The sequence below is a fragment of the Phoenix dactylifera genome, chromosome 17 (genome assembly GCF_051530095.1).
Source record: "Phoenix dactylifera cultivar Ajwa chromosome 17, Ajwa_hap1_PhDact_Kaust_v1.1, whole genome shotgun sequence".
Taxonomy (NCBI): domain Eukaryota; kingdom Viridiplantae; phylum Streptophyta; class Magnoliopsida; order Arecales; family Arecaceae; genus Phoenix; species Phoenix dactylifera.
The window spans coordinates 19,986,889-20,057,509 of NC_143206.1; the positions used below are offsets into that span (position 1 = coordinate 19,986,889).

Sequence of the window (70,621 nt, forward strand, 5' to 3'; positions counted from 1 at the left end):
CGCCCCGCAACACATATATTTGTCAGCTCGCAAGGGCTTCGCGAGAAAGAAGCATTTGCTAGCTACTTCTGAATCGGAGTCTTCATTTTCCTTATAATCTTCGCAACATAGGCCATCTTTTTTTTGCTAGGACACAACATAGACCATCTTTAACATCCAAAACTGATTTCTACCTCTGCAGGATTCAATGGGATGGGATGCCCAATCAAATTCTTGCTCAAAAAAAGGTGAAGGTCTGTCTCTGGTTGATATTTCACCTGAAACGAGAGAGAGAGAGTTCTAATTTTTCTTATTTATACTTTTTTTCACAGCCGTATAAAGATGTAAGGAAATATCTTTCAATCAAAACACTCGACGCAATCTACTACCATGTGTGTGTGGGAGAGTCCTGGCGCAACGAGGAGGATGATTTATTGTGGCTTGGGAAATAATCTCTTTCGAAACAGGAACTTGGTGGGATTTCCTTTTTTTTTAATTTTTGGTGTATATAATTGATGTTTTAATGCTCACAAAAATCATGATTATAATGTAAACATTGCCTAATTTGGAATCAAATAAGTTTTAAGCACGACCATGCAGAGCCTCTCCCTACGCAGGCATTTAGTGGGATTTGGGATTTGTTTAATTTTGGGGTGCTTCTAATCGATGCTTTAATCCTCGCAAAAATTATGATTATGAATTTATAATGTAAATATTGAGCAATTAATATGTAATTAAATAAGCACTGGCAATAACCATGACCAAAAGTTGTTATATACCATCAATTTTTTTTTATATTAAGGTCAGAGACCCGAGGCTGGACAGCAGGGACCATAACACATAGCAGGAATCCGCTATGTGAAGAAAGTAAGTGCTCATTATGACCAACAAACTCAAATGCAAATATGAAAAAAAAGGAATACTAGCTGATGCGTATGGAACAAACAAGGAATCCCGATCAATTTCTTTTAAGTTTATTTTTGCTGAGAAAATAAACTTTGTATAAGAACGCTTGAAAAAAAATAGTCTGAAACAGGGGGGAAAACCATCGGAGCAGGCGCAGCTGCCGCATCCAATTTGCCCGCAATCGCACCGGCGACGGGGCCGGGAGCAGCCCCAGAACTGAGTAGCTCCACCAATTGCCCGGTGTGGATTCACAGGCCGCGCCTCGCACGACTCTGGAAGGAATACACCTGTTTACATATCAATACCTCCGTTAGATCAAAGTCTCGCGTTGCCTTGTTTCAAACTCGTTAGCTCACAACGCAAGGGAGATTCGAGCAAAGCGTCTATTGACCGGTCTAAGGTTCCTTCAGGCATGGGCTTTGTCAGTACAACATGCAGGCTTTTTGTGCACGCTGTTGGATTGACTCGACTCATTGCCTGGTCAGATTACTGTTGCACTAGTCCATTCATTTGGTTAATTTTATATTTCTTGGGACTAGATCATTAAATTTGACCCATCCAAAATTTATATATGTCTCAGCCACACCCTGGCTACTGAAGTCCCTAGTTTTTTATAGGTCCAAAAATTCACCATCCGAGGCCAATATTTTCCAAGAATTACCTAGTGCATAAGGGAAGCTTAAAAAACTGTTTCACTAAATAGAGTTTTTTTTTAGCTACGGCCTTATTATATAAACTATAGATTAACAATATTTTACACTATATTATATAGATATGAAAGTAATATTATAATATATTATTATTATAAGATAATATTGATTTAATATTATACTATGTGATAATGTATGAAAATGTAAAAATAACAATTGTAATGCTTTGTATAAAAATATTGTATTATAATTATTAACTAATAATAGATGCATTTCATCGTATAATATTATATTATATTATATCATATTATATTTGTTATATTATATTAATAGCTATACTGATTTTTTATTTTTTGTAGTTTTATGGAAAAAATTATGACATGACATGACATGATATGATATGATATGATATTATATTATATTATATTATATTATATTATATTATATTATATTATATTATATTATATTATATTATATTATATTATATTATATTATATTATATTATATTATATTATATTATATTATATTATATTATATTATATTATATTATGTTATATTATATTATATTATATTATATTATGGAGAGAGACCAGATTTATTTTTTTTTAAAAGTTTCATTCCATTGCAGCATAACCAACCGAAGCAGAATATCCGACTAAAGCCAAATCCAGAGAAAGGTTGAGGGCCGAGGATAAGCGGACCCCACTGGAAGTGGAAGCAATGCCATCCTCACAATTCCAACTTGCCGCAGCGCCTCATCCATACTTCCCGGTTACACCCAAGCAATGGATGGCAGAAATCTGGACCGAAACGTGGGAAGCGAATCAAGAGGACAGCGTCACGAACCCTCTCCTCTAAATTCACAAGCAGAACCGGAGTGATGGCTGTAGCCACAATCTCTGCTGCGTCCCAGCTACTCCTCTCCGGAGGATCATCAACCCGCTCCTTCTCGCGTCTCTCACCCTTCCATCTGAACCTCCCCGGCCACCAGAGGACCATTTTTTCTGCCAAGCAAGGACCGCAGCGGCATGGCTGGGCGGGCATCGAGTGCGCCGCAGTGGACACCACGGCGACGGAGGTGGAGACCAAGAAGAAGAGCAGCTTCGAGCTCCAAACGCTAACCACCTGGCTACTGAAGCAAGAGCAGGTCGGCAACATCGACTCCGAGTTGACCATCGTCCTCTCCAGCATCTCCATGGCCTGCAAGCAGATCGCCTCCCTGGTACAGAGGGCCAACATCTCCAACCTTACCGGAGTCCAGGGCGCCGTCAACGTCCAGGGAGAAGACCAGAAGAAGCTGGACGTGGTCTCCAATGAGGTCGGGGTGTATTATTATTCATTCCCATGCTAATAATTAATGATCAGAGGCTATCTGTTTTCCATCATCAAGCTAATTCTGAAGCCACGATGATGACAAAGTAACAGGTGTTCTCGAATTGCCTGAGGTCCAGCGGACGGACGGGCATCATCGCATCAGAGGAGGAGGACGTGCCGGTCGCCGTCGAAGAGAGCTACTCCGGGAACTACATCGTCGTCTTCGACCCGCTGGATGGATCCTCCAACATCGACGCCGGCGTCTCCACGGGCTCCATCTTCGGAATCTACAGCCCCAACGACGAGTGCCTCGCCGACGCGGGGGACGGCTCCACCGTAGGATCATCTCGACCGTCCCGGTTGCACGCTGCACTTCTGTTAACGGTAGTAGAATTCAACTCTAGCTGATATTGGCACGTGCTGTGGCAGCTAGGTCAAGGGGAGCAGAAGTGCGTGGTGAGCGTGTGCCAGCCCGGGAGCAACCTCTTGGCCGCGGGCTACTGCATGTACTCGAGCTCGATCATATTCGTTTTGACGGTGGGGAAAGGGGCGTATGTGTTCACGCTGGACCCCATGTACGGGGAGTTCGTGCTGACCCAGGAGGAGGTGAAGATACCGCGGGCGGGCAAGATCTACGCCTTCAACGAGGGCAACTACCTGCTGTGGGACGACAAGCTGCGGCGGTACATGGACAGCCTCAAGGACCCCGGACCCACCGGCAAGCCCTACTCCGCGCGATACATCGGGAGCCTGGTGGGCGACTTCCACCGCACGATGCTTTACGGCGGGATCTACGGCTACCCGCGGGATAAGAAGAGCAAGAACGGCAAGCTGAGGCTTCTCTACGAGTGCGCTCCCATGAGCTTTCTCGTGGAACAGGCCGGTGGGAAGGGATCCGACGGCCACCAGAGGATTCTCGACATCGAACCCCAAGAGGTGACTCTCATATTCTAATCTCATGTGTTCCACTACTTTTTCCCTTTTTCCCTTTTCTTTTTTTTTTTTTACATTCCTTTTGCCGTCATGAACTTGGCAGATTCATCAGAGAGTTCCACTATTCATTGGAAGCGTGGAAGAAGTGGAGAAGCTGGAGAAGTTCTTGGCATGAGCATTCATGCACGAATTCTGAATTCCTTCCCAAGCGATCAATGTTCACCTCGGCCTAACCAGGTGACGAATGGTCTGTTCTCCAAGAGACTTTTGAAACTAGTTCTGCAGATGTTAACAAGTCTTGAGTACTGTCTTTGCAAAGCAAAAGCCACCGGTTACATCCGCCATGCTCGAATGTTGTTGCTGAAACACATGGGCACTCTTACTGTGTTCATTTTCGACGGCGCTGCCAAAATGCCATTGAATTATAATGTTTCAATTGTTTCGAGTCATGCAATCTCACTTCGTGTATGCTGTTTAACGTGAAGAGCCTCTTTACTCCATTTACAATCCACACAGAACAACACCCCACAACATGTTATAATAATTTGCAATGGAAACAATCTCATGGGATCATCATCCAAATAATCATGGAGGTGAAAGTTAATACTCTCGATTTGAATGATCAATTTTCAAAGACCCGGAAGTCTGAAAAAGAGAAGAGATCAGGGCACAGCCTGCACATCAATATCAATGCAAACAAACAAGTGGTGCAAGTGGTGAAAGGGATGTTAATTAGCGAAGCGAAGCCTCTCCAACATCTCCCAGCGAAGCTCGATCTCCCACGCCGGTACAACATCTCCGGTGGCGGGCCGGCCACCGGGCCCCTCTCCATTCCTCTCTCTCTCTATCTCCCCTCTCTTCTCTCTTTTCTACCTCTCCTCTTCTCGTTTTCTTCCTAACTTCCTCCCTCTTCTTGTTCTCGGCACCATTAATGGTCACATGCATCTTGTCATCGCCAACTGGATCTGCCCGTTGACCAGCCGCCGAATCCCCTTCTCTCTTCAACATCCTCTTTCTCTCCCTTCCCCTTCTCTCCCTCTCCCCCCATCCTGTGAAGGCGATCCCTCGCCCGGCTGATCTGGCCCCCATCTCCCGGCCACCTGACCCCCACCCTCTCCCTCCCTCCCCTCTGCTCTCTCTCCTCTTTTTCCTCTCTCTCCTCTCCTCTCTGCAGATCTCGGCGCATCTCGGCCATCTCTGGCCAGTGCCCAGCCTTCTCTTCTTCGACCCTCTCTCTTCATCTATGATAGCGCCGATCAAATCGCTCGATCCGCTCTTCCCGGATATGAATCCCTCCTCATTTACTTTTTTTTCCTTTGTCTATGCCTCTCTCTCTCCCTCTCACCTCTCCCTCCTCTCTCTCTCATTAATGCAGCCCCCAAATCCGACCCTTCCCTCCTCCCTGTTTCTCTCATGATGCAGCCTCCAGATCCCCATTGATGTCCTTCCCTCCTCTGTCTCCCCCTCTCTCTCTCTCTCATGGATGCAGCATATCATCTTGATCTACATCAGCTCCAGAAGGTGGAAAAGCTTCTTCTGGTTTAATTCACATTGCAGGTTCTTGCGGAAGGAGTTAGTTCTACTAATGGTATCAGAGCAAATGTTTAAAAGGCTGCTTTTGTGATAGATAGCAAAGAAATTTGAAACGAAGCTTCTTGTCTGTCCAAGAGAGCCCGACATAGATGCCGAACTTAGCTGTTGCTTCTGGGCAGCTAGAGTTGTCTCTTGATCTCCTGGTTTGTATTCCAGCTTGTTTCAAAGCATCTACTGCTCACAATCTCCCCGAGTTCTTCTCTTCTCTATAATGCCTTCCTGGTTTTCTTCTTGGCTCTGTAATCTTCCATTGTAGAACATCCTGCATTGGCAAAACAATAGTTGAGAACACTAACTGAACAAATTCGGTGGGGAAAGGTGTCGCGCCCCGAACCCGGGGCCCGGGGCGCGAGCAGACGCCGCGCACCTGCTGGACGGACCCCGCAGGCACGCAAGGCAGATAAATCAGATCAACCATCAATAACTAATTAAAGATAAATTCCAGTTTTCATATCAAATGTCCATATATATATACATAAGTCAAAAGAAAAGTCAAAATCTACTAGCTAAATACATCATGATCACTCCATCCCGTAATCCCTATAATCATATGTCATCACCTGCAAAAATGTAAATAATAGGAGTGAGCTAACAGCTCAGTAGGCAACATCATGCAATAAAGTCATCATATAATATGTCATGATGTATGTAAGAAAGCAGCTAAAACTCATGAATCCAAAGATCCACATGATAATCCGTAAACCCGATCCGAGACTCAAAATAACTCAACCGCATGACTACGGCCACATCACCCAGTGGTATGGTTACACCGAAGTGCCAATACAACTCTCCGAAGAGCCGCTCCACTGAGCCAACGCACCACTGTGCCGCACCCCCTGGTGCCAAACTCACGCTCCACCGAGCCGCTCCGAAGAGCAAAACGCACCCCTGTGCCGCCACTATTCTATCACCGGTGGTCGTGGTGTCGGAACTAGTTCCTCAGTACAAGTCGACAGGGCCAACGTATCATCCCATTGGCGGGGCCTAGACTATAGTCACGCGGATTTTAAAAATCAATAAATCAACTTTCCACATGGTAAATTTCCAAATCAAAGTCATGATCATACTCCCAATAATAAAGCACATAACAGTTTATGAAATTAAATATTTAATTCTAATTCTAACATATATTGCCAATAATAAAACATAACATCGACATATGCAAGATACATGTTAAAATTCTACTTTAAAGCAATAGGTCACCTACCTGGGCTCGCTTAAAAATCCCTGCCACAGATATTACAAACCCCTGATTAAACATAAATATTAATTATTTAATTAATTAAGAAACATAATTTAAACTAATTCCAACCCCTTAAACTCCTAAGTTCATAAATCCAAGAATGGGCCCCCAAGATCAAATATAGACCCTAATAACAAGTAAACCAAATCCCAAAAATCAGAATCCTTTAAACCCAAAACCAATTGTGGCCCAACACAGATTAGGCCCAATTGAACCAAACCAGATTACAGGTCCAGATCAGATCTCAGGCCCAAACCAACCCAGCCCACAGATCCAATTAGGTTCAACTCAGCCCAACACAGATCCCCAACCCAACCCAAACCAGATCTGATCAGACCAGATCAGATCAAATCTTGACGAACTAGATTATACTCACATCAGGCTAACCCAAATTTCTGACTCAGATTCAGACCATAACCAAAACCCATTCACTCAAACTTGGATCAAACCCCATTCACGGAATAGGTGGAACCGGTTCACAGTTTAAACCCGGTTCAAGATCTGGTTCACAAATGAGGCACAGACTTCAAAGCAAGGAAAACTCAGGAAGAATAAAGAAGAAGAAGAAGAAGAAGAGAAGAAGAGAGAAGGAAGAGAAGAAGAAGGAGAAGAAAAAGAAGAAGAAGGGGAAGAAGGAAGAAGGGGTTGCTGGTGGTTCCGGTCGGCCCTCGGCGGTCGACCGTGGCCCTCGGCGGCGGCGCTCGGCCAGTCGCCGTCGGCCACCCCACTGTCACGAGCGGCGGAAGAGAAGAAGGAGAGAAGAAGGAGAGGAAGAAAGGGAGGAAGAGAGAGACCGGGGCTGGGAAGCCCCCCCCCCCCCCCGTTCGCCCACCTCCGGCCGAACTCGTTTCGGCCGGATTGACCTCGGCCGGCCGAAACTCACCAAAAAAACTGAACTCATCAATACCCGGGATCCGGAAGGTCACCCTCTTCAGAAAACAGTCTATGGTAGCGTGGTATGCAGCCAACCAATCCATACCCAAGATTACATTAAAGTCATGCAGATTCATAACAATCAAATTAGCTCTCAAATCTCTACCCTCAACTAGTACTGGACAGGAAATGCAGATCTGACTAACTGTCATCGTACTCCCAGCTGGAGTACTAATGCATAATTTCCTCTCTAAGGAAGAGTAGTGTAAATCGCACTTATGCACATATGAAGATGAGATAAAAAAATGCGTAGCACCAGAATTAAATAACACATAAGTATAAGTGAAAGATACCAACAATATACCTGTCACTACAGTGTTGGATGCCTAAGCATCCTGCTGAGTCAGCGCATAAATTCGTCCCTGGGTATGAGGTCCTCCTCCCCTTTGCTGCCTGGGGACAGCTGACTGAGTAACCTGTACTAGAGTGAAGAAAGTCTGTCGTTGAGGAGCTACAGAACTCGGTGGCCTCTGCGCAGATCTAGTACGAGGACAACTGGAAATCCTGTGGCCCGGCTGACCACACCCGAAACAAACTCCAGAAACAGTCTGAGTCTGAGGGCACTCAGCTATCCGGTGGCCCTGCTGACCACACCTGAAACACGCCCCAACACCAGGCCGTGTCTGAAGACACTCAACAGCTCTATGTCCAGTCTGGCCACACCTGAAGCATACTCCTGATATCCCCCTGCGATCCGGTGCAGTCCTCCCATGTGGAACTCGCTGCCCAGCTCCTGGACGAAACTGCATAGGTCGGCGCAGATGCCGCTCACCGTCAGAATCAAAGTCCCTGGACCTCTTCGACTTCCCTTTCTGAGCATCCTGTGTCTCCTTCCAGATGATCTCCATATTTTTAGCTCTGTCAACTAGGTCATCATAATCAGTCGAGTGAACAGCAGCTAAACCCTAACGCAGGCGATGCCTCAGTCCTTCCTCAAATCTATTCATCCTAGATTTAGGGTCTTGGACAAGAGATGGTGCAAAACGGGACAGTCGATCGAACTCAGCCTCGTAGTCCTCCACAGTCATACTCCCCTGAGAGAGGCTCAGAAACTCTCTCTCCAGCTCCCTGATACGACTGGAAGGGAAATACTTGGAGTAGAAGGCCATGCGAAATTCCGGTCAGGTCACAGATCCTGCATCCTGCATCATGGTCCTCTCCACAGACTCCCACCAATGATGAGCCCGATCCTGAAGTATATAGGTGGCAAATCTGATCTTCTCCTCCTCAGTACAACCTATGGCCCTGAAGGCCTTCTCCATCTCATCTATCCAACATTCGGCCTCTTGGGGATTGGTAGTTCCTTTGAAGGCCGGAGGAGCCAACTTCCTGAACTCTGCTATACTCCTCCCCTGATCTGAAGAACTAGCAGAGGAAAATAGCTGTTGTGGCTCCCTTTGCTGCCGAACTAACCCAACAACCTCTCTGATCAGCTCCATCACCTGGGTCGGTCCTCCCATCCTGCTCTCCTGGCCATGATCTGGTCCATCCAGTTCTGTCTGATCAGTCTCGTCCTCCTGGACTCTCTCAGTCGGATGAGAAGTGGCTGGATCACTCCCGATAGTCTCGATCAGGCGGCGAGGTGCCATACGTGCACGGCGGGGCGGCATGCTGATACATACACAAATAACACAACATTAGGGTTAGATCCATCCACCCTAAAATTTTCTACCCCACTATCATTTCTTCACATGTGTCCCTATATTCCTAAGTTTTTTTTTTCAATTATTATTTACACAAATAACACATCATTAGTGTTAGATCCACCCATCCATAAGATTTTCTACCCCACTCTCATTTCTTCACATGTGTCCCTATACTCCTAAGTTTTTTTTAATTATTATTATTAATTATTATATTTATTATAATTCTGTTTTAATGTCCCTAGTGATCTTTAACCTATGCTCTGATACCAATAAATCTATCGCGCCCCGAACCCGGGGCCCGGTGCGCGAGCAGACGCCGCGCACCTGCAGGGCGGACCCCGCAGGCACGCAAGGCAGATAAATCAGATCAACCATCAATAACTAATTAAAGATAAATTTCAGTTTTCATATCAAATGTCCATATATATATACATAAGTCAAAAGAAAAGTCAATATCTACTAGCTAAATACATCATGATCACTCCATCCCGTAATCCCTATAATCATATGTCATCACCTGCAAAAATATAAATAATAGGGGTGAGTTAACAGCTCAGTAGGCAACATCTGAAAGTGAATCCTAGGTTCTTCGGTGTTTAGCATGCTGAATTTTTTTTTTTTTTTGAAAACCATGGCTGAACCTGATCGGATTGCCTACGTACCCCTTCATAAGGGGGATCAAGCCATACGTAGTTCTTTTTAAGTTTTAAAACGCAGCGAAAAAACCGAATCAAACAATTTAATTCATGCATGCTTACAAGATCAAATCTAGAAATCAGCACCTTAAGAAAACATAGGATTATGCCGGAATCGTTTAAACAATTATGCTAAAACTTTTATGCATGATTAACTATCAGATCTGAAACTTAAGAACTCTATTCCAATTAATCTCCGAATATCCATCGAATGGATTCTGGAGATATCTCCGTGAGGAGCCCCAAAAGAGGATAAAACCTCGGGGAATTGGACCTAGACCTTGACACCATAATAAATGATTAATGCTAGATTAATACCTTTTATGATGGATAAAAGTTGTGAATCTGATTCTTGACTTCGCAGCCACGCACACGAATGGCCTCTACGAGAAGTACACGCGAAGTCCTGAAGGATCTTCTTCCGCAACAGTGCTAGCAGCTGCAGAACACTTGAAAGCTGAAATCTGCCCGCCGGGATTCAATCAACTCTTGATCAATCGTCTTGAAGCAGATAGAGATGAGGTTTGTAAGGAAAGTAGAGGACTCAGATCTGATCTTGAATCTTCTAGATATTCGCCTTGAAAACCCTATCTAAAATGGAGAAGAAGAGGAGGAGGAGGCGGGTGAGGAAGAAGGCTGCAATGGATGTGTTTTTGGTGCCCATGTTTGACCCCTTTTAATGGCCTCCGAATTTTCATTCAAAATTCGAAATTTATTTTCAGAAAACCTCTTTTAGTTGGCACATGCAAAGGAATAGGAACAACCCAAATCAGATCTCAACCAAATCTGATTTAAATTCAAATTTTAAACACATGTGCAAGAGGGAAGGAATTTGAAATCCATGCGGCAAGGTAAAACACTTCATAATTTCGAAATCACCTCTTGAAATTCGAATTTAATCCATTCAAAAACTCAGACGCCACCTTGGCTGATGGTTTGAGTGATTAAAATCATTTAACACATTGCTTAATGTTTGAATTTAAATTCAAATAACAAACAATGTCGCCATGTGTCAAGCAATGGGTCCATGTGCCATGCAATAATTTTGGTTTATTTAAAATTCATGAAATCCAATTCCATGTCACCAATAATTGCCACATCATCTGAGCCTAATCCCCTTGGGTTGCACCTAATCAAATTTGGTCAAACCCGAATTAAAACAAAGCAATTTGGTTGAACCCAATCTAATCAGGTCAGACCCTGATTGAGCTCAAATTGAATCCAATTCAATTTTGGCTCATGCAAACTCAATCAAATTGAATTATTACTTTGTGTTGGACCTAATTCAATTAGGTCAATCCCCAATTAAGAACAAATTAATTTAAAATTAATTTGATCAGCTTAAGTCCTTTTTGGTTCTGACCTAATCCAATCAGGTCAAAATCCTGATTGAGCCCAAACTTGAATCCAATTCAATTTGGCTCATCCTTAGCACAATTACTCAATCAAATTGAGTTTATTAGTAATTTAATTACTAATTAATCCTTCAATAATTACTTTAATTATTTTATAAGATAATTTGCCAATCAAATTGACCAAATTACCCCTGAATGATTCTTAATCATTCATCAGCTTTCTTGATCAATCAGGAATCTTCTATGCGTGTGACCTCATAGGTTCGAACCTAAGCCGGTAGTATAAGAACAATTTTCTACACTAATCGATGTGACCATCTAGCAATGGTACCCGACGTCCGGATAGGTCGAATATATGCGAAGCAAATATTCTGGAATCCTGAACTATGGTTACTGTATAATTCAATCCCTTTGACTCCTAATGCCAGGATGACTTAGAGCTCACTGTCAACCCTATAATTAGTACATCCATTATGTGATCAACTTTAGATATCCCGTGACTCCTCACTGGGATTACCCTGGCCAAGGTTTTGCTAAATTAATCACAAGACATTATCTCCTGTTTTCAGGAGGGGTCAATTCCATCTTGACTCACAACTGACTACGCAAGTACTTGACTGCACCCAGTGACCTTCCGTCACTGAATTAGAAATTCAGGTAGTCCGGTACCAAAGTACAGTGAGTTGCTTGCTAGTCACAGGTTGCGGTCTCAGGTCAGAGGGCCAAACTTATACCCATATCCACTCGGAACATCTCTCGACAGTAGAGCGTTCCGGAATTGGTCACGTTTAGTGAAATGTACTTCTACACTTCACTTGTGTGGCATACCAGTGTCTCCACACTCCTTGGTTAAGAGGACAACCAACGTATATGTCACACAACGACCTAATCTCGATAATGTTGTCGTCCTAGTAACAACATATCATTTCGTCGCAAACAAGTTTAAAGACTCAAAGATAAATCCTCCTTTATCATAACATAAGTCCTAAGGACTTCATCATATAAGAGTTCATTTGAAGATGAAATGATGAATAATGCCAAATAACACTTTATTAATTTGTCAATTCATTTACAAAATTCAATCATCAATATGCTGACGATTGACATTTAGGATACAAATTCCAACAACTCCCACTTAGCCTAATGCCAATCGGCACAGTATCTAATACCCATCTTCGACTTGTGTTCGTCGAACTCTTTGATGCCGAGGACTTTGGTAAATGGGTCAGCCAGATTTTCTTTTGTGTCACTCTTCTGAAGATCAATATCACCTCGATCGATGATCTCTCGAACCAGGTGGTAGCGACGTAGAATATGCTTGGTCCGCTGATGTGCTTTGGGTTCTCTTGCTTGAGCTATGGCCCCAGTATTGTCACAAAATACAGGCACTGGACCATCAATGGAGGGTGTCACTCCAAGCTCGGTGATGAACTTCCGCAACCATACAGCTTCCTTGGCGGCATCAGATGCTGCGATATATTCTGCTTCACATGTAGAATCTGCCACTGTATGCTGCTTGGAACTCTTCCAGCAGATGGCCCCACCCTTAAGAGTGAAGATATATCCTGACACGCTCTTGCTATCATCTTGATCTGACTGAAAACTTGAATCAGTATATCCCTCAAGTTTTAAGTCAGAATCACCATAGACAAGCCACTGATCTTTAGTATTTCTCAAATATTTAAGGATGGTTTTTACAACCTTCCAGTGGTTGCTACCTGGATCAGACTGGTATCTGCTCACTACTCCTAGTGAGTATGCCACGTCTGGTCTAGTACATGTCATGGCATACATTATAGATCCCACTGCCGAAGCATATGGAATTCTATCCATACTCTCTCTTTCTTGAGGGGTTGTCGGACAATCCCTTTTAGAGAGGTTAATTCCATGGCCCATCGGAAGATAGCCTTTCTTGGAATTAATCATACTGAACCTATTCAGTATAGTATCAATGTATGTGGATTGGGATAATCCAAGCAATCTTCTAGATCTATCTCTATAGATCTTCATCCCTAGGATGTAAGATGCTTCTCCCAAATCCTTCATGGCAAATTGAGATGATAGCCAAACCTTTATTCCTTGTAATGCAGGAATGTCATTCCCGATTAAAAGAATGTCATCCACATACAAAATAAGGAATATAATAACTGAACCATTTGCCCATTTATAAATGCAAGGTTCCTCTTCATTCTTAATGAAGCCATATGTTTTGATTACCTTATCAAAACGTATATTCCAACTCCGTGAAGCTTGCTTTAATCCATAAATGGATTTTTGAAGCTTGCACACTTTAGACTCATCTGCAGATGTAAAACCTTCAGGTTGTATCATATACACTTCCTCTTCTAAATCTCCATTTAGAAATGCGGTCTTTACATCCATTTGCCAGATTTCATAGTCTAAATGTGCTGCTATCGCAAGCACAATCCGAATGGACTTGAGCATTGCCACAGAAGAAAACGCCTCGTCATAGTCAATACCATAACGTTGACGATAACCCTTGGCAACCAAACGGGCTTTATAGGTCTCTACCTTTCCGTCTGCGCCCCGTTTCCTTTTGAATATCCACTTACACCCTATGGATTTAATTCCTTCGGGTGGGTCAACTAATGTCCAAACATCATTGACCTTCATGGATTCCATTTCGGATTGCATGGCTCCAAGCCATTTATCAGAGTCATACCTCTGCATTGCATCCATATATGTGATCGGATCCTCATCGTTTTCATCAAGTTCGATAGGATCTCCATCCCGGACCAAGAAACCGTAGTATCTGTCCGGCTGACGTGGTACTCTACCCGATCGCCTTAATGGTGCATCTAATATGGGTTCTGGATCTGATCTAATCAAATCCGACTCAACTGGTTCAGTAGATGGTGTCGGATCTTCTACATGTTGAACTTCTCTAAGCTCAACATTAGAGCTATTTGTTCCTTCACCAAGGAATTCCTTTTCTAAGAAAATTGCTCTATTGCTTACGAAAAAGTTTTGTTCTTCAGCAAAGTAGAAGTAATATCCTTTAGTTTCTTTAGGGTAACCAACAAAGAAACATTTGTCAGACTTGGATTCAAGTTTGTCTGTCTTCAAACGTTTGACGTACGCCGGACACCCCCAAATCCTAAGGTGAGAGAGCATCGGCTTACGTCCAGTCCACATCTCATGTGGTGTTTTATTTACAGACTTACTTGGAACCTTATTTAGAATATAGCAGGCTGACTCAAGAGCATATCCCCAAAAGGATATGGGCAGATTAGCAAACCCCATCATGGATCGAACCATGTCTAACAGAGTTCGATTTCTCCTTTCTGACACACCATTATATTGTGGTGTACCAGGAGAAGTCCATTGGGAGAGAATCCCATTTTCTTCTAGATATGTCAAAAATTCACTGGAGAGGTATTCACCTCCTCGATCTGATCGAAGAGTTTTAATACTCTTTTCAGTTTGTTTTTCTACTTCATTACGATATAATTTGAACATTTCAAATGATTCAGATTTATGTCTCATTAAATAGACATAACCATACCTAGAAAGGTCGTCTGTAAACGTAATGAAATATGAATACCCACCTCTAGCATCTGTGCTCATTGGCCCACATACATCAGAATGTACAAGGGTCAATAAATCACTGGCTCGTTCACCTTTTTCGGTAAAAGGTGATTTGGTCATTTTACCAAGAAGACATGATTCACAGGTTGTCAATGATTCACAATCATTAACATCAAGGATTCCCTCTTTACTTAACCTGTTCATCCTATTCTTGTTAATATGACCTAGCCTATGATGCCAAAGATAGACATCCGTGGCATTATCTATTCTAGGGCGCTTATTGGATTTATACATTACATGAACAGGCTGTGACAAAATGTAAATGCCATTACTCAGAATTTCATTCATTACAACAACACCATTCCAAATGACATTGCAATAATCCTTTTTTATTGATATTTCATAACCATTTTTGGCCAAAAGGCCTACAGAAATGATATTCAATAGAAAACTTGGACAATAGTGACAATCACTAAGGACATTTACATGAGAGCTGAATTCAAGTTTAAGAATTCCTAAAGCTAGAACTGGAACTGGTCTTCCATCTCCAACATTCAGGAACCTTTCTCCTTCTTCAAACCTCTTACTAACTTGTAGCCCCTGCAACGAATTGCAAATATTAAAAGGACTACCGGTATCCAATATCCAGGTCGAATTATCACAAATAGAAAAATTGCAAGGTGTTATCATATAAGTACCTTGATTGGCAACTGATTGCCCACTTTTCTTAGGCCGGTTCGGATCGAGGGATGCAATGTAAAGAGGACAGTTCCTCTTCCAATGTCCTTGCTTCTTGCAGAAGAAGCACTCCGCCTTGCTCTGATCAGCCTTTTTATTCTTTTTCTGACTAGGCTGAGCATGGTGCACCTGTTTCTTTTGGATTTTATTTTTCTTTTTCCCTTTCTTAAAGGAGCGACCCTTGGATGAACCTCCCACTAAATTCACCGTCTTCTTAAGAAGTTGGTGATCATTCTCAAACGTCTGTAGTAACCCCAACAATTGGTGATAATTCACTACAGGTTTCGTCATACGAAAATGAGTGAGAAAAAGACGGTATGATCCAGGCAATGAGTTTAGTATGGCATCCTTCCCCAATTGATCATGAAGGGGAAAGCCAAGAGAGCTTAGACGCTCGATCAACTCAATCATGTACAGTACATGATCAGTTACCGAGGTCCCATCTTTCATTCGGGCGCTGAAGATGGCATAACTAGTTTTGTGCCTCTCAACGTCGTCAGAAACCCCGAATGATTCATTCAACACTTGAATGATATCTTCCGGCTGCGTATTCTCAAAACGCCTACTAAACTCATCACTCATTGCTGCCAACATGATGCATCGAACAGTGATCCGGTCACTGAGCCACTTCTGATAAGTGTCTCTGGCCGATCTTGATGCATTAGCAGCGGGCTGCTCAGGTGTTTGATCCGTTATCACATAAAGGATCCTCTCATGCTCTAGCACTATTTTCAGTTTCCTATGCCAATTATTGAAATTTGGACCAGTCAACTTGTCATTGTCCAACAATGAGCGAAGTGATAAATTAGTGGCCATTTCTGCATAAAAAGAAAATTTGGCTATTAGTATATGAATTGACTAAACACAGTAGACTTGGACTTTAGTCTAAAGATATTCCCACTATTTTATACAAATTGGTAGCCTCTACCTCTAATTCGAAAAATTACTCCTAATTCTTTAGTGGGCACTAGAACCCAATAGATCCCATATAGGCCCGAGTGTGGCTCGACCAACCCATATGCACCTATTGGTAGGTTCTTAACCAATTGCTTCACCAAGCAACTTCTAGTGATGATTTTGCCCTAGGTTTTCCGGCAGGCGTGTGGCGCCTCCACCGAATACCCTAGTCAGGTCCTACCATTAAATGATAGGGTTAAGTCTAATCAACTAATAGACGACCAAGCCCGAGTGTGGCTCGGCTCACCTGACCGCCTATTGAAGGTACACTTAACTCATCATATATTGAATGACAATTCCAATGCTTGATAAGTACCAGGCGTGTGGCGCCTCCAATAATTATCAAAATATTGGACACATTATCACCCAACTTAATGGGAGGCTATGACCTAGTTATCTCCATAACCATTTCATTTTAAGGACCTAATAATTTTAGAGAATTTCATAATTAGGATAGATGAGAAGATCCGGTTAGTCTAATTTCTCCCACTGACTTCACCAAATCAGATTAGACTCAAACCGGTTAAGGAGACACCTAAATCAGTCATACTGATTTTCCTTAAGGCATGGGCTAACTCGAATCATTAAGTGATCCAATCAAAATGTGATTGACCATGTCGGCCAGGTAAGTGAGATCGGTGGAAGGGATATGCCATTAACTCGACAAAGACGAATCAGTGCGAGTAGCTCCCAATTAAAAACCACCGGTCAAAACTGCCAAACTTACCTTAGACACCGACTGGTTAATCAATTTCGATTTGATTACTCAAATGACTCGAGCTACACCTCTGAGCCTAAATCAAGTTCCATCTTGGTCTAATCAAAGACATGGAATTGATCAATCTACAACTATTGTATTTAACCTAGAGTTTCCTTGACCTAATCTAGTTACTACTTAATTAGATTTGATCAATTAACTCTAATTAGACCATGTTTGATTCTAACCTTAGGTCTAACCCAATCCTAAGAACTTGATTCAAGCTAACCCATATGTCCAAAGAATTATGCAATGTCAATTAATTGAGTTACAATTCTATTTCATAACACTTAATTCTCAATTAAGTTTAGACTTATGAAAGTTTTGATCATTGCATATTTCTTTTTAATTACATATTAATTACAATCTTTCAGTTCTTAAAACACATTTTCAGATCTGGGTTTTTGTAATTAATCACATGTAATCAGATTTAATTCATGTTTAAGTCATTATGTTTTATGTTCATGCATCACATATACATAACAACATGAATTAATACAAACAACATACATCTTATGTATTTGTTTTTTCACTTTTATTTTCAGATCTGATTTGTTCATTAAAATCAAAGATCATATGAATCATAAACTTTATTTAGATCTAATCTAAACAATATTATGATTTCAGATTTATTCATGTTACTAATCCTAACACAAACATGCATCATATGCATCCAAAATTTCAGATCTACTTAATCATGCATAATCAGCAATTAAATCAATCATAAAAAGCACTTTAGATCTAATCTAAACATGTTAATGATTTTAGATTTAATTGCAAGAATTAAAACATAAAAGTTTAAACATAAACCTGGCTCTGATACCACTGAAAGTGAATCCTAGGTTCTTCGGTGTTTAGCATGCTGAATTTTTTTTTTTTTTTGAAAACCATGGCTGAACCTGATCGGATTGCCTACGTACCCCTTCATAAGGGGGATCAAGCCATACGTAGTTCTTTTTAAGTTTTAAAACGCAGCGAAAAAACCGAATCAAACAATTTAATTCATGCATGCTTACAAGATCAAATCTAGAAATCAGCACCTTAAGAAATCATAGGATTATGCCGGAATCGTTTAAACAATTATGCTAAAACTTTTATGCATGATTAACTATCAGATCTGAAACTTAAGAACTCTATTCCAATTAATCTCCGAATATCCATCGAATGGATTCTGGAGATATCTCCGTGAGGAGCCCCAAAAGAGGGTAAAACCTCGGGGAATTGGACCTAAACCTTGACACCATAATAAATGATTAATGCTAGATTAATACCTTTTATGATGGATGAAAGTTGTGAATCTGATTCTTGACTTCGCAGCCACGCACACGAATGGCCTCTACGAGAAGTACACGCGAAGTCCTGAAGGATCTTCTTCCGCAACAGTGCTAGCAGCTGCAGAACACTTGAAAGCTGAAATCTGCCCGCCGGGATTCAATCAACTCTTGATCAATCGTCTTGAAGCAGATAGAGATGAGGTTTGTAAGGAAAGTAGAGGACTCAGATCTGATCTTGAATCTTCTAGATATTCACCTTGAAAACCCTATCTAAAATGGAGAAGAAGAGGAGGAGGAGGCGGGTGAGGAAGAAGGCTGCAATGGATGTGTTTTTGGTGCCCATATTTGACCCCTTTTAATGGCCTCCGAATTTTCATTCAAAATTCGACATTTATTTTCAGAAAACCTCTTTTAGTTGGCACATGCAAAGGAATAGGAACAACCCAAATCAGATCTCAACCAAATCTGATTTAAATTCAAATTTTAAACACATGTGCAAGAGGGAAGGAATTTGAAATCCATGCGGCAAGGTAAAACACTTCATAATTTCGAAATCACCTCTTGAAATTCGAATTTAATCCATTCAAAAACTCAGACGCCACCTTGGCTGATGGTTTGAGTGATTAAAATCATTTAACACATTGCTTAATGTTTGAATTTAAATTCAAATAACAAACAATGTCGCCATGTGTCAAGCAATGGGTCCATGTGCCATGCAATAATTTTGGTTTATTTAAAATTCATGAAATCCAATTCCATGTCACCAATAATTGCCACATCATCTGAGCCTAATCCCCTTGGGTTGCACCTAATCAAATTTGGTCAAACCCGAATTAAAACAAAGCAATTTGGTTGAACCCAATCTAATCAGGTCAGACCCTGATTGAGCTCAAATTGAATCCAATTCAATTTTGGCTCATGCAAACTCAATCAAATTGAATTATTACTTTGTGTTGGACCTAATTCAATTAGGTCAATCCCCAATTAAGAACAAATTAATTTAAAATTAATTTGATCAGCTTAAGTCCTTTTTGGTTCTGACCTAATCCAATCAGGTCAAAACCCTGATTGAGCCCAAACTTGAATCCAATTCAATTTGGCTCATCCTTAGCACAATTACTCAATCAAATTGAGTTTATTAGTAATTTAATTACTAATTAATCCTTCAATAATTACTTTAATTATTTTATAAGATAATTTGCCAATCAAATTGACCAAATTATCCCTGAATGATTCTTAATCATTCATCAGCTTTCTTGATCAATCAGGAATCTTCTATGCGTGTGACCTCATAGGTTCGAACCTAAGCCGGTAGTATAAGAACAATTTTCTACACTAATCGATGTGACCATCTAGCAATGGTACCCGACGTCCGGATAGGTCGAATATATGCGAAGCAAATATTCTGGAACCCTGAACTATGGTTACTGTATAATTCAATCCCTTTGACTCTTAATGCCAGGATGACTTAGAGCTCACTGTCAACCCTATAATTAGTACATCCATTATGTGATTAACTTTAGATATCCCGTGACTCCTCACTGGGATTACCCTGGCCAAGATTTTGCTAAATTAATCACAAGACATTATCTCCTATTTTCAGGAGGGGTCAATTCCATCTTGACTCACAACTGACTACGCAAGTACTTGACTGCACCCAGTGACCTTCCGTCACTGAATTAGAAATTCAGGTAGTCCGGTACCAAAGTACAGTGAGTTGCTTGCTAGTCACAGGTTGCGGTCTCAGGTCAGAGGGCCAAACTTATACCCATATCCACTCGGAACATCTCTCGACAGTAGAGCGTTCCGGAATTGGTCACGTTTAGTGAAATGTACTTCTACACTTCACTTGTGTGGCATACCAGTGTCTCCACACTCCTTGGTTAAGAGGACAACCAACGTATATGTCACACAACGACCTAATCTCGATAATGTTGTCGTCCTAGTAACAACATATCATTTCGTCGCAAACAAGTTTAAGGACTCAAAGATAAATCCTCCTTTATCATAACATAAGTCCTAAGGATTTCATCATATAAGAGTTCATTTGAAGATGAAATGATGAATAATGCCAAATAACACTTTATTAATTTGTCAATTCATTTACAAAATTCAATCATCAATATGCTGACGATTGACATTTAGGATACAAATTCCAACAACATCATGCAATAAAGTCATCATATAACATGTCATGATGTATGTAAGAAAGCAGCTAAAACTCATGAATCTAAAGATCCACACGATAATCCGTAAATCCGATCCAAGACTCAAAATAACTCAACCACATGACTACGGCCACATCACCCAGTGGTATGGTTACATCGAAGTGCCAATACAACTCTCCGAAGAGCCGCTCCACTGAGCCAACGCACCACTGTGCCGCACCCCTTGGTGCCAAACTCACACTCCACCGAGCCGCTCCGAAGAGCAAAACGCACCCCTGTGCCGCCACTATTCTATCACCGGTGGTCGTGGTATCGGAACTAGTTCTTCAGTACAAGTCGACAGGGCCAACGTATCATCCCATTGGCGGGGCTTAGACTATAGTCACGCGGATTTTAAAAATCAATAAATTAACTTTCCACATGGTAAATTTCCAAATCAAAGTCATGATCATACTCCCAATAATAAAGCACATAACAGTTTATGAAATTAAATATTTAATTCTAATTCTAACACATATTGCCAATAATAAAACATAACATCGACATATGCAAGATACATGTTAAAATTCTACTTTAAAGCAATAGGTCACCTACCTGGGCTCGCTTAAAAATCCCTGCCACAGATATCACGAACCCCTGATTAAACATAAATATTAATTATTTAATTAATTAAGAAACATAATTTAAACTAATTTCAACCCCTTAAACTCCTAAGTTCATAGATCCAAGAATGGGCCCCCAAGATCAAACATAGACCCTAAGAACAAGTAAACCAAATCCCAAAAATCAGAATCCTTTAAACCCAAAACCAATTGTGGCCCAACACAGATTAGGCCCAATTGAACCAAACCAGATTACAGGTCCAGATCAGATCTCCGGCCCAAACCAACCCAGCCCACAGATCCAATTAGGTTCAACTCAGCCCAACACAGATCCCCAACCCAACCCAAACCAGATCTGATCAGACCAGATCAGATCAAATCTTGACGAACCAGACCATACTCACATCAGGCTAACCCAAATTCCTGACTCAGATTCAGACCCTAACCAAAACCCATTCACTCAAACTTGGATCAAACTCCATTCACGGAATAGGTGGAACCGGTTCACAGTTTAAACCCGGTTCAAGATCTGGTTCACAAATGAGGCACGGACTTCAAAGCAAGAAAAACCCAGGAAGAATAAAGAAGAAGAAGAAGAAGAAGAGAAGAAGAGAGAAGGAAGAGAAGAAGAAGAAGAAGAAAAAGAAGAAGAAGGGGAAGAAGGAAGAAGGGGTTGCTGGTGGTTCCGGTCGGCCCTCGGCGGTCGACCGTGGCCCTCGGCGGCGGCGCTCGGCCAGTCGCCGTCGGCCACTCCACTGTCACGAGTGGCGGAAGAGAAGAAGAAGAGAAGGAGGAAGAGAGAGACCAAGAGACCAAGGCTGGGTACCCCCCCCCCCTCGCGTTCGCCCACCTTCGGCCGAACTCGTTTCGGCCGGATTGACCCCGGCCGGCCGAAACTCACCAAAAAAATTTCTCCGAAACAGGGGAAGTGAAACCGGTTGACATCCCTCATTCCTTTCCCCTTAAATCCAAAAAAAAAATAATAGATAGGTTGCCTTTCTCACCTCCAGTCGTCGACGAGTGGTTTTCCGGCGGCGATGGCGGCGACGGTGGCTCCAGCGATCCTCTCAAAAAAAAGAAAAGAAGAGGAGGAAAGAATGAGTTTACTTTTTTTTTTAGAGGGATGGGGGAGGGATAGAGCTTCTCTGAGGGTTTCCCAACCTTCTTCACGAAGAGAGAGAGAGAGGGGGAGAGAGGGGTTTGCGGGGGAATCGCTGGCCGTTCGGCCGGCGTGGTCATCGTGGGGAGACCACGAAGAGCAAATTGAAGTTGGCATCCATTGCCGACTTCAGTTCTTTGGGCCCAATAACGGGCTCAAATTCAGATCTTTACAAAAGGGGTGTAAATTACACAGGCATGGCTAGATCCAGTGCCTCGGTGGCAAAACAGCAACTGGAACTTCTAAACCCATTTGTAGATGAGGGTTATCAAAATCCATCTTCCCTTCCACATGCTCTCTTTTGATCACCTTCTTCGAATTTCATTTATAACAGTTTTGGATGAAATTAAGGTGCCGTTGGATGAAGGAATATATTGCGAGTTGCTAGCATCAGTGACTTGACGGGACCGATTTTCTGATGGAGAAATTGATCTGCCAGCTCGAGAAGAGAGCGGCTGCATGTGGAGGGGTTTTAGAAGAAGAATTGGTCTGGGACTCGTGGCTGCTTGAATAGGCTCTTTGCAGCAGAGGATCCTCGAACTGGAGATGAAACCGTAGGACTGTTCATGGATGTTGGCCGGAGAACTGAAGCATCCATGCCATTTTGTTTGCCATTGGAGGGTTTTGCCATTGTACCCACGCCCGGCGCGTGTAAGTTGCCGTTGCACCACCACCAAAAAAAAAGAAAAGGGGTGATGAAATACCTAAAGGAACCAAAAAGAAATATACATTACAGGAAAGAATAAGGCAACGGCTGTATATTCGTCTAGGACATATAGTACTACCTCCTATCATGGATGATTCACCAGGTGGTCGAGTGCATGATTTTTTTTGAAGCTGAAGGAACTCGAGGAGAAGAATTAGAAGCTTTTTCTCTTATTAGCTGATGAAGAGTTATGTATTGGAGCTGAAAATTTGGGAGGTTCGGATGCTTTAAATGTGAGCACGGTTGCTGGCTGTGTATAACTTCGATGACAGCAGCTCCATTTACTGTATGGCCTGCATATTTAGGAGTCCTCTTCATTAAGCTTCCGATGATGCATCGTTCTCGTTTTAATGCTGGAAGCTGATCAGTATTCATTTAGCAACTCTTAAACACATAATAAGATATAAACACTAACTAGGGCAACAGCAGATATGATATCTCAGCATCATGATTCTTAACCCCAGAGTCAATGTAATCTCACTAGGGTCGGTCAGTCAAGATATGTAAGCAAAGAATGAGATTGATCTACATGCAGCAAATCTGCTATCAAGAGAGCATATATATATATATATATATATATATATATATATATATATATATATATATATATTTATCTGACATCTATTGTAGGTAGCTATTGTGCTTCTTAGTAGCTCTTCTATCTATCATTCATGGTCCCTACATTGGAAAATCATATGACTACTGACTGTGTGCAGATTTCTAATCCAAGGACCGTTGCCCCTTCTTACCCTAAAACTACAAGTTGCCCCTTGACGGTATTAGGCAAGGAGAATCAAGTTGAAATTGAAGGAAAGGCCTGGCCGATGGTAACAAATTGTGAATTTGTTGGTCCAGTTTGAAGTCTATAATCACATCTCCAGAAAGTCAGCAACTATGGTGGAAGGTGACAACTGTGTTGTTTCTTACACGTGATGCAAAGCTTGAAATTCTCTCACTTTAAGTTGCATATATATGAAAGTAGCCATCAATTTCTATGTTGCATTGGGTGGATTGTATATGTGTTGATGCAAGCATGTTGAAGATAACATTGAGATCCTGGCAGTGCTAGTGCGTTCTAGATTTCCTTTCACATTGATCAATCATCTCCATCTCTACTCTAGCCCGGATCTAGACCCCTGTGATTCTTATTGAATTACTCGAAGGAGCAAAACGACAGCAGTTGCATGTCATGGGAGTCAAACACCAAGTAATATCATTTTTTCCCCCCTTTAAAATTCAGTCGAGAGAAGTCAATCTACACAACTACGATGTGATTTACAAGATCCAATGATGCCTGCAGGAGACCCGCTGCTGGGGTACAATGCCGGAAGAAGTGGAGCCGCTGGCGTTGCCACGAACTGGAGAGGGTGGAGGAAGAGCGGGAGTTCCGGCAGAGTGGTAGGCCCGCATCACATCTTGAATGCCCTGCAACGTCATCTGCACCCTCCGCTTCTCCTCATTCATCATCACACTCTGCTCCTTCAAGCTTATGTACTGGATCAACATCTTCCCCAAGCCCAAGAAACCCTTCGGCACCTGCCCATTTCATTTCCAATGTGATTGCAATCTAACCCCCTTTTGAGGCAGTGGAGAGACTCCAGGTGGGTGACCTTCTTCTTCTTCCTGGAGGAGGGGGGTGGGACTTACTCCAGCTCGGCCAGTTGTTTGGCGAGCCACTTGCTAAGTAGATTAGATCACTCCCCGTTTCGGAGCACCCCTATCCTGATATCAGGGTTTGGAGCACGTCTTGCAGGACTAGTGTCAAGGTCGCCGATGTTTGCTGCATCGTTCAGGGTGGCGGGCAGGTGGCGGCGGATTTCGGCTAGATCTGGCGTTTTGGACTGCACCCCATAGTGACCTTAATCCTTTAGAAGGTTGCTTGGGGTAGGCTACCGACGAGACTTCTATTAAGTGGGAGGGGCATGGGGATCCATTCCCAATGCCCTGAGTATCAGATAGAGGAGTCGCTGGACCATGCTATTTTTCAGTGCCATCGAGCTAGGAGGGTCTGGAAGTGGGTGGAGTTTCCCACGGAGGTCTGGTGTCATGCTGCTTCCTTCGTACTTGGACGTTTGGCCAGGTCTTCACAATTCAGACTGGAGGTGGTGCGAGCGACCTATATTGCCTACCAGATCTGGCTTGTGAGGAACGCTTGGACGTTTGGAGAGAGTGGACCCTCTCTGGGGGTGGTGGTGGAGAGAGCGCGGTTACTGGCGATGGAGGTCTCTCAGGTGACCTATTCGAATAGACCTTTGATAGCTCGGGATACTTGGGGCTCTACCTCTGCTCGTGGAGCGCCCCGCATTGTGTTTTTCACCTGGAAGCCCTTACCCCCAAATTTTCTCAAGGTCAATTTCGTTGGTTGCGTCCTACAGGGCGGTGAGAGAGAAGGTGCGGATTTTGTTGTTAGGGGCCCAGACTCTAGGGTGATTGCCGCTGGAGGTTGCCAGTTATTTGACATCTCGGTGCTAGGGGCGGAGTTGAGAGTAGTATGGTCAGGATTGAGGTATGTGCGACGCACGTTGCAGGCTAGAGATGTTCTTCTGGAGTGCGACTCTGCAACAATCATTGGGTGGATTCTACCTGATTCAGGCGGGGTCGGTGATTACCACCCGTTGGTGAGAGACATCCGGGCCATGGTGTGTGATGGGATAGTTATTCAGGCGAAGCATGTGTTTATAAAGGCGAATGAGACTACGGATTGGGTGGCTTTCTTTGTCGCCAACCATATATGAGACTTTCTATGGGTGGGCGAGGCGGAGCTGCCCATGCACTCCGCGATATATTGCTTTTTAATTTTTTTGGATGTATCTTTACACGTTATGTATGATACTTCTGTTCCAGCAAAAGAAAAAAAATAGGGAAGAAGAGAAATAACAAGAGAAGATTTAGAAAGAGATCAAGGGACACACCTCTTTGCTCTTGGTTTTGGAGAAGGGGTCGAAGGCTTTGGCTCGGAAGCCGAGAGGGTCAAGGGTCAATTACGTAACACGACCCTATAAATTTAAGAACGGTGTTTGAAAGATCATGCGTGAATAAATTTTTAATAACTCTAAAAATTTAAAATAATATATGATAACTAAATAAATTTATCATGATAAAAAAATTAATGTATTTAATTTTAAAATTTTTAAATGTTTAATTGGTATTAGAATTTAGAAAAGAACATACTTTCCTTGGAAGTATAAATATGAGATGGAGTTTTAAGATGAGTTTCTATTCCCGATGGGGAAACAAAAGGACTAGAGAATTTTAGGGCTGTGCTGTGAAGAAAGAAACCTTATATAATCTTGTATGACATGATTTTCGAACAAGAGGGATGTCCCTTGAGGATTCCAATATGTGTTGGCCAAAAGTGTTTATGACACTATTTTTTTTACAATATCGATGTGAAAAAATTATAGGCGCACTCAGGGCCGGCCCGAGCTTTAGGCGACCGAGGCATCCAGAAGGGGAGAGGGGGGAGGCGGTCGCCTAAGGCCTCGGACCAATGGAAGGCCTCCAGGAGGCAAAGGAAAGATAATCACTGAAGGAAGGGAGAGGGGGGGAGGCGGTCGCCTAAGGCCTCGAGCCAATGAAAAGCCTCCAGGAAGCAAAAGAAAGATAACCACATAAGGAAGGGAGGGGGAAAGGGAGAGGGAGGTTCCTTGCCCTGTTTTCTATATCTGATGACCAAAAGGACACAAAGGCCCCATATAAAACGGGAACAGGAGCTGGCTACGAGTCTTCCCCCTTGATGGAATGGAGTGGCCTGCATAGGGGCAATTTGGGAAGTTGGGGACTGTAGTTTTGTTTCGGGTGGAGAGAAAGAGGGAGGAGAGATTTGGTACACGTCTGAAGCCACTCTTATCTTGCATCCCTTCTCTTTTTTGGTTTTGGTCTTGGTTTTACTTCCCTCACATTACTCCTGATCTAGCTGGGCCGTCAGGAAGAAAGATAGGGGGATTGGAGATGGACTTCTTGGAGGGTGGAGATTCTTTTAATTTTCCTCTCGGTGTCTTCTCCCCTCTTGGTTGGTAGAGAGAGAAAAGGAGGGAGGGGGGATTGAATGGCTGCTGTGCTGCGATGTTGCAGTTGCTGCTTGGGTACTCGCTTGAAGGGGAGATGGTGGGATGGGATTTTTATTAATTAGATAGAGTGAATTTCCCATAATGCCCCTACTTTCTCTTATAGAGAGGTCCCTTTCTGGGACAAATTATTTACTCTACCTTGGCTATGAAGTGCCATGGGATAACCTTTTCCTATTCCGCTTTTTTTTTTTTCCTTTTTTACATTAGAAACAGTACTGCCAAGCATTATCTCATGGGCTCTTCCTTAAGCATAATTACTTTTCTGTGCTTCCATTCAAAAATTATATTTAATTGAAGAAGCTTTTTATCCATCTTTATTGCATTCATGTATCTTTGTTGAAATAATATGCTTGACAGCTATCTATTTTTATATCTTTTTTTAAATATTTTATACTTATTAAAATTTTTTATTATTAAAAAAAATCTTATTCACTAAATCCGTCTTAGGCCTCCAAATATATTGGGCCGCCCTTGGATGCATTTCATCATGTAGGGTAGCATAATTCATTCCAGAGTAAAAAATGGTAGGAGCTAACCAATAACTTATTCCCCTTTAAAATATTTTTACAAATAAAGCCCGTGATTCCTTTTGTGCACGCGTCCTCCAACTAGAAGGCATGTCAATTGCGGCCCTTTTTTTAAATAGCGTGGCCTAACGGGGCCTATTTTGAACCTTGGTCCAGAATCCAGTGCGGTCTAGGGGTACCAACCGTCGTGCACGCTCTCCTTGTCTTCATCCGGCTGCCCCGAGAATTCGAAATTTGAAATCCCCGAACGCATTCGACCGTTGCTCTCCAAACCGTTCGAACTTCGCTGCTCCATCCAGCCTTTCAGAGCCTCCCATTTCCAGCGGAAATCCGATTGCCCAAGAATAAAGTTAAAAAAAAAAAAACAAAAAAGAGGCGACTAGCCGTTGCGCCGCGTTATTTACGAGGCGAGCCCATCATCCTTATTTAATTCTGAAGTCTCACTCTTCTTTGCTTGGAAGGGTAAGAGAAAAATGCGCGAGATTCTTCACATCCAGGGAGGTCAATGCGGCAACCAGATCGGTGCCAAGTTCTGGGAGGTGGTCTGTGCCGAGCACGGCATTGATGCCACCGGGAGGTACCATGGGACCTCCCATCTCCAGCTTGAGAGGGTCGACGTCTACTACAATGAGGCCGGCTGCGGGCGGTTTGTTCCTCGAGCCGTGCTCATGGATTTGGAGCCCGGCACCATGGACAGCGTCCGCTCCGGCCCCTACGGCCAGATCTTCCGCCCCGACAACTTTGTCTTTGGGCAGTCTGGTGCTGGGAACAATTGGGCCAAGGGGCACTACACCGAAGGTGCCGAGCTGATTGATTCCGTGCTTGATGTGGTTCGGAAGGAAGCAGAGAATTGTGATTGCTTGCAGGGTACGATCTCCTGCCTTAAATCTTGAGGTTTTTCGTGATCTGAACATCTTTTTTTGCAGATTTCCCCTGGTTTTTATACTTTTCTCCTCTTTTTTCTTTTTTTTTTTTTTGCCCCCCATCCAATTCTAAGCGTTTCATTGGTCTTCGTCTTTTGTTTTCGGTTGATGCTCATGTTGCAGTTATTTGACTGCAAAATGTTTGGAACATGTGACAATTCGTATCTAAAGAAGTTTTCGAACTTTCTGGGTGCTGATCCGTCGGATTTTTATGATTGGAAATTTTCAGAGTCCGACAGTTCTGTGCCGTTCTTTTCTGCTCGTCTGTTTAGAGGTTGTCACTTGGGAATCTTGCAGGGTTTCAGGTCTGTCACTCGCTGGGAGGAGGAACCGGGTCAGGCATGGGGACGCTACTGATATCTAAGATAAGGGAAGAGTACCCGGATCGAATGATGATGACCTTCTCTGTTTTCCCCTCCCCCAAGGTCTCTGACACCGTCGTCGAGCCTTACAATGCCACCTTATCGGTGCACCAGCTGGTGGAGAATGCTGATGAATGCATGGTCCTCGACAACGAAGCTCTTTACGACATCTGCTTCAGAACTCTCAAACTCACTACCCCCAGCTGTAAGCCACCTGCTATATGCTTGCACGCGCACTTCATTTTGCCATTCTGACTAATTCTGTCATCTTCCATTGGAGCAGTTGGCGACTTGAACCATTTGATCTCCGCAACCATGTCGGGAGTGACATGCTGCCTGAGGTTCCCTGGTCAGCTCAACTCCGACCTCCGAAAGCTTGCCGTTAATCTCGTCCCCTTCCCACGGCTTCACTTCTTCATGGTGGGGTTTGCTCCATTAACGTCCAGTGGGTCGCAGCAGTACCGTGCTCTCACGGTCCCAGAGCTGACCCAGCAGATGTGGGACGCCAAGAACATGATGTGCGCTGCTGATCCACGCCATGGGAGGTATCTTACAGCATCGGCCATGTTCCGGGGTAAGATGAGCACAAAGGAAGTGGATGAGCAGATGATCAATGTGCAGAATAAAAACTCTTCCTACTTTGTGGAGTGGATCCCCAACAATGTCAAATCCACTGTGTGTGATATTCCACCGACCGGTTTGAAGATGGCATCAACCTTCATTGGGAATTCAACTTCGATTCAGGAGATGTTCCGCAGGGTGAGCGAGCAATTCACCGCCATGTTCAGGAGGAAGGCTTTCTTGCACTGGTACACAGGGGAAGGGATGGACGAGATGGAGTTCACGGAGGCAGAGAGTAATATGAACGATCTGGTTTCGGAGTACCAGCAGTACCAGGATGCAACTGCTGATGAGGAGGAATACTACGAGGAAGAAGAAGAAGAAGAAGAGGGTCAGGAGATGTGATGATTGGAGAGCATCTGTACGGGCCGGGCAGATTTGTGGAATGCAACCTGACTTTCTTGGATGGGGTTGGGTTTCATTTCTTCATTGTCAAGTAAATTGCTGGTGATAATGTTCAAAATTAATTTTCTTGGCGCACCATGCGTCGAGGAAGCCATTTCCGGCGAAATATTTGATCTTCTGAGCATCTTTCTTACTCCTTCCTTCGAAGCTAATTCTAGAATAAAAACCCATTCTTCTACATTTACGTCTGAATGATCAAAATGACCGAGTCCAAGCAGGAGCAAAGCTGCTGGACTGCAGATCACTTTTTTTCTCCGTCATGCCTCGAACCGAATACCCAAGTTCAGAACACGGCACGGTTAGTCGGTTACATACTTTCTAGAGTAAAACCCCAAAGAATATGCTAGATCTAAAAAAAATTTATCACAATCTCAATGTCCATAAATAATAATAATCTCAATTCATAACGAACAATAAAACTAATCCAATTACAGAATTTAATTATTCAACTAGTATCACTGATGTTCTATCTATCCATTCTTTTTACTTGTGATTTCAACCATCGTCAAATACTATGCAACCTGTAACTCTGAAAAAAAAAAAGAAAGGAGGTTGTGAGCTTTACAGGCTAGTAAGAATTCCAAACTGCAAGCTCTAAATAACTTGAGATGGAAGGGGGTTGTATCTTTTGTACGACGGAAGGATGCACTTTCCTTTCGCTTTGCTTTGAGATTTACGCCGACAGATGAATGACAGAATGCTTTGAGATCTGTATGGTGGGTAATTCGATGTTGGATTCGTGCGAAGAAAGGTGAAACTTTTTTTCGGAGATTTTGGACAGCCAAATGTTTATCGCTGATTGCCACCCCAAAAAAATCCTCCAAGGATTACGGACTTCCCTTAAACCCCTACCCCAACCCAAACAAATTTGAGAAATTTGGAATGTGATTTAATAGAAATATGATCATCTTCAAGAAGCCTTTACATTTTTTTCAGAAGAAAAGTAGGGCAAAAGCCTCACGCAGTTTATCAAAAGAACTGAAAGGGCGCATAGGAGAGAGGAGTTGCATATTAGTCAGCTTCTTAAGCTTGTACAGCCAAGGAGCGCCCCTAACAAACACTTGCGTGATAAAAAATCTCCAAACAGCCTTATCAGTCCAAAAAAAAAAAAAAAATAACGGACGGCATAAAAAAGAAGACCAACATTTTAGCCTTCTCCTCTTATGATTCCTTATAATGTGCCAAGGATTTTTGACATTTTTTAATATCTCAAATTATACAAATTAAACAATAGGCTTTTTCTTCCACCAAAGTAACAACTAACCTTATACGCTTCTAGACTAGGACTAACATTTCCATCAGCATTGGACGGGCATATTCTAAACTCTGTTCTCAAGTTTACCTGCTATTGCCTTGCCTGCGAGTATCTAGTTAAGGACTTTTGATTTCATTGATGCGGGAAATAGCACAGATGATACTGCGAGCATTACTATGCCTACTAGAACACTACCAGATATGGTCAGCCAAATTGATGATATTTTGTACTCTGACTGCGGTGGATGTTTTTATTCTGGGATTGTCGAATGACCTCCGGGTTAACGTAAAAAGGATACTGCAAAATGTTGCGTAGGGCGATTGATGGAATGGTCGAGTCTACTTACTTAAACCACCAGCTTAAATGTTGAAAGATCTTAGGTCAATTTAACTACAGATTAGTGACTGGCACTGCATACTATGGAAACCTCACGAATACTCGGATCGACTAGAAACAATCAACACCACGGTCTCCACATAATTTGCTACCTCCGCAAGCTGGTTGCGAAAGCTCGCCCTACCAAATCAGCCGACACTCGGCAGATTTTTGCTCCTCCTCGGGACGGCGAGCGGCGGCAGCATCTCCCGGTGTTCCCTCCGGATCGCCCACAGCACCTCCGCGCACCTCTTCATGGCCGGTCGAGATCTCTTGGACGGCGCCATGCACTGGAGGGCCAGCCCCATCACCTTCTCCACCGCCGCGATCGCCGCCTGGCTCCGCCGCAGCCTCGGGTCCATCGCCAGCACCGCATCTCCTTCCTTGAATCGACGTATCGCCTGTCCATCCAGATCGTTGATTGTTAGGAGAAGACGAGAGAAGAGATGGACGCTCTTTTTATCATATTTTTTTATTTTTTGGCGTAAAGCTTAGTGCTCGACGGTGTTACCCATTTGGTGGTGACGCGCTCCTTGTGGTTGCGGTTGCGCTCGATGGGGCGCCGCCCTGTGACGAGCTCCACGAGGAGGACGCCGAAGGAGTAGACGTCGCTCTTGTCGGTGAGCTGGTAGGTCTGGAGGTATTCCGGGTCCACGTACCCGGCAGTGCCTTTGATCTGGGTGGAGATATGGGTGGCGTCCGGGTCGTCCGGCGCCAGGCGGGCGAACCCGAAGTCGGCGACCTTCGCTCGGAGCTTCTCCGTCAGCAGGATGTTCGACGCCTTTATGTCCCTGTGGATGATGGGATGATCTGCGTAGCACAGCAGTGTGGATGCTTCATTTTGCTGAATGCTAACTTCATTTCTCTAAATTAAACATGATTTAATGCCAATGACATTAGAAGAGGAAATATCATTTACCATCTCAGTACTTATTTGACATCTAGAGAAAAAAATAAAATAAAACAAAATAAATTGTTTTAGAGTCAGATTGCGATCAGGAAAGAAAAAGAAAATATGGCAGAAGAAAATCGGGGAACAAGTCCATGCAAACCGGCGCGGCTTATGCTACAGTAATAATTTGTTGAACAGTCTGATTGATAAAGCTCTCGTGCTATTTGTATTTGTTTTCTTTATGCAACCTTAGCATGCTTAGAGGATCATTATCTTCATTTCTGGATACCTGATAACTCTATAATTGGTAGCTTTTATGTTTTTGGGCGTCCAAGGGACTGTTATTCTGAGCTCAGCATGTTAAAAAGATGGCTGGCTACGCAAGATTCATATCTTCATTCACAAATTGATTATCCAAACATTACTTCTTAATTAATGTACTGTATGCATGTTATGATGACATGTTAAGGAGATTCATACGACTTGTGTTAACAGCCGAGCTTGGTGCAATCTCCTCTTTGGGCTATTGTGGAAGTGTGCCAATCAACATTGAGTGCCGCACAAATCTTTCCTCCATGAATGATTAAATTCTTTTGGAAATAAACACTTCTATTAAGTAAAACTACTCGAGACCGATGATTCTCGATCGATTTCTGACTTGGAGATTACCTGTATACATGTGCAGATAGGTGATAGCATGAGCTACATCAGTAGCAATGTTAAGCCGATGTTCAAGCTCTAACCCATCTCCACGAGAACCTGCATTGCATTATATGATTTCTGATCATTCCCTAGCCAACTAAGCGAATTAAGGCTCTAAGCCTTGAAATGTTGGACTCTTAATTTGTTCTTTCTGCTGAACTCCAAGAACGACCTAAGATGAGATACCACTTTCCATCTTTATGAAGCAATCCTATCGTTCTCAACTTTACGAAGGTACCTTTATCGGTCCTGTCGTCGTTTGAGGCTTAGCGATTCATATAACATACCGTCCAGGTGTTCGCGGAGAGTGCCATTGCCGACGTACTCGACCACAAGTAAACGCTCATCATCACGCTCTAGGAATCCAAGGAATCTGACCAAGTTCAAATGCTCTACCTTTGACATGATTTGGACTTCGCTCTTAAACTCTGCGGACAGGTTCCTGTTATAGATGTTCTGCATCAAAGTTCCCGTAAATAAGTTCCTGGATAAATATTAGTTACATTCTAATGCATGGTCAACAAAGCATGAGAAGACATGCATGCTGGCCAGTGGAAATAAAGGGGTCCAACCTTGGTGGCACGTTTTACAGCAATAAGCGACCCATCCTTGAGTTTCCCCTTGTACACTGCTCCAAAACCTCCTAGCCCGATTCTGTTTTCTACAGAGAAGTTTGCAGTGGCTTTGTAGATATCTGCAATTGAGAACATTGTTGTTTCTTGCCGTGCTTCATTCCTACTGCGGGAGCTGCCATGCCTGAAATTAGAGATGCTGCCGTTGTTTGTTGTCGATATCTTTGAGCCTGCAGCAGAGTAGGGACACTCACCTATCTTAGAACTTCTGCGATGCAGTGAACTTTCGGGGACTCAATAATGTGTTTGCGATGCCAAGTCGGAAGCAGCATTTTATTTTCTGTTCCATGTCACATTCTATATATAATTGTTTCAAATGCAAAAAAAATAATAAAAAAGAAAAAAAGAGAGAAACACTTACTATCAAACTACAAGAAGAAAGACCAATCTTAGTACATGGTTGTGATCAGATGATCGGACACTAGTATTGCAAGTTTGTAGAAATAAAAAGATAATATAGAACTCAAAGATAAAAGTTTATGTCTGGTGAAGAATGGGATCCAGCATTGTTCAAGGAAAGGTTGATATGACTAGCGGAAAGGTGGACCACCATGTGGATGCTTTAGGCTATGGCCTGGAACGATGAGGTGGATCCTATGCGACTGTTGGGACCCGTTGTAACTTTGAAATAGTCAAACAAGATCAGGTATTAATAAAGGGCTAAACTTGGAAGTGACAAAAGGGCAAACAAAGCCACTGCATGCTGATGGTGGACTGGCAATGTGCAAGCCATGAATTGAAAGGGCGCCACCGTGTGCTGATGCTAATAAAAAGGCCTTTTGGTGCGGACGATGAAAGAGAGCAGAAGAATAAATACGGGAAGGAATTTTATGTTGGTGCAGAGGTATGAATTGTACATCTAGAATTTAACATCTTAATACCTAATGTCGGTGTGATGGATGCCACAAATTGTTCTTGGTAGAAGCTAAATAGATATTATCAATAAATATTTTATCATTATACGAAAATATGTCCGTGGTGTTCCTGTTTTGCCTCTTAAATTTATTGATATTCAGGTATGAGTTATAAATATTTTATCTCTAAATTTCTTCGTTTTTCTGTATATTATGCTGCAATTTGTGCCGGATTTGAAAGAGATCGGCATGGCCGTATCGGGGGAGGAGTTGGAAATTCGAATTTCGATTCTTATGAAACTGCGAACAACGTCGTGCTTAATTGTAGATTCTTGTATGAACTAGTTTCATTCCTCCGTTTACCGCTGTTTCTCGACTAGAGAACGGGGGTGCCGAGGTTTGCTGCACATATGGAGCACCATGGATGGAAGGTTCCATGCAATCCGTGAAAATTAAGAAGCCGACAAAAGGATTTTACCACTTGGTGGTGGTTTCAGTGGGGTGGGTGGGATGCTTTACTACGTACTGCAGTATTCTCTTATGGTGAAATCCTTGAAGGTGCGAATTATTTAATATGGAAGAATTAACATACTGGATGCGGAGGAAACATCACGGTGTTGGATTGTGCTGCCCTCCCAGTCAGCTTCCTCCACAGATTTACTGCGGCGGGGCACGAAACATGGGATGAGTGCACCGGCAACTCCTCGCGCTGCAGCTCTGAATGAGTTCCTCCTGTAGATCCGGTTCTGATCAAAACTGATGGTGAGAGCGGTGCAAGTTGATGACTCTGAGAAATCAGGATTTGATGGTAGCCCATGACCGATACCGGAGTCTTCTTCCCGACGGCTGAAGCTGAGCAGCTGACGGCCGGATTCCTGCATAATATATAGGAAAAACCGAGTCCGATATCTCTACTCACAAATGGCCGTCGTGTCTCTTTCCAGTTATGAGCTCCGGGCGCTCGTGCTTCCCAAGACTTGTTCAAGGTTGCTGAAATGCATGCAGGTCTAGGGAAGGCAGTCTGCACGGGATAAGTGACGTAGGTGGCGGCCAAAGTCTCAATGAAATAAATATTGATGACAATTGGAACATTAGATTATATGCTCTGTGGCCCTGTTATTTATGAGACTTAGTTACGCCATCCAGAAAAGCCAAGGATTGCGGCTTTAATTAGTGTTGGATTATAGGCATGCGCGGCGATGTTTATTGCCTTCCATACAAATCATGAAAAGCAAGCACAGCTGCGTTGCCGATTCATTCAAACTCGTCGGATTATTTTTAATTTGGCCAAACGATCCCAGCCTTGAGACATTGCGTAGCCGTTACTCCATTACCTTTTCCGCAGAATAATTTAAGAAAATATCAATTCACGATATAGATGTCGTATTTATTTTATGTCGTAGGAGAATTATTTTAGGCTTTGCGATTGATTCGTTCTACTCCAAAAGGCATTTGTTTTCTCATATTTCGGATACGCGCAAAAATACCAGATTGGTTCAGTCAGACAGAGAGATGTCAAGATTCTTCTTTTTTTTTTTAAAAAAAAAGAATGCACCATGAGGCGAGGTTGGAACAAACAATGTTGAAAAGATAAGGAACCGTTATTTTCTTGACATGTCGTAGTGCATTAAATACTTCATCGACAGAAAGATAGAATGTAAAGCTCTGGCAGCATTTTATGAGCCGCGAATTTGTTCAGCTGCCAAGCGATATCTATTCATCTGGCATCGTCATCCCAAACAATACCTGGCGGATATCCATCTCCATAATGCAGTAACGCACACGTAGACACCGCTGTTAAGAAATACATCAGGTAAGCAAATACGACCAGTTAAATCCTTTTCATGTTATAACCGGGGGTCAACTCTGCTGCGTGCAGTTCGAAAAATAGCAGACGAATCGATATCTCTATTTATTGATTTTTCCCCGGGGATTTTGCTGTCGCACTGCACATAATGGGATGCAGAGACACTTTTCTGTTTCAGCAGAGGAAAAATTTGGAAATCTAGAAGAAAACTTGTTCTCCGGTCACATATAAAAATTCCAGAAAATGGTTAGCGCTGAAGGGAAGCACTGCTGTCAGTGTGAGGAAGGCATGGAAAGAGCCCAACCACTGCACGAAATAACCTGTCCCTATTGTGCTGAATGTAGCAGCCAATGTGCCAGCTGAGTTTGTTATCCCTCTTCATCAAAGCAAAGATGGTTAGCATAAACATTCGATGACTTCGCTGTCCAGAGATGAAAATAAGCCGTGCAGTTTAGACCTATCAATGGGTCGGGTCTATTTTAGAAAACCGAGTCTTGTCTGAACTAAAAAAGGGATCTTACCTGAATAGAAAAGCTATGTATATTGATTTAAGGATGATCAATAAAAGAAAAAAAATGACCTAGACCGTACTTTTGCCAAATTTTCTATTTTTTTCTAATTTTTTTTGAAAGATTCGAATTCAGCTTCCTTCCTCTCAATCCAATCAACTATATAGAATGATAATGACATATGTACTAATTGATTTGTATCTGGGCTTTCCTTTGGGCTACTAAAAGAGGACATTTGTATAGATACAATAGAAGTACTATAGGAAAATGTACATCAACGTCGGGAAAAAAAAAAAAAAAGAACTGCCGCATGAACTTGCAATTTCATTAAAGGACTGTTTCATGCCAAACTGAGTTGGATAACCTGAGTGGCATATGATATTCAGATTTGATTGTTAATCGGTAACAAAGTTGTATGATTCTTGACCTCAGCTGGAGGACTCTGTGTGTAGCTAATTAATCCAGAGCCAATTGGACTCTATTCTAGCTTCCCCCTTTACCGTGAAGATTATAACATATGTATCTAAGTTTGATGCATGATTCTTGTAGGCATAATTTTTCAATCATCTTCTGTAAATTTTCTTTCCTATAATCGTACTGTAAGAACAAAGTGAATTATTTATCACTAAACTAATTGTCGATCCACTTTCACTAGAACACTCTTGGCCAAGTGTGCTTGGGCCTTTGTTGGTTCCTTGACATCATTTGAAAAGCACAGGTACCCCATTGTAATTCAAAGGGGTCGTATAAATACTAGATCTACCATAGACTCGCGTGTCATGCACGCTGCCATTGAAGCTGATCTTGAGGGAGCAAGAGGGTGGTGGCTCGTAGGAGAAGAAAATCATTTGAGGGAATGCAGGATCTATACAGAAGACGAGCCACAGATTTTTCTTACGATCAAGAATTTTGATGTAAAGGGGAGGCAAAAGGAGCCACCCGGCTTTTACCGAAGATTAATCGTACGATCAAGGAACTTGATCAAGATCTGGTTTTGAAGTGCAATTCCGGCCCATATCTCCCTACTTCCTGTTTCGCGTCTCCCCAACTCCAGCTTCTTGTCCGACCTTTAGACATTAAGCCCACCCACATGCAAGCTGTACATTTTCTCCTCAGTGTCAAGCTAGATGTGCCACTTACCTGATGCATAATTTTGCAGTTTGGACATGTGAATGAACAGCAAAAGAAAGAAAAAAAAAAATCATAGTACTCTCTGCAGATCATGCCCAGAGATTCCCCCGTCGACCAGATTATCTGCACAAAAGAGAAATTGAAATGCCAAACTATAATGGCATACATCTATCTATACAGGTACTACAGCATTGTATCTTCCAAGTGAAATCAAAAGTCAGTCTCGCTGCTGAACTGGAAACTCTTAGCGGCGGCTAAATCAACCAAGCTGTTTAACCCTAAAAATATCGATAGCATTAGTTCCGTATGCCGTATCATTTCAATGGCATATCATTCCATATGCCATCGAAATCAACTATATATAGCATGGCATTCCGATTAACAAGACTTGGGAAGTTTTCTCGATTTCATGATTAGCTCCTCTTATGGTCTAACAAATTCATGCCCTGCCCCTCGTAAGTCAGTTAAAACTTTTGGAAGTGGTTTTGCTTGGTCTTCCGCCGGCAAACTGTGACTGGTAGGCCTCTGAAATCTGCACGATGCTGTCATTTGGTCTCTCGAGTACTTCTTTTCCAAGTTCTCAAAAAGTTGCACCATTCGAAATTACATTGTCGAATATCCGGCTGCGGACATTACTTAAAGAGCATCCAAAGATAAGGAGCAGGGCACGCAGCCCGTGGCGCATAGCAGAAAGATCGCTGGGTGGACCACGTTGATTGAACTGAACTATAGTGGGGCCAACAACGGTAACGTTTGTGGGGATATGAGAACTTTTACAGTTGTCGCAATGGTATGTCATGATCTCTAAGGCATGATGTTTAAATTTAGTTGAACTGTTGTACCGATCAAGAATATATCATCCCTGAAAAAAAGCATAGATAAACAGTTAAGCCCATTTGTTCAAAAAGGAGGAAAGAAAGAATTATGTCCGAACAGTGTAGCTTGATGCGGAGAGCCAAATACATGAATTTGTGAATGCAGTTTGGATTGTGCTCGAGGGCTCCCCTAGCATGGAATAACAATGGTAGAGTCCCTACAAACTAGTCAAAAATAGTAATCAGGGCTGAGTCGTGTCACAAAGTGCGACCTGTATTGACGGGATAGCATTTCATATACGGTTTAAAAGCTAGCATAACTTGATGATGGCAGCTAGGAACTCTACAAAAGGTTCAAGATTGTATACCTAAAAAACAACTAATCAACAACGTGAAGATTGTATTTCCGTCCTCATATTCTTTTTTTTAGCACCGCGAGCTAAGACAGGACAAACAGAGATGTTATTATCCAAGCGAGCAGGATAACAGGGGATAAACAATCAAACATGTTATAAGCCAATGCAGCAAATATAATGCTTGCTTTTTCACCCAGCAAGGAGAGCAATACAGAAATATACGCGCCTACTCCCAGGAAGAACATGAACCGGCTCGGTGCGATCCTAGCACGCTCCTTGTCAGGTAATGAGAACCGACGTGCTTTCCCTTCCCCGACGACCCCCCATTCCTCCGGCTATTCCGCATTGGTGTCAAGTGGAACCTTAGCAAGCCCTTCTCAAAATGGCTGGGAGAGTACCTCGCACTCCGGTTCCTCTCCAACACGATCTCCTCCCTCCTCCTCTTCCCATGTCCGTCGGTCTCCACCACGCTGTTCCTCGTCATGCTCCCAAAACCGCCACCACCATCGCCGTTGAATGAGCTCCTCGAACTCACACTGCTGTTGCACCGCGAAATCTTCCCACCGCAGCCCCGAGCCCGCAGCTCGGGCCACGACTCCGAGTAGGATCTCCTAACCACATCGTCTCCTCCTCTGCTGCTGCCTCGGCGGTGTATAAGCCCCCAGATGTTCCATGCCTTGCTCCACCTCCCGGACTTCTTTGTACAACTCCCCTTGCAGGAGTCTCTGAAAGCCGATACAAAGCTCTCGGAGCGATCGTCCCTCAAAGAATTTGAGCTGAAATCTCTTAGATCCCTGTCGAGCAAGCTTCCCGGGTGGAAGGGGAAGAACTCGGTGCCACTGGCAGGAGACGCCTTGGCATTGGAGGCCGGCTGTCGCTCGTCAGTCTCGATGGTCGCCTTCCGGACAGAGTTTGACCGCTCGAAGCTCCGCCGCCGCCAGCTAGATAAGTCCAAGGAGTAGTCCCGTGTCTGGGTGGAGCCGCCCGGGGTCATGGCGTCCTCCTCGACGGGGATCTGGCCGTCCGACCGCTGTACGGCCGGGGCGGGGGCGTCCTCGACGACGGAGAGCATGGGAGGGAGGCGAGGGAACAGGGATCGGCCTCCGCTGAGGAAGCCGTCCCAGGAGGCCCTGGGCTCGTCCCACGAGAACCGGGGGTCGTCGAACGAGAACCGGCCGGCGTCGAGGGAGAACCGCGGGTCGCTGTCGCAGGACCGCCGGCCGAACGCATCGATGGCGATCTCCGAATGCGTGTCGCGGAATCGCCGGGACGACCTGGGGGGCTTTTCCGACGGCGGCATGGTGGACGCGGCCGCCTTGCTGCCGCCCTGCTGCTTCTTGAGCTTCTGCTTCCGCCGCCACTTCTGGAGCTTCTTGCTGAAGACGGAGGCGGCGAGCCAGAAGCTGCCGGCGATGTCCTTGAGGTCTTTAGGAGGGGGCTTCTTGGCTTGGCCAGCGGAGTCGAAACCTCTGTGGTCCTTCATCGGTTTCAGCTCCGCCTCCTCCCGCTCTCCTCCCTCGATCTCCCCCGACGTTCCGACCACGAGGACGGGGCCCACGACCCTGATTTCGTCCCCGTTGTCTCTCCCCTCCTCCTCCTCCTCCGCTTCCCAGGTTTCGAGCACGGGAGCCGCGACGGAGGAAGACGGGGGAGGGAATCGTAGGTTCGGGCACTCGCCCTCGACCTCCCCGCCCGCCGCGGCGGAGGCGGAGGAGGAGGAGGAGGCCGAGGGGAGGAAAGGGTCTCGCGCCCGGTTCTTGTCCCTCTCGCTGTTGTCCTGGTGGAAGAGGGACCAGAGGGTGTTGCGGACGCGGACGTCGCAGGACTTGCGGTGGAGCTCGAATGAAGCGGAGGCACGGGGCCCGGAGAAGCCGTCGCCGCGACCGCAGGAAAAGGACTTGCAGCGGCGGAGCTCCGGGCGCGAAAACGAAGAGGAGGTGGAGTTTGATGAAGCGGGTCGCCCTCCTCCAACGGCCTTGAAGAAGAGGGATTTGAAGGCGGAGGACGAAGCGGACTTGCGGCCGGAGGAGGCAGAGTCGAGGTGGGCGAGGCGCTCGCGGAGGCAGGAAGCGCAGAAGCCGGTGACGAGCTCGTCGGGGTGGAGGTGGCAGGAGGAAGAAGGGAGGCGCTGGACCTGGAGACTCATGCTTCTGCTTCTGGTTAGTACCTAGTATTTGATGCCGCGCCGGTCTTCTTTAAAAACTACTGATGGTCGTTGTACGGTTATACTTCCTGGCACGTTAACACTGTCGGCCAGTTGGGCCTGGAGTGAGAGATAGAGAGTGTAGGGCGAGATATTCCTTCTCAATGGATTTTGGGAATGGGAAGGGGGAGAGGAGGAGGAGGAGGAGGAGGAGGAGGGTCTTACTGAGACCCAGCGAGGGAGACGGCATTGGGTAAAGGATTTTTCAAAAGACTGTAAAGTGGGGAAAAGGGGATTAAAAAAAAAGGAAAAGAATAAATGAAAATTAGAGAAAGAAAAAAAGAAAAAACAAAAAGCAAAAGCGATCACGCCCTGTCGTCCGTCCCTTTTTCTTTTTCACTTTTTCCGTTCTCCTCTTTCAATTTTCCTTTTCTTTCAATTTGTATTTTTCCTTCCATGTGTATGAATTTCTAGGTATTCTTTATTATTTTTCATTGTTTGCTGTTTTCTTGTTCCATACTCATTCTTCGCTGATGATACGTGGCATAGGAAAAACCAATTTCAAAAGGACTCAGATGTCTGAATGAATCTAGATAAGAAAAAGCTCCAAAATAGATCGCTACTGACTCAGAATTTTAGAACTCAACTTTGGCAGAAAAGAAGGTCCAAGGTACCACGTACGTACCATGAAAAATATATGCATACTCTCTATTCTCTCTATTTTCCGGATCTCTTCCTCCTTTTGCTGTTCCTAGAGGCCCTCAACGGACTAGCCCCGGTGACCTTCAAGCTCTTCTTCATTCCCTACATACAGATCGTCCAGGCCCAGCACAGATCGGATCTCCATCTCCGCATGCGGATTCATCTGCAACCTTCCACCTACCAGATCAAATTTTGATGGCAACAAATTGACACTATTTGTGGGTGTTGCTGGAATTTGGACCCGGAGGCGACCACTGGGCCAGGAAGGAGGAGCTCCAGGAAGGCTTGGCGAATGACGGCGATTCGACGATGTGCGGCGTCCTCCGGAAGACCTGCAAGAAGCCGGTGGCCGGGTTTTTCCGGCGCCGGCCCTTCGATGCTTAAGTCAGAGAGATGGCCCAAGAATATGCAAGAGCGGAGCTCGAGTCAGAGAGTCGGGAAAAATCCCCCCTCCCCCTCAGGAATTCCCTATTTATAGGGGGGAACGGGTTTACCTGTGATGTGACCGGGCGAAGGCACTGCCATATGGTTGGACGTATAGTGGAAGTTAATGCTCGATCGTGTAAATCAATGCTGTCTTCATAGGAGATCAGGCCGAAGCCTTTGAATTACTACGGAACCATGCTGTCGTTTATGGCCAAACAAGTTTGCCGTGTGGAGCTAAACATTCGTAGACAACAGGAGCCATGCGCCTTAATTATTGAATGAGCCACATGCCTGCAGAGGTCACATGCATTGATTGTTGAGTGAACTAGGCGTTTGGAGAGGCCATACGCTTTAATTGTTGCGTAAGCTGAATGTCTGGGGAGGCCATATGTATCGATTGTTGGCAAGGACAGGGCACGATTCGTGGGAGAACGCGATAATGGCGGTCTACCGCTCGGATGCTTCCTAGTCGGAGGAGCCGCTTGGGCACTTTCAAGCCCTTAAGTCAGGATCCATTCGGCCGCCCCTTGCTCGGAGGGGTGCCCGGTCGCCTCCTACTTGGAGGGGGCGCTCGGTTGCCTTCTGCTCGGAGGGATGCTTGGTTGCCTCCTGCTCGGAGGGATGCTTGGTTGCCTCCTACTCGGAGGGATGCTTTTTCCCCCCAACACTACCCCCGACTTTCGAGCTCGAGCTGCTCGCAGGCTCGAGCGCGGAAAGTAGTTAAAGTGGATTAGGGGGGAATTTTGAATTATCGCGTGCTTCGAGACACTTTAATGGGAGTAGGTGGATGGCGTCCCTTCTTTCCAGAAGTGTCTCATCATTAGTACCTCCCATTTTTTCGAGCGTTCTTGCGCCGTGAGCTCATGATGGGGCTACACGATCCGACGGGGCGTCTCCTTTTTCGAAGCGTCGGTCCTAATTGAATGCTGCGCCTTAATTCCCTGGGTTGACATGTGTCGTGATCTGGATAGGGAAGAGCGCTCTGCTGAGCGGATCTGAGTCGTTGGAGGGGTCTATATATAAACCCCTCCTTGGCCGTCTTTGATTTCTCTCCCATTGTCTTCCTCTCCTTCCCATCTTCTTCTCATCTTCTTCCCAGTCCGAAGCGGCAGATCTTCCATTGCCTCCGGTGAACTCCCACAGGTGTCCCTCTTTTTATTGCTCGGAACCCTTCTTTTCTCCCTTCTTCTTTCTTTTTCCTAATGGGTCTTGGTCCGACTGAAATCGGGTCCATGATGAGTGAGTTAGAGGTTGAGATGGCTGAGGAGTGGTTTTTTCCTCGGCGAGGGTTCCGTTTGGAACCCGCTGGGTTGGGAGATCGGGTAACGAACCCCCCGGTAGGTCGGATCGGAGTGTACTTAGAGGCACTCTGGGCCGGCCTATGGTTTCCCCTCCATAGGTTCGTGAACGAGTTGCTCGGGTAGTACCAACTCGTCCCGACGCAACTTGCTCCGAACGCATGGAGGACGATTATCGGGTTCTTGTCCCTGTGCATGGCATACGGGATCCCGACTTTCGTGAACGTCTTCCGGCGGCTCTTCATGTTGAAGTCCAATCCGGGAGATGGGGAGTGGCTCTATATTGCCCTTCGGGTGGGTCGGCCGCTCTTCCAGGGCGCTCCGTCGTCCATTCATGATTGGAAGAAAAAGTTTTTCTTTTTGGGTTCCGAGCGGACGTGGGGGTTCGACCATAGGTGGAGGCAGAGCCGGCTCAGAACCGCCAACAAACTCCCCAGGCTTTCTTCACGCGAGCAGGGGATCCTTAACGCTGTTCGCAGCCTCGAGGATGGTATTCTTCTGAGCGGCCTCGTGAGCGAGGACGCTTTAGTCAATGTCGGTCTGAGCTCGGCGCGTCCTCAGGGTAAGGGTAGTAATAGAAAGGTTTCCTTTTCTTTTTCTTTGTAATATTTTGCGAACTTATCTTGCTCGTCCTTGCAGATATTGCGAAGATGGTGACCAAGAGCGAAACTTTGTACGCTCGATTCCGAAAGAGGGCTGCTGAGCTCGGAGGAGAACCGCTCGAGCCGAAGAAGAAGGCAAAGGTCTCGGCTGACGGAGCCGTCGAGAAGAGCGCTCTCCGGATCGGATCCTTCGAAGCTGCTCGGAGGGGAGGCTTAAGCTCCGAGCCCGAGAGCTTGGCTGGAGCCACAATGGCACTTGCATGCCCGGCGCCGATCTTGCAGGTCCCCCCTCGGTCGCCTGTCCGACTCGAGCGCCCGGCATCTGGGCCGGGCAGCAGCCGAGGGGCTGTGAGGCCGCCCTCGCCGAAGGCGACAAGGCCCAGCCTTTCCGACCCACTGGAGGATAAGGGCCAAGAAGAAAGGCGGCCCTACGCTCCGGAATGGGCGGTGTTCGAGGGCGACTCAGCCCTCGAGAATGTTGAGACGGCGCGGCAGATCTTCCGCGTCGCGCTCCTTCCAGCCGACAGGGCAAAAATTCAGGCCATGAGCCTGAATAATTTTTGGAGTCAACTCGCCTCTCTGTTATTCGGGTAGGTCTTCATTATTTGCCGTTATTTATTCCTTACACTTTTAGGTTTTATACTGTAATTTTATCCTCGGCCTAATTTCTGTCTTGGTTACAGCACCTCCACAAGATCGAGACACTGATCTCACTCGGGGCGGATTACAAAGAACGAGCTCGTCGGAGTTCACGGGCACTAGAAGAGGCCGAGAGAAAGCTGGCGGAGCTCGAGCTCCACAAGAAGGAGCTTTTGCTTAGAGTGGGGGCCACCGAGGACGAAGTCCAGCTTCTGACCATGGCGCTCGAGGAAGAGAAGGCCGCTCATACTCTGGCTAGATCAGAGTTGCGGGCCGCCGAGGCTCGCTTGGCCGAGGCGCAATCTCTGCTCGCCATCCGCGAGCAGAGAGTAAAGGAAGCAGAGCGGAAGGCTGAGCAGCTCGAAGCTCGAAAAAAGAAGGCCCAAGAACGGGCTCAGGATGCCGTCCGGCTCTTCCGAGAATCGAAAGAGTTTCAAGAGCTGCTCGAGGAGGAGGCCATGAACGACCTTATTCACGGGTTCAACGACTTCCGCAATCAACTGCACCTGCTTTGCCCCGATTTCGATCTCAATCTACTTCAGCTCGGAGCTGGAGTCGAAGGCCTCGGGGCGAGGTCGGGTGAAACGGCCGAAGAGGCAGCTCTGGAGTCTGCCCCAGAAGAAGCTGCTCGGGGAACCGCTCCCGAGGGTGTTGCGGCTATTTCCGAAGTCGCGCCCGAGAGCACCGAAGGCGGCGAGGTTGGGGCCACTACCAAGGGAGATCCGGCGGGTGAAACCGTCGAGATTATCGGAGTCAAGCCCGGAGAGATCTCGGCTGAAGATGCCACGGCACCTGCCTCTTAAGGCTTTTCATACTTTTTCTTTCCTTTTTTGTAACAAAAGGTCGGCTCTTGTCTATTGCACGGCCGAACCTCAATTTTGTACTTAGCCTCCGGGCTTTTGAATGGAAATATTCCTTTTCAACTTCGTTCTTTTAGTTCTTTTATAGTTCACTTTTTAGCTAACGTTTCTCTAAGGCTTTCGAGCTCATCCGAGTTCTTAAACTTGAGCTCGCCAAGTTCGTGCTCGGGATGTCTCTGCTGCTCGGGTTCCCGAGCTGCTGAGGCACTTCAGATCGACAAAATGCCCGAGCTAGCCAAGCCCCTAGGCTTGAGCCGCAGTTTTGCGGTCATAGAGCTCGGGGCCCCAGCTGTGGGGCGCCGTGCTCTAATTATCTTATTAGGTAACTAGCTTCTAGCTTCTGGCTCAAATCAATGAACCCCCCGGGCTCGGGATTAAATTTCACCGAGCTGCCGAAAAACCGAACTAGGGTTCGTGCGTGCGGATTCGACGAGATTTCAGCTCGTAATCGGCTTGACGAAGGACCCCGATATTGGCCGAGATTTTCATTTAAATATCCAACATAAAAATAAATGGAATGTGTGTATCGAATAAGACATAGGCGCCGATCAGAACGTACCTTCTCGGGGTTATATGCCCCGTGCCGCGAATTGCTCTTAGGGGTACCTCAGTCTGTCGTAGAGGACGACCTCAAGCTTAATCCGAAGCATGGGGTCGTAACCCTTTGAGCTCATGCATGAAGCTGTCGCAGGCCTCAAGGCGCCCAAACCTTGATCGGGGTATCTGATACCGAGACCAAGCTTCGATAGTCGATGGAGATCGAGGCGAGCTCGATGGTTGATGGAGATCGAGCCGAGCTCGATAGCCGATGGAGATCGAGCTGAGCTCGATGGCTGCATCTCAAACTTTTGGTTGATCACGAACATTTATTTTCGGAAGGACCGCGAAGGTACTATCCCGTCATCCCGAGGTCGAAGGGTCTGGGTACGCACTGCCGACACTCGGGGCATCCCAACCTTCGTCGAGGGGGCGCATACGGGGGGCCGCGAAGGTACTATCCCGCTGTTGGTGCTGAGCGCCACGGGGGGCCGCGAAGGTATTACCCCGTCTTTTCGAAGCGTCGAGGGGTCTGGGCACGCACTGCCGACACTCGGAGCATCCCGACATTAGTCGAGGTATTTGATGGAGATCGAGCCGAGCTCGATAGCTGATGGAGATCGAGCCGAGCTCGATAGCTGCATCTCGGACTTTTGGCCGAGGCGCCCAGCGTCGTCCGGCGTTAATTATAGCATCCTAGCAGGATCGCATATCAGGTTGTCTAGGAATCACGAGACTTCCTATTAGGAGAACGCGATCATAAATGAAGAATAGCAAAAATTACTATGAAGAAGATAAAACTTATGCTCAGAACAAAGAACCCCTTGGGGTTCTATTGATGATACACCCGGAGGTTTTCGGAGCTCCAACTTCGTGGAATAGAAATCCCTTCGAGGGATTCCAGCTTGTACGCTCCGGGTCGTTGAACGCGCGCGACCCGATAGGGTCCTTCCCAATTCGGAGCCTACTTACCTTGCTCGGTCGGCTGGGAGGCTTCAGCTCTTCTGAGGACGTCTCCCACTTTGAAGGATTTGAGTTTGACCCTGGCATTGTAGTATTGCGCCACCTTTTGCTGGTATCTCGCCATGCGGACCCGGGCGGCTTCCCTCGTCTTCTCGATGAGGTCCAGGTTGTTCCTGAGCTACGTAGCACTGGAGTCGGCATAATTATATTCTACTCTTGGAGAAGGGAGTCCGATTTCCAACGGAATAATGGCCTCTGTTCCGTACGTTAAGTTGAAGGGAGTCTCGCCGGTGGGTACGCGGAATGTGGTCCGATAAGCCCACAGGACGTTGTATAGGTCTTCGACCCACTGCCCTTTGGACTGGTCGAGCCTGGTTTTGAGTTTCTGCAAAATAGTACGATTCGTTACCTCGGTTTCTCCATTTGCCTGAGGATGTGCGACCGAGGTGAAACGGTGGTCGATGCCGAGCTCCGAGCAGAACTCTCTGAAACGAGCATTGTCGAACTGACGGCCGTTGTTTGATATGAGGATGTGGGAAAGTCCGAATCTACAGATTATGAACTTCCAAACGAAGTCCCGCATCTTCTGCTCGGTGATCCGGGCCACTGGCTCGGCCTCGACCCACTTCGTGAAGTAATCAATGGAGACGATCAGAAATTTCCTCTGCCCAGTCGCCAAGGGGAACAATCCCAGGATATCAATTCCCCATTGAGCGAATGGCCAGGGAGAACTGATTGAGGGCAAGGGGGCTGAAGGTCGGCGCTGGATGTTGGCATTCCTCTGGCACCGGTCGCATCTCCGAACAAAATCCAGCGCATCCTTCTGGAGTGTTGGCCAATAGTATCCCTGGCGCAAAATTTTGTATGCCAGTGCTCGGCTTCCCAAATGGTTTCCGCAGATGCCTTCATGGACTTCACGCATTGCATAATTCGCCTCCGACGGGCGGAGACACCTAAGGAGGGGAGAGGTAAAAGATCTTCTGTAGAGCTTGCCTTTATACAGTATGAATCTCGAGGCTAGGCGCTTGACTCGACGAGCCTCACGCTCATCGTTGGGGAGGACTTCATTCTGTAGGTAGCTAACGAGCTCATCCATCCAGCTTGGCTCAACGTCGATACAAAGAGTTGGTTCGGGCTCCTTTATGCTGGGGATCTGGAGGTACTCTAGTGTCGCCGCTTTTGGAAGCTCGCTCATGCGGGAGGACGCCAGTTTTGATAATTGGTCCGCTCTGAGATTCTCCGACCTGGCAATATGTTGGATGTGGAAGGAACCCAGAGTCGAAGTGAGGTGTCGCACCTTCTGGAGATATTTTTGCATTGTCGGCTCCCTTGCTTCGAAGTCCCCCAAAATTTGGCTCACAACCAATTGGGAGTCGCTGAAGGCCTTCAAGTTCTCGACCTTCAACTCTCTAGCCAGTTTAAGCCCGGCTATGAGTGCCTCATATTCCGCCGCATTATTCGAGGCGGGAAATTCGAGGCGCAGAGCTTGTTCCGCGATCACCCCATCCAGGCTGGCGAGTATGAGGCCAGCTCCGCTATCCCCCGAGGTTGAGGAGCCGTCCACATGTAAGGTCCATAGCTGCTCCGAAGGCCCCTCCGCTGTAGGTGCGGGCTCGGGTTTGTCTGGCACGGTACACTCCACGATGAAGTCAGCCAGCGCTTGGGCTTTGATTGATGGCCTCGGACGATACTCGAGGTCAAACTCCCCGAGCTCGACCGCCCACTTCGTGATCCGACCAGCTCGATCTGATCACTGGAGGACCTGCTTTATTGGCTGGTCGGTCAACACGGCCACCGTGTGAGCTTGAAAATAAGGCCGGAGCCTTCGAGCTGAGACGACCAGGGCAAAGACGGTCTTTTCCAGTTTGGAGTATTGGGTCTCAGCATCCCTCAAAACCCGGCTGGTGTAATATACCGGCTTTTGAAGCTTGCTCTCCTCTCGAACCAGGACCAAGTTCATTGCTACGGGAGAAATATCTAAGTATAGGTAGAGAAGCTCGCCCTACTGAGGCTTCGTAAGCAGTGGAGGAGAAGCGAGAAGGCGCTTGAGCTCTTCGAAGGCTTGCTGGCATTCTGCCGACCACAAAAAGTTCTTTGGCTTCTTGAGAGCCGCAAAGAATGGAAGGCAGCGCTCGGCCGACCGGAAGACGAATCTTCCGAGAGTTGCAACTCGGCCTGTAAGCCATTGTACTTTGACTGTCCTTGGGGGCGTCATCTCTTGGAGTGCTCGGATCTTCTCGAAATTGGTCTCGATTCTCCGCTGTGTAATTACAAAGCCAAGAAACTTGCCCGAGGTGACTCCGAATGCACATTTGGCAGGATTGAGCTTCATCCGGTACCTTCGGAGTGTAGAGAATGCCTCGTTGAGGTCGGTCACATGATCTTGCGCCATTCGGCTTTTCACCAACATGTCATCAACATAGATCTCCATGTTTCGGCCTATTTGGTCTTTAAAAATTTGGCTGACTAGCCGCTGATAAGTCGCTCCAGCATTTTTTAGGCCGAAAGGCATTACTCTGTAGCAGTAGGTGCCCCCGTCGGTGATGAAGGCTGTCTTCTCTTCATCCTCTAGTGCCATCCGGATCTGGTTGTACCCTGAGAATGCGTCCATGAAAAATAGTAGTTTGTGCCCCGAGGTGGAATCCACGAGCTGGTCGATGCTAGGGAGTGGAAAGCTATCTTTTGGATAGGCCTTGTTCAAGTCAGTGTAGTCCACACACATGCGCCATTTTCCGCTAGCCTTTCTGATGAGGACCACATTAGCGAGCCACTCCGGATAGGATATTTTCCGGATGAAACCGGCCCGGAGGAGTTTGTCAACCTCCTCAGCCGCTGCTCGTTGCATTCTGGGGCGGCGCTTCGCTTTTTCTGCCGCACGGGCTTACAGGTTGGCTTCACTTGAAGTCGGTGGACCGCTACCTCCGGATCTATCCCTGGCATGTCGGCGGGCGACCAGGCGAAAATGTCCCTATTGGCCCGCAAGAAGTTGACGAGGCGATCCCTCTCGAGGGCATCAAGGCCGGAGCCGACCTGCACAGTTAGTTCGGGGCAGTTTTCACGTAGAGGAATTTGTATGAGTAACTCACTAGGCTCCACTCGCTTTTTTCGAGGGCCATCTCGTGCTTCCAAGGCTTCGACCGAGGGGCCGTGTTCCGGCGCCGAGGCCGACGCCTTGGTTGGTTGCTTTGCTCCGTAGGTCGCCATGTAGCACCGCCTTGCTACCGCCTGGTCCCCACAGACTTCGCCAACCCCTTGGTTGGTGGGGAACCGCATAAGCAGATGGAAAGTTGAGACCACGGTCCGAAGAGCATTGAGCCCTAGTCTTTCAAGTATAGCGTTGTAGGCCGAGGGCAAACGCACCACGAGGAAGTTCGTCCTCACGGTACTTTCTTGGGGGGCGAGTCCGACCGTAACTAGGAGATCGACCTCGCCCTCCACTGGGACTGAGTCTCCAGTAAATCCGACTAGCGGAGCATTTATTCTCCGCAACTGCTTTTCTGTCATCCCCATTTTAGAGTAGGTATCGAGATACAGAATATTTGCCGAGCTTCTATTATCTATTAGGACACGCTTTACATCAAATTTATTTACAATCATGGAGATGACCACTGCATCGTCGTGGGGAGTCTCGACTCCCTCTAGGTCCTCATTCGAGAAAGAGATGACTTCAGAAGTGCGGGGGCGCTTTGAAAAAAGCCTTTCCCCAGCTGGTTCTCCGACTGGGGCCCCCCGGTCTATGGTGTTGATGGTGCCAGCTATGGGTTTGTTAGCATTCGGCTCGGCATCTTCCACTGGTCTTTTCTCTTCACGCCGGTTACGCACGAACCGGTTGAGCACTTCTCGGCGAATGAGTGCCTCGATCTCGTCCCGGAGCTGGAAGCAGTCCTCCGTATCATGGCCGTGATCCCGGTGGAAATGACAGTACTTCTTGGGGTTGCGCCAGGCCCCGGGGTCCCGCCTCGGGGGCGGAGGCCGAAAATAATCCTGACCCTCGATCTCCATGAGGATCTCAGTCCGAGGAGCGGTAAGGGGAGTGTAATTTTCGTACCTCCCGTTGGGTATGCGGGACCGTGGTGGAGATCTCGGACGAGGCGGGGACCTTGGTCGAGGCGGTCCCCGCAGCCGGGGTGGACTTTTCAGACAAGGCGGGTTCTTGGCTCGACGTGGAGACGGGCTTTTGGGACGGCCGCGCTCCTTACGACGCCTCTTTTGCTTTTTGGAGGTCTGCTCGGCCCCACCCCGTCTGGAAGCAACAGCTTCCTCCGCCTTTGCGTACTTCCGCGCCCTGACCAGTATCTCAGTGAGGTCAGCAGGGAAATTCTTCTTGATGGAGAAGAGAAATCTATAAGACCAGGCTCCAGTTTTCAGTGCCGACATGGCAATCGACTGGTTGAGCTTCCGGACCTCCCATGTTACGGCGGTGAAGCGGTCCAGATATTCCCTAAGGGATTCTCCCTCCTTTTGCTTTATATCAAGGAGGGAGTATGAGGTCTGCCGCTGGGGTTGGCTGGCAGCGAAATTGGTGGCAAACTGCCTGCCGAGTTGCTCGAAAGAAGAGACGGTACTAGGCTTTAGCCCGGTAAACCAAAGCCGAGCTGCTCCCCAGAGTGTTGCTGGAAAGGCTTTGCTTAGTAAGTCGGATTCGGAAAACACTTAGAGAGAGAAACTCTGGAGTAGAGAGAGGAAGCCCAACGGCTAGTTTTAACCGGCGGTGTTCGTGAGGCACTCGGCCGGGGAACGCTCCGGTAGGTCGGCGTGGTCCACACGATGGCCGGGGTGCGAGATCGGGGCTTCTGAGTCCCATTGCACGGCTTCGATTTCCTTACCGAGATCGGAGAGGCGGTGGTCACCAAGGGGCCTGTCTCCAGGTGAAGCCGCGAGGGAGATCGTCGGCGCCTGAGGGGATTGGGCCTGAACGGCTAGTTTTAACCGGCGGTGTTCGTGAGGCTCTCGGCCGGGGAACGCTCCGGCAGGTCGGCGTGGCCCACACGACGGCCGGGGTGCGAGATCGGGGCTTCTGAGTCCCATTGAGCGGCTTCGATTTCCTTACCGAGATCGGAGAGGCGGTGGTCAACAAGGGGCCTGTCTCCAGGTGAAGCCGCGAGGGAGATCGTCGGCGCCTGAGGGGATTGGGCCTGCGGTTTCCTGCTATCGAAGCTTCTGGCTGTGAGTGCAGACCCACGGCTGGCCATAGCCGGGAGGGACACTCGGTAACCCGTCTCTTCCTGGTTTTGTTTAAACTCTGTTTGCAGGTGAACGGCCGAAACATGGATTCGAAGGGGAAGCAGCCGGCGGCGAAGGAGACGAAGGAAGCGAGAGGCAACGGTAAGCCATCGGGTCGCGGGGTACGCCCTGCGGCTTGGTCGAGTCCAGGGCCGTGGGTTACCCACTGGCCCACGGCCGAGGAAGTAGATCGCCTGAGCCGCCGCTTCTCAGACGTCTTGCGGCCTCCGGAGGAGCTGATAGAGGCGGCTCGACAGGTGTGGGAGGGTCGGGCGTTGATCGCCCGCAGCTTTGGCCGCCGGATTCCGGCGGAATGGGTGGCCAAGGATGTGGCCGCCCGTACTAAACTTAAAGGAGTGGTGGCCGTCCCGCTTGCGGACGACTTCATCGCTTTGAGATTCCGGTCGACGGAGGACCGGGATCTGGCTCTCAGTGAGGGGCCGTGGGTGGTGGCGGGGCAACTCCTCGCTATGAGCCCGTGGGTCCCTGATTTTGAGCCCGGGGATGATACGGTGAAGAGGGCACTGGTGTGGCTCCGGTTGCCACGATTGCCCCCGGAGTACTGGTCGACTTCGACCATACTTCATATAGCGGCGCGGGCCGGCCAGCTGGTGGCGGTAGACGGGGTCACCGAGCAGCAGGCGGCGATGGGTTTTGCCCGAGTAAAGGTGGCAATCGACACCTCTGAACTGCTGCGGCCCGGTGTCCTAATACAGGGGAAGACGAAGGTGCGGTGGCAGCCCTTCGTCTTCGAGAACGTCCCGGTCATCTGTCACTGCTGTGGGCGGATGGGGCACGCGGAAGCGGCGTGCCGCTTTCCGATGGAGTCCAACGTACACAGGGAGACGCCCCCGGTGGCAACGGAGAAGGGGGGAAAGGCTGCTCCACCAACCCCGGGCGGCGGGGAGGAGGTCCAGGGGCCAGTCTATGGCCCCTGGATGGTGGCGACGCGGCAGAAGATCCCACGGGGGGATTTGCCGCCGCGGCCGGGGGTGATGACCGGACCCGACCCTGGGGCTGGGTCATCCTCGAGACGATCGCCATCTCCGTCGCACCAGTCGCCTGCGCCGACTACTCCTGTGTCCCCGGCGGACACGGAGGGCTGGCAAAAGCCAGCCAAGGTTGCGCGCCGCCGGTCGCCACCGGCGACGGAGGGGGATGGGCTAGCTTTGGCTCCTCCTCCAGGTCTTCCTCAGGGCGACCCGGCGGACTGGCTTGGGGACGATGATCTGCTCGAGGCAGAAGACTCGACACCGAGTCAGGGGGCCACTCCTCTGCGAGTTGACTCGGGGCTGAGTCGGGAGCTCGCCCTGTCGCGGGCTGATCCGGAGGCTAGCGGATCCGCTGCGGCCCGGGCCCAGTCACAGAAAAGGCCCAGGCCGACAGCGGGCCAAGGCCCAGGATTGATGGGCCTGCCGGCCTGCGCGCATCCCGCGGCGGGCCAGCGGGCCGACTTAGTGCCGGCCCAGCGCGCCCGGGCCCAGGGGACGGGGCGCAGGGGTCGCGGGCCGGCGTGTACGACCCGGGGCGCGCTCGCAGCGCGGGGCGCGCCCCGTGCCCGCTCAGCCCCGGGCCTGCGGGCTTCCCCAGCAATGGGGGAGCGGGCCCGGGAACTGATGGGCCAGGCCGTCCTAGCTGAGGGGGCTGAGGACGGCTCGTGGGTCCAGGGCCCATACGTCCAGGGCACGGGGGGTCCGCGGGTGTTTCTCAGTGCGGGGCCAGAGGTCTAGGTTCTGGTTGGCGATCAGTCTCAGTCCAAATTGGGGGTGGGGGTTCAGATTGCGCCAGACCAGCAGGCCGGCGGCGAGACGATACCAGTTTTCCGGTTTGGGCCTCTGCCTTCGGACTCGGGTCAGCAAGTGGATGCGGCCTTAGCCGGACACGAGACGGGGGGCCGCTCTGCCCCCTCTGCGGAGGCTGAGCCACTACAGCTGGGAGGGGGCACGGACATACCCACTGCTGTCCAGTGCGTTAGGGCAGCAGTCATGAGTGTTGCTCTCTCTGCGCACCGGGGGGAGGACGAGGGGGGCAGCCAGGGCGTTGAGCCTGCGGACGTCCCTGCGACCCTAGGGGAGGATGGGTCAGAGGCCGACTATGTGGACTGTGATCCATGATGATTCTAGCATGGAATTGTAGGGGGGGCGGCCAAGCCGTCCTTCATGTCATCCTTTAAGCGATTAGTACAGGTTCACTGTCCGGAGATCTGTTTCCTATGCGAGACTCGATTATCCGGAGAGGGACTTGGACGTTTGAGGCGACGTTTGGAGAGGGATTGGGAGACCTACGCAGTTGACTCTCGGGGGCTGTCGGGAGGCATTCTAGTCCTCTGGAGGCGAGGAGTGGCGACAGTTGATGTTTTCCACAACTGCCCCCAACAGGTAGTCATGATAGTTTCAAAGCCGGGAGCTGCTCCGTGGGTACTGTGTGGTGTGTATGCGAGTACGGATCACAGGGTTCGGAGAGTCCTCTGGCAGGAGATCACCAACATTGCCACTCAGGGTGTCCCGGTAGTGGTGGTTGGTGATTTCAATTGTATCCAGGGTGAGGATGAGAAGCGGGGGGGTGCCGCCTTTGCAGATAGGCTGGATAGGAGGGAGTTTCGCGATTTTATATTGCGGAACGGCCTGGTAGACCTAGGTTTTTCCGGACAAAAGTTTACCTGGTGCAACAACCAGTCAGGTAACACTAGAGTCTGGGAGCGTTTGGATAGGGCCTTAGCATCCCCTGATTGGGTCCTCCGGTTTCCTACTTCCCGAGTCAGGCATCTGCCCCGGATAGCTTCAGACCATTGCCCCCTGTTGCTATCCACCTCATCGGTACATGTCCATCATAGCCCCTTCCGTTTTGAGAAGGTTTGGCTATCATACCCCCAGTCGTGGGACGTAGTTCGCGATGCGTGGCGCACTCCGGTGCGTGGTGATGCCATGCAGCAGGTGTCGCGCCGCCTGGAGTTGACAAAGAGGCGTCTCCGCCGTTGGAATCGTGAGGTTGTGGGCAACATATTCCGACGCTTGGAGGGGGTAGAGTCCTCGATTGCGGAGTTGCAGAGGAGGGAATACCTGAGGGGTGTGCTCCCGGAGGACGATATGTCCGACCTTCGGGGATTACTAGCGACTCACCACTCCCTGCTGCGGCAGCATGAAATTTTCTGGCGTCAGAAATCCCGTGTGCAGTGGGTGAGTGAGGGCGACCGCAATACCAGTTTCTTTCATTGGTCGACGGTTATTCGGAGGCAGCGGAGCATGATCCATTCCTTGCGAGATGAGTCGGGCCACCGGGTGGAGGGCGAGCAGGCGGTCCGACAGACCTTATTTGACTTTTTCCGCGCCAGATGGACGGAGGATGAGGAGGTCAGTGATGGGCTCCGCCCTTTGAGGGTGGAGACGGGTATTGGTGATGTCGAGAGGGCATCCCTGATCCGACCGGTGTTGGCACAGGAGGTGCAGGAGGCAGTTTGGGCGCTGGCAGCAGACAAAGCCCCAGGGCCCGATGGTTTTCCGCCTTTTTTCTTTCGTCAGTACTGGGGCATTATCCGCCGAGGTGTGGTGGAGGCTATCCAGTGTTTCTTCTCCCGGGCTGCTATGCCGGAGGACTGGAAGGCCACTTTCGTTACGCTTATACCGAAGCGTCCGGATGCGGTTGAGCCTAGTCATTTCAGGCCTATTAGCTTGTGCACGACTTTATATAAGGTCGTGGCAAGAATAATGGTGGGCAGGATGAAGCCCCTTTTGCCAGGCATCATAAGCCAGGAGCAGGGGGCGTTTGTAGCTGGTAGAAATATCTCACACAATGTTTTGTTGGCTCAGGAGATGATGTGGGACCTTCAGAGAGCACCGAAGCGGCGCAGCTTGATGGCCATCAAGCTGGATATAGAGAGAGCCTATGATAGGGTCAGGTGGAGCTTTCTGGAGCAGGCGCTGGAGGCATATGGTTTTCACAGACAGTGGATCAGATGGATCATGGGGTGCGTACGGGGACCAAAGTTCTCTCTCTTGGTCAACGGCACGCCTTCACATTTCTTCGAGTCCACATTGGGGCTACGGCAGGGATGTCCTTTATCTCCATACTTATTCATTATTTGTGCTGATACTTTGTCACGAGCTTTGCAGAGAGTTTGCGCTAGCCGGGAGCTGGTGCCGTATAGTCCGGCACCAGGGGCCCGACCCCTTTCCCACTTATTTTTCGCTGATGATTGCCTTCTTTTGACCAGGGCACGAGTGGCTGAGGCACGGGTTCTTCGCAGGGTGGTGACGGACTATTGCATAGCGTCTGGCCAGAGAGTGAACTTCCGGAAGTCAGCTATTACCTTCAGCCCCAGTACGGAGTCCAGAGTTTGACAGGAGATCCGGGGGTTACTGCAGATACCAGAGCAGGAGGGGACGCTGATCTACCTGGGAGTTCCCATCATCGGCCGGCGGCTGCGAGTGGCAGAGTGCTCGGGCCTCGTGCAGCGGGTCCAGAGCAGGCTTGAGGGATGGAGAGCATCTTCCCTATCCATGATGGGAAGATTGACTTTAGTTAGATCAGTGTTGGGATCCATACCGATGTATCTCATGGCCAACACTGTTATGCCAAAGACGACCTTGTTGAGGATTGAGCGTCTTCTCCGGAGTTTTTTGTGGAGTTCACACGGTGGGGGCCATGGAGTGCATTTGGTGGCTTGGGAGCAGGTTTGCCGTCCTATTAGTGAGGGCGGTCTCGGGGTGCAGTCTCTGATGGAGAGGCGCGAGGCTCTCATCGCTCGGCATGCAGTTCGGTTTATACTTGAGCCACATAGCCTTTGGAGTCAGGTGATGGTAGCCCGATATGGACGAGGGGGCCTAGGGGGAGCATGGAGAGGCCGCCGAGTCTCTTTCATGTGGCGTGAGATTGTGAGGCACTTACCGACTGCTTCAGCGAGCACCAGGTGGCTGATCGGCGACGGGCGGAGCATTGATGTGACCAGTGAGCCATGGGTGGACACCTTGCCATTGAGGAGTTGGCCGACTATGGTCGATGTAGAGGCAGTAGAGGGACTACGGGTTAGTGACCTTTTGGCAGGAGGTGGAGCAGAGTGGGATGATATTAGACTTCGACAGCTATTTGGGGTACACCTCGCAGCGAGGATCCGGTCTCTTCCGTTACCAGGATGTGGGGGGCGGGATGTCAGGGTATGGGGCACATCGAGCCAGGCCAGTGTCAGGCTAGGAGACCTCTCCCGTGTCATCCAGTTAGAGCAGGAGAGGGGGCCGGATTGCACATGGATCTGGAGGCACGGTCTTCACCCGCGGGTAGCCCTCTTCTTATGGAAGGTGTTCTGGGATCGCCTTCCGACGAGAGCTGCGCTGAGCAGGCGTGGTTGGGGGATCCCTGCAGAGTGTGGAGCGTGTGGGGCTGTAGAGTCGGTAGACCATGTGCTCTTTCAGTGTGTATGGGCGAGATTGACATGGCAGTGGGCCGGGATCCCGCAGGAGGCCCGGAGTGACAGGCCACAGTTCCTTCATATGATACGACAGGGGCTACCCAGTTCCGGGACGTGTCAGGAGGCTATTAGAGCGACTTGCACAGCGCACCAGATTTGGCTGGCAAGAAACGCTCGTACTCTCGGCGATCGCAGGGTGTCACCGAGGTTTGCTGCGGAGCTTGCTCGTGTTCAGGCCGTTGAGTTTGTACCCACCACCTCTTCAGATAGACCTTTGATAGCTCGGGACACCTGGGGCCCCCCCTCTGCTTCGGCAGCCCACCAGATGGTGTTTTTCACCTGGGAGCCCCCACCCCCGAGTTTCCTCAAGGTCAATTTTGACGGGTCGGTGTTGGACGGCGGCGCGCGGGGTGGTGCGGGCTTTGTTATACGAGGCCCGCACTCCAGGGTAGTTGCAGCAGGTGGCTGCCAGCTGTTCGACACGTCGGTTCCGGAGGCAGAGCTTCGAGCAGCCTGGGCGGGCGTGCGCCATGCGAGGATGATCCTGCGAGCCAAGTCGATCATTTTGGAGGGCGACTCCACCACAGTCATCGGATGGATTCGGAGGGGGGCGACGGGTGATGGTACAGACCACCCTTTGATCCGCGACATAGGGAGCATGATGGGAGATGAGAGAGCCTTCCAGGCTCAACATGTATTCAGAGAAGCTAATGGGGCAGCCGACTGGGTGGCGGCCCATGCGGCTCATCACTCAGGGTACACCCTTTGGTCGGGGGAGGAGGAGCTGCCACATGCGCTCCGCGAGTTGCTTTATTTTGATTTTCTTGGATGTATTCATACACGTATTGTATGAAATACCCGTTTTCAGCACAAAAAAAAAAGCATGACCTTCGAGGCTCCCTGCAGGGCCATTAAGGCCCGATAGCTTTCCAGGTGGTCGAGGGGGTCGGTCTTGCCGTTGTAAGGCTCCACCTGGGGCATCTTGAACCTCAGCGGGACCGGCTCGTCCTCGATTTGTTGGGAAAAGGAGGACCTCGTAGTAAACTCGAAGTCGCCCTTGCGTCCCGCCCTCTTGTTGTGGAGCGCCTCGATCTGGCGCTCCAACCTGTCGACTTTCTTGTCGAGCTCGTCGCTCTGGGGGATCGCCACGGTGGTCTGCTCTGGCGCAGGCTGCCTTGGGACTGACTTGACCTCCGATGGTTGCGGCCAGTCGCCTGGACCCCTCACTGGGGGTTCTCTCCAGGGGGATACCTGGGCGTGGAGATCTTGGCCTTGGAGGGCCGGTCCACTTACAGGGGGCACCGGCTGAACCGGGGCCTGAGGGAACGGTGCTGTCGGGACGGCCCTGGGTTGCAGGCCTTGGACAGCAGCAGCCAAGGCCTGGACCTGCTGCACAAGGGCATCAAACTGTTCCGGCCGAACTTGGGGAATCGGATCGGCCGGAGGTGGTGAGTTCTGGACAGAGTGTCCAGGGCTAGGCGGAGGACGTCGGAAGGCATTAGAGGGTCCCTTGCTTCTCAGCTTCATGGCCGCGACTCGGTCCCTTCCTCTAGCGCCAACTGTTGCTGGAATTTGGACCCGAGGGCAACCACTGGGCCAGGAAGGAGGAGCTCCGGGAAGGCTTGGCGAATGACGGCGATCCGGCGATGTGCGGCATCCTCTGGAAGACCTGCAAGAAGCCGGTGGCCGAGTTTTTTCGGCGCCGGCCCTCCGATGCTTAAGTCAGAGAGATGGCCCAAGAATATGCAAGAGCAGAGCTCGAGTCAGAGAGTCGGGAAAAATCCCCCCTCCTCCTCAGGAATTTCCTATTTATAGGGGGGAACGGGTTTATCTGTAATGTGACAGGGCGAAGGCACTGCCGTATGGTTGGATGTACAGTGGAAGTTAATGCTCGATCGTGTAAATCAATGCTGTCTTCGTAGGAGATCAGGCCAAAGTCTTTGAATTACTATGGAACCATGCTGTCGTTTATGGCCAAACAGGTTTGCCGTGTGGAGCTAAACATTCGTAGACAACAGGAGCCATGCGCCTTAATTGTTGAGTGAGCCACATGAGCCACATGCCTGCAGAGGTCCCATGCATTGATTGTTGAGTGAACTAGGCGTTTGGAGAGGCCATACGTTTTAATTGTTGCGTAAGCTGAATGTCTAGGAAGGCCATACGTATCGATTGTTGGCAAGGACAGGGCACGATTCATGGGAGAACGCGATAATGGCAGTCTACCGCTCAGATGCTTCCTAGTCGGAGGAGCTGCTTGGGCACTTTCAAGCCCTTAAGTCAGGATCCATTCGGCCGCCCCTTGCTCAGAGGGGTGCCCGGTCGCCTCCTGCTCGAAGGGGGTGCTTGGTTGCCTCCTGCTCGGAGGGATGCTTGGTTGCCTCCTGCTCGGAGGGATGCTTTTTCCCCCCAACAGTGGGAAACGAAGAATGAGACCAAAAAGAATGAAGTCGAAGAGAAACTACCAAACCGGGAGCAACAGACAAGCCCCACAGGACAACCAGCTTGCTTGACTTATGGCTCGGATCCTCAACCTGCGACAGCAGCTCCTTAGACTATAGTTACTGTATCGGCGAAGCAGTTTAATCTGCTCGTCCAACAGGTACAAGCTCTGATTACAATGGTATAGAATCTACTCCCACCGTATAATAATCATCAAGCTAAAGCATAGGCCTCTAGATCAACTTGCATAGAACAACCATTGCCCTCGTTCGAGTAGCCCTGCAGGAACTAGACACAACAGCCGGGGTCAGACCTGCTTAGAGATGAGTTCAAGTCTCAAGAAGTCTCTATCAAGATGACCTGAGAGAACTCCCACATGGAAGACTGGCCTTGATAGAAAATTTGAGGAGTTGGACCAGAAGATCAGAACCATCATGATGAATTTAAAAGGAAAGCCGATAGAAGCACCTGATGACCTAGAGCCCCCACCCCCTACGAAAAAAATCATGGTAGAGTCCCTACATCCAAAGTTCAAGATATTATAGTTTGAGTAATATGAAGGCACCTTAGATCCTTTGGATCACTTGGAGAGCTTCAAAGCCTATATGCTGCTGCATGGAGCTTTAGATACGATCATGTGTTGACCTTGCCTTGCTACTCTAGAAAGCATCTCGATCGTGATACTCGGGATCTAACCTAGCTCTATCACTCTTTTGATCAGCTCAGCCAGTAGTTTGTCGATCACTTTATCGACAGCAAAAGGTACAGAAGGATCTCGACGAGTCTGATGACCATTAATTAGAAGCAAGATAAGTCACTCTGGGACTCTATAAACTATTTCAACATTGAGGTATTGGAAATACATGACCTAGACTAGGCCGTGGCTATAGCTGCAATTGTGAGTGGCCTAAGAAACTTGTGCTTCAGCTTCTCTCTATCAAAGAGGCTGACCAAAGATCTATCTGAGCTGTTGATACGAGAGGAAAAATACATTAATGCTGAAGAGGCGATTAGCAACTTAGAAGGAAGTAAATGGATACCGAGTTGAGAAAAAGCATCGAACACAACAAAAGGAGGTCCAAAGAGAGCTCAAAAAGAAGATCAACAAGAAGAGCAAAACTCTCGACGAGCTAGAAACCTACCTTATGGATTTGAAATATATACTCCTCTAAATACCTTAAGGACTTATATCCTAATGAAGATCAAAGATCGAGACTACATGCGCTGGTTGGAAAAGGTCGAAGAGTATCTACCTAAAGTGGAATTTATGCAAGTATTGCATGTTTCATCATGACCATGGCCACAATATAAAGGGCTATTGGCAACTAGGCAATGAAATTGAAGCCCTCATCTGAAGATGGCATCTCAGCCAGTACATGGAGAGCCAGCAAAGATATAGAGATGTTGAGCAAAACAGGCAGACCCCCAAGTGGAGAAAAGAGAACCATCCCATGGCTGGGGTAATTGCTATGATCTCTAGAGGATCAGTGGCTTGGGGTGATAGCTCGTCATCTTGGAAAGCTTATGCTCGGAAAGCGAGCATTGGGGAAACCATCTTGAAGAGGCCCAGGATGGAAGAGCTGATCTTTTTCTTGGATGTAGACTAGAGAAGATACAAACTCCTCACGATGATGCTGTAATAGTAGCACTTACTATGGCGAACTATCGAGTACAATGCATCTTCGTCGACAATGGAAGCTTGGCTAGCAGCCTATTCTATAAAGCCTTTGAAAAGATGAAGATTAGGGCAGATCGACTGAGGAAGGTGAAATCTCCTGTCGTCAAATTTTTTGGAGACTTAGTACCTGTTGAACATTTCATCATGCTCCCCATTCGGTGGACAGGAACCTTGGTAGGTAACTGCTATGATTGACTTTTAGGTCATCAAGGTACCTTCCACCTATGACACCATCTTTGGCCAACCTGGCCTGAATGCCATAAGGGTCGTCGTGTCCATTTATCACCTCTTGATGCACTTCCCCACCAAGCACGACATTAAACAAGCCAGAGGTGACCAAGTTGTGGCTCAACAATGCTATGTGGCCACTCTCAAGGCTTGGACATGTGGGACGAGCTGAACAAGAAGCGAGCAAAATTGGTAGAAGACCTAACTTGGTCCAATTGTACAGAGAAGACGATCACTAGACTGTTAGGTTGGATCATGTCCTCCGTGGTGAATGTAATGGCTCTCGCCGTCTCAGTGTAAGCTACCTCACGATACTTGGAAAGCTTGGCGAAGTCAGTCTGAGACTTTCCTCGTACGTAGACAGTAAAAAGAGCCGGGATCTTCCTCAAATGAGCTAGGACGTTGTCATCCACGCTGCTGCTATTCTTTTTAGGTGACATATATGATACTCAATCTAGTTGGAATAATCACATTAATAGTCGCATTGATAATTATCTTCGTTTTGAAGTCAGTATTAATAGTTCCATTTCGGGCGGTACCGACAATTACAGTGACAGTCACTTCCAGACGAGGGGATGAAGGCTCAAATCATTTGTTTCCACAAATCCAATGCTGATATGTCTGCCTGGATGGTAGCCAATATACTAGGTATTGATTTTTTCATTGTGGTTCATAGTTTGAACATGGACTTGAGTTGTAGGCCTGCTTAGTAAAAGAAGCAAAATTTTACCACTGAGCGGCAGCAAACCATCAATGATGAGGTGGACAAACTCCTTGAGGCTACTTTATCATAGATGTGTGCCATTCAAACTAATTGGCTAATGTCATCCTTGTCAAGAAGGCCAACATAAAGTGGAGGATCCGCATCAACTTCACTGACCTGAGCAAGGCATCCCCCAAGGACAACTTTTTTCTGCTCCGGATTGACCATCTCGTCAATGCTACTCAAGACATGAACTACTGAGCTTCATATATGCCTTCTCGGGATTCAATCAGCTTAAATACATTCGACAAATGAGGAAAAAACAACCTTCATCATTGAGAGAGGGATGTACTGCTACAAAGTCATGCCCTTTGGATTAAAGAATATAAAAGCAACTTACCAATGGCTGATGAACAAGATTTTCAAGGACCAGCTCGGCTGCAATTTGGAGGCATATATTGATGATATGCTTATGAAGAGTTTGACGGTAGAGCAGCACATCTTCAACTTGAAGGAAGCCTTCTAGACACTGAGGTCCTATTAAATGAAGCATAATCTGAGCAAGTGTGCATTTGGAGTTACTGCCACAAGATCCTGAGGTGTATGGTGATCAAGAGGGGTATAGAAACAAACTTCAAAAAAAAAGGGGCTATCCTGGAGATGTCCCCATTCATAACTATTAAAGAAGTGCCGCGCTTCATCGGTTGGATTGTGGTTGTCAGCCGCTTTGTGTCTAGGTCAATTGAAAAGTGTATTCCCTTCTCTAGAGCTCTCAAGAAGATCAAAAACTTCCAATGGTCTGGCTAATACTAGAAGGCTTTTGAAAAGCTAAAGGAATACTTCAGCTTGCCATCGATGCTCATGAAGCTGAAAGCAATGGAGGAACTCTACTTCTATTTAGTCGTCTCACCCATGGCACTGAGCTCGGTCCTAATCCGGAAGGAAAAAAAGTAACAAAGGCCCATCTATTATGCTAGCAAAGTCCTTGAGGATGCAAAACTAGGTATAAGAACCTCGAGAAGATAGTCCATACAGTGGTGATAAAGCTAAGGCCTTACTCCTAGGCTCATACAATTGGGGTGCTCACTAGGCAACCCTTAGACAATTGTTGTGGAAGCAAGAGAAGTCCAGATGACCCGTCAAATAGAGAGTGGAGCTGTGGGGGTTTAACATTCGTTACCGACCTCGCTGCAATAAAAGCAGAGGTCTTAGCTGACTTCATCGTAGAATATGCTCTGCCTATGGAAGTGAGAATGGAAGCCGAGCTGTGGAGTAACGGGTTCGGGGGTTCTCCTTTTGGATGTTGTAAATGGATTGATCTTCAAATGCAAAAAAGAGCGGAGCAACCACTGAGGTGGTAGCCCAGTAGGAGCATGGTCTTACTTCTAACAAAGTGGTTCCAAGTTCGAAATGCACGGACGTCGATTAAATTATGGAGACCAGATGCTCCCTGCTCAAATACGGGGTCTGAAAGGGTGTATCGCTCTGCTAGTAGCCTCGATGGTGCCAGGTGTGACGTACTCACACGTGGTATTCGTGCCGGAGCTCGAAGGAGTAACCGAGCCGGGCCTACGGGTGGAGAGGATATGAGTAAAACCGGTCGGGGTGCCCCACATACGGTCATTTCTACCCGCATCGAACATTCTTCTGGTGGGGTGTGGGTCCAGTGGGAGCTGCTACGCGACGGTGGGCTTGTCCCTTCCTCCCCCTTCCCTTTTTTTTTAAGCAAAAAAAAAAAGAAAAAAAGAGTGGAGCAGGGCTCGACATTTAAAGCTTTAAAAGTAGATCAGTCAATCGTGGGATGACACATGGTACAACAGGGGATTAGTTTCAGTTGCACTCAAATTCTTGGGCTGATCTAAATAAGAAAAATTTAGAGATAATTCTCTAGTCGACTCAAAATTCTAGAGCTCAACTCTGGCGGGACAAGAATTCTTCATCTATAGTAGAAGGCCCGAGATACTAGGTACGCATCACAAAAAATACATACATACTCTCTCATATCTCTTTCTCTCTATTTTTCTGAGTCTCCTCCTCCTGCTGTTGTTGTTCTCCGAATCTTGTCTCACTTAAGTATCAGAGGGCTCTTGGCTGGATCAGCTCCTACAACCGTTGAGCTCTTCTTCCCTCCTTACTGTGTAGATCTCCATCTTGGCATATAGATCTGTCTGCGGCCTTCCATCTACAAGATCAGGTTTTGGCTGCAACAAAACCCATTCATAATTTCATAATTTCAGCGGACAAGCTTCAAACCAGCTATACATTTTTTAAATTTTTTATTTTCTTGGGAAGGGATTTGTTTTTTTAATTACCTAATGCTACTCAACAGGTCGCAATAAACAATAGTTTACATAGCGTCGTTGGTCTTTTAAGACAGAGCATAGCTGGAGAAATTATAACTTATACCTGCTCTACCACATCAACTATTGATCGGAACGCTAGTCACTCTCCATGTCAGCAATTTGAATAAAAAAATAATTCTTGTTATGCAGTATGCTTCATTTTTTTTGCTAAGGATGCAGTATGCTTCATGGGTCGTAAGTCGTAACGTAACGGAGAGAAAATAAAAAACAAAAATCCTCACCTCACCTCCCGTGCCTCTCCTCTCTGTTTCCTGGTCCTCCCATCTCTCCGATGCCATGTGTTGAGGGAAATACAAATCCCCCCAAAAAACGTGATCGGAAGCACCCGACCTCGGACGACCGGCCTGGCGGCCGACCCAGGACGACCAACCTGGCGCCCGACCTCGGATGACTGATCTGGCGCCCAACCTCGGACAACCGACCTGACGCCCGACCTAGAAAGCACCCGATCTCGGAAGGCATCCGACCCCGGAAGTCGGACCTCGCCGACTGTCCGCTGCGGTCACATCCTCCTACGACCCGATTTGGGACCACGTCTTGAGCAGCTTACTCAACAATTAATGCGCATGGTCTCTACAGACCTCCGGCTTACTCAACAATTAATGAGCATGGTCTCTGCAGACCTCCGGCTTACTCAACAATTAATGCGCATGGCTCCTGCTGTTTACGGATCTTCAGTCCTCCATGGCAAGTCAGCTCGGCTGCATCTAGTCAGCCGTGACAACTCCCTGATCCCGACCTCGTCTCCAACAGCAAGGCATTAATTCACTTGATCGTGCATCAACTCATGCGACGTGCTCATCCGTACGGCAACTTCGCCCCGTCACATCACAGGTAACCCAGCGCCCCTCTATAAAAGGGGAACCCTCCCATCTTAGAGGAGGCTGGACAAAAAAAGAAACTCTGGACACATACTCTCTCCCTTTTGAATACACTTGCCCTCTCTGACTTAGGCATCGGAGGGCCGGCGCCGGAAACTCCGGCCACCGGCTTTTTGCAGGCCCCTCGCGGAGGACACCGCTCGCCGATGGATCGCCGCCCGCTAGTTCTCGCCGGAGCTCCTCCTTCCCGACGGACCGGTCGTCCCCGGGTCCAATTTCCAGCAACAGTTGGCACTAGAGGAAGGGCCCAAGTCGTGGCCATGAAGTTGAGAAGTAAAGGAGCCTCCAATGCTTCCCGGTGACTTCCACCGAGTCCTGGACGCTCTGTCCAGAACTCGCCATCCCCGGCTGATCCGGTTCTCCAAGTCCAGCCGGAACAGTTCAATATCCTGGTGCAGCAAGTCCAGGCTTTGGCCGCCGCCGTCCAAGGCCTGCGGCGTGAGGAAGCCCCACCTACGCTGCCTCCACAGGCCCAGGTCCAGCCGGTGCTTCCTCCGAATGGCCCGATCCCCCAGGGCCAAAATTTTCATGGCTCCTCCAGGGCTAATAATGAAGAACAAGTGTCCCCCCGGAGAGAACTGCCGGGGAGAAGCCTAGACAGAAGGCCATAGCTCTTGGAAGCCGAGTCGGCCCTCGACCGGCACGAGCCGGAGCAGACTACTGTAGTAATCCCCCAAGCCGGGGAGCTCGACAGGAAGGTTGAGAATTTTGAGCGCCAGATTGAGGCGCTTCACAGCCGAAAGGCAAGGTGCGAGGGCGACTTCGAGTTTACCACCAAGTCCCCCTTTTTCCGCCAGATCGAGGATGAGCCAGTCCCACCCAGGTTCAAAATGCCCCAAGTGGAGCCCTACAACGAACTACCGACCCCCTCGATCATTTGGAGCGCTACCGAGCCCTTATGGCATTGTAAGGGTCTTCGGAGGCTGTGTTCTGCAAAGCCTTCCCAGCAACTCTGCGGGGATCGACTCGGCTTTGGTTCTCGGAACTGAAGTCGAGCACGGTCTCCTCTTTTGAGCAACTCGGCAGGCAGTTCGCCACCAACTTTGCTGCTAGCCGGCGCCAGCGGCTGACATCGGATTCCCTTCTGGACGTCAAGCAAAAGGAGGGGGAATCTCTTAGAGAATATCTCGACCGCTTCACCGCTGCAACCTAGGAAGTCCGCGAGCTTGACCAGTCGATAGCCATGTCGGCGCTAAAGACTGGGGCTCGCTCCTACAGATTTCTCTTCTCCATCGAAAAGAACTTCCCCACCGACTTTACAGAAATGCTGGTCCGGGCTCGGAAGTACGCGAAGGTCGAGGAGGCTGTCGCCTCCAGAAAAGGCGCGACCGAGCAGGCCTCAAAGAAGCCAAAGAAGCACCGTGAGGAGCGCGGCCGCCTGAGAAGCCGATCTCCCCGCCGAGATAAGAACCAATCTCGGCTGAGGAGCCCACCTCGACAACGGGGACAGCCACGGCCAAGGTCCCCGCCTCGACCGAGATCTCCACCACGGCCACGGGTGCCCTCGGGGAGGTACGAGAGCTACACTCCACTGAATGCCCCTCGAGCAGAGGTCCTTATGGAGATAGAAGGTCGAGACTATTTCCGACCTCCACCCCCGATGTGGGACACGGGAGCTTGGCGCAATCCTAGAAAGTATTGCCGTTTCCATCAGGATCACGGCCACGACACGGAGGATTGCTTCTAGCTCCGAGATGAGATTGAGGCGCTCATCCGCCGCGGAGTACTCAACCGGTTCGTGCGGGGCCGGTGTGAGGAAAGGAGGCCAGCAGGAAACGCCGCACAACCCGAAGGTCCAAATGATAATAGGCCTATCGCCGGCACCATCAACACCATTGGGGAAGGAAGCTCGGCTGGAGAACCAATCGAGGGAAAGACCCCTCCGAAGCGTCCGCGCATATTCGAGGCCATCTCATTCTCAGACAAGGACATGGAAGAAGTTCAAACTCCTCATGATGACGCTGTGGTCATCTCTATGATTATAAATAAGTTTGATGTAAAGCGTGTCCTAGTTGATAATGGAAGCTCGGTCAATATTTTGTACTACCATGCTTACCAAAAAATGGGATTAACGGAAAGCTAGTTTCGAAGAATGAATGCCCCGCTGGTCAGATTCACCGGAGACTCGGTCCCGGTAGAGGGTGAGATCAATTTCCTTGTCACAGTCGGGCTCGCCCCTCGAGAAAGCACCGTGAGGATGGACTTCCTCGTGGTCCGTCTACCTTCGGCCTACAACGCCATTCTCGGACGACCAGGACTTAATGCTCTCCGAGCTGTGGTCTCGACCTATCACTTACTCGTGCGGTTCCCCACCAATCAAGGAGTAGGCGAAGTCCGTGGGGACCAGGCAGTAGCAAAGCGGTGCTACGTGGCGACCCACAAAGCAAAGCAACCGGCTAGAGCATCAAGCCAAGAGGAGCAAACGGTTGAGGCGTCAACGCAAGCATCAAGTCAGGCGCTGCCCATCGAAACTTTGGAGGTGCGGGATGACCCCTATAAGAAACGGGCAGAGCCCGGTGAGCTTCTTACCCAAGTTCCATTCAGACAAAATTGCCCAGAGCTAACCGTGCAGGTCGGCTCCGGCCTAAGCTCCTTCGAAAGGGACCGACTGATTGAGTTCCTTCGGTCCAACATGGATGTCTTTGCCCGGTCGCCCGCCGACATGCCGGGAATCGACCCTGAGGTCACGGTTCACCATCTCCAAGTGAAGCCGACCTGCAGACCTGTATGGCAGAAGAAACGGGGCTCCGCCCTGGAACGACAACAAGCAGCGGCAGAGGAGGTGGACAAACTCCTCGACGCCGACTTCATCCGGGAGGTCTCCTATCCAGACTGGCTCGCCAACGTGGTCCTCGTGAAGAAATCAAACAGAAAGTGGCGTATGTGCGTGGACTACACCGACTTGAATAGAGCTTGTCCGTAGGACAGCTTTCCACTCCCCAACATGAACCAGCTTGTTGACTCCACCTCGGGACATCAGCTGCTAACCTTCATGGACGCCTTCTCGGGATACAATCAAATCCGAATGGCGCCTGAAGACGAGGAGAAGACGGCTTTCATCACCGACAAGGGCACTTATTGTTACAAGGTGATGCCGTTCGGATTGAAGAATGCACGAGCTACATACCAAAGACTGGTCAGCCAGATCTTCAAAGATCAAATAGGCCGAAACATGGAGGTCTACATGGATGACATACTGGTGAAAAGCCGAACAGCAGAGCACCATGTGGCTGACCTCAATGAAACATTCTCCAAGCTTAGGGAGTACCAAATGAAGCTCAATCCTGCAAAGTGTACGTTCGGAGTCGCCTCGGGCAAATTTCTGGGCTTCGTAGTAACCCAATGCGGGGTCGAAGCTAACCCCGAGAAGATCTGGGCACTCTAAGAGATGGTACCTCCAAAGACGGTCAAAGAGGTGCAGAGGCTTACCGGGCGGGTCGCGGCCCTGGAGAGGTTTGTCTCCAGGTCGGCCGAGCGCTGCCTCCCATTCTTCAAGATTCTTAAACGACCAAAGAACTTTCTATGGTCGGAGGAGTGCCAGCAAGCTTTTGAAGAGTTTAGCTGCCTTCTTGCCTCCCCTCCGCTACTCACCAAGCCTCAGCAGGGCGAAATCCTTTTTTTGTACCTGGTCGTCTCTCCGGTTGCAGTAAACTCAGTCCTGGTCCGGAAAGAGGATAAGCTCCAGAGGCCCGTCTACTATACCAGCCGGGTCCTCAGGAATGCTGAGACCCGATATTCTAAATTGGAAAAAATAATTTTCGCCCTGATCACTTCAGCTCGGAGACTCCGGCCCTACTTTTAGGCCCACACTGTGGCCGTACTGACTGACCAGCTTGTGAAGTAAATCTTGCAGAGGTCGAACCGCGCCGGAAGGATTGCCAAATGGGCAGTCGAGCTCGGAGAATTTGACCTCGAATACCGCCAGAGACCGGCGATCAAAGCCCAAGCACTCGCCGATTTCATCGTGGAATGCACTTTGCCGGACGACCCCGAGCATCCACTCATGCCAACAAAGGAGATCCCGAGGCAGCCATGGGTCCTACATGTGGACGGCTCCTCGACCTCGGAGGGTAGCGGAGCTGGTCTTATCCTCACCAGCCTAAACAGGGTGGTTGCGGAGCAAGCCCTACGCCTCGAGTTTC

At 47.9% G+C, this 70,621-nt stretch overlaps 4 protein-coding genes across 5 annotated transcripts; 2 read left to right on the forward strand and 2 right to left on the reverse strand.

The window, feature by feature from the left end:
• The first annotated feature begins 2,164 nt into the window (after nucleotides 1-2,164).
• On the forward strand, nucleotides 2,165-4,231 carry HCEF1 (high cyclic electron flow 1). The gene is made up of 4 exons (XM_008813115.5): nucleotides 2,165-2,853; nucleotides 2,961-3,185; nucleotides 3,279-3,785; nucleotides 3,886-4,231. The coding sequence occupies exons 1-4, from the start codon at nucleotides 2,416-2,418 to the stop codon at nucleotides 3,955-3,957; spliced, it is 1,242 nt and encodes a 413-aa protein (XP_008811337.4). The 5' UTR covers nucleotides 2,165-2,415; the 3' UTR covers nucleotides 3,958-4,231.
• A 23,963-nt stretch (nucleotides 4,232-28,194) lies between these two features.
• LOC103697236 (tubulin beta-1 chain-like) lies at nucleotides 28,195-30,198 on the forward strand. Its single transcript, XM_008779056.3, has 3 exons — nucleotides 28,195-28,621; nucleotides 28,975-29,244; nucleotides 29,323-30,198. The coding sequence occupies exons 1-3, from the start codon at nucleotides 28,228-28,230 to the stop codon at nucleotides 30,003-30,005; spliced, it is 1,347 nt and encodes a 448-aa protein (XP_008777278.1). The 5' UTR covers nucleotides 28,195-28,227; the 3' UTR covers nucleotides 30,006-30,198.
• Nucleotides 30,199-31,209: 1,011 nt separating this feature from the next.
• LOC103697238 (calmodulin-binding receptor-like cytoplasmic kinase 2) lies at nucleotides 31,210-35,787 on the reverse strand. 2 transcript variants are annotated; one of them, XM_026801172.4, is made up of 6 exons: nucleotides 35,368-35,785; nucleotides 33,862-34,091; nucleotides 33,577-33,745; nucleotides 33,257-33,346; nucleotides 32,207-32,505; nucleotides 31,212-32,096 (listed from the first exon to the last, which is right to left on the reverse strand). In XM_026801172.4, exons 1-6 carry the CDS (start codon nucleotides 35,654-35,656, stop codon nucleotides 31,845-31,847), a joined length of 1,329 nt encoding a protein of 442 aa, XP_026656973.2. In that variant the 5' UTR covers nucleotides 35,657-35,785; the 3' UTR covers nucleotides 31,212-31,844. The 2 variants fall into 2 exon arrangements, with proteins under 2 accessions (XP_088569735.1, XP_026656973.2); XM_088713609.2 differs by lacking the exon at nucleotides 33,257-33,346 and having other exon boundaries at nucleotides 31,210-32,096; nucleotides 35,368-35,787.
• A 3,648-nt stretch (nucleotides 35,788-39,435) lies between these two features.
• Nucleotides 39,436-42,048, reverse strand: LOC103697237 (protein OCTOPUS-like). Its single transcript, XM_008779057.6, has one exon. It carries the CDS (start codon nucleotides 41,537-41,539, stop codon nucleotides 39,620-39,622), a length of 1,920 nt encoding a protein of 639 aa, XP_008777279.4. The 5' UTR covers nucleotides 41,540-42,048; the 3' UTR covers nucleotides 39,436-39,619.
• Nucleotides 42,049-70,621: the final 28,573 nt, after the last annotated feature.

Bases quoted from the DNA above. Each gene is read 5' to 3' on its own strand.
- HCEF1 (XM_008813115.5), top strand. From the start codon at position 2,416: ATGGCTGTAGCCACAATCTCTGCTGCGTCCCAGCTACTCCTCTCCGGA. The intron at 2,854-2,960 runs GTCGGGGTGTAT...ACAAAGTAACAG, and splicing joins TGGACGTGGTCTCCAATGAG to GTGTTCTCGAATTGCCTGAG. The intron at 3,186-3,278 runs GTAGGATCATCT...GTGCTGTGGCAG, and splicing joins ACGCGGGGGACGGCTCCACC to CTAGGTCAAGGGGAGCAGAA.
- LOC103697236 (XM_008779056.3), top strand. From the start codon at position 28,228: ATGCGCGAGATTCTTCACATCCAGGGAGGTCAATGCGGCAACCAGATC. The intron at 28,622-28,974 runs GTACGATCTCCT...GGAATCTTGCAG, and splicing joins GAATTGTGATTGCTTGCAGG to GGTTTCAGGTCTGTCACTCG. The intron at 29,245-29,322 runs GTAAGCCACCTG...CCATTGGAGCAG, and splicing joins CAAACTCACTACCCCCAGCT to TTGGCGACTTGAACCATTTG.
- LOC103697238 (XM_026801172.4), bottom strand. From the start codon at position 35,656: ATGCAGGAATCCGGCCGTCAGCTGCTCAGCTTCAGCCGTCGGGAAGAA. The intron at 33,347-33,576 runs GTATGTTATATG...AATGCAATGCAG, and splicing joins TCTCCGCGAACACCTGGACG to GTTCTCGTGGAGATGGGTTA. The intron at 32,506-33,256 runs GTAATCTCCAAG...TGTGCTACGCAG, and splicing joins CTATCTGCACATGTATACAG to ATCATCCCATCATCCACAGG.
- LOC103697237 (XM_008779057.6), bottom strand. From the start codon at position 41,539: ATGAGTCTCCAGGTCCAGCGCCTCCCTTCTTCCTCCTGCCACCTCCAC.